The 54,700-nt window shown below is 39.7% G+C and overlaps 3 protein-coding genes across 5 annotated transcripts; 2 read left to right on the top strand and 1 right to left on the bottom strand.

The window, feature by feature from the left end:
- The first annotated feature begins 13,590 nt into the window (after window positions 1-13,590).
- LOC110716131 (pentatricopeptide repeat-containing protein At2g15690-like) lies at window positions 13,591-15,739 on the top strand. Its single transcript, XM_021894764.1, has one exon. The coding sequence runs from the start codon at window positions 13,732-13,734 to the stop codon at window positions 15,382-15,384; it is 1,653 nt and encodes a 550-aa protein (XP_021750456.1). The 5' UTR covers window positions 13,591-13,731; the 3' UTR covers window positions 15,385-15,739.
- Window positions 15,740-19,137: 3,398 nt separating this feature from the next.
- Window positions 19,138-24,562, bottom strand: LOC110716143 (ER lumen protein-retaining receptor A-like). Of its 2 annotated transcripts, none has more exons than XM_021894775.1 (6): window positions 24,223-24,562; window positions 23,056-23,321; window positions 21,156-21,271; window positions 20,459-20,532; window positions 20,316-20,379; window positions 19,138-20,225 (listed from the first exon to the last, which is right to left on the bottom strand). In XM_021894775.1, exons 1-6 carry the CDS (start codon window positions 24,311-24,313, stop codon window positions 20,189-20,191), a joined length of 648 nt encoding a protein of 215 aa, XP_021750467.1. In that variant the 5' UTR covers window positions 24,314-24,562; the 3' UTR covers window positions 19,138-20,188. The 2 variants fall into 2 exon arrangements, with proteins under 2 accessions (XP_021750467.1, XP_021750468.1); XM_021894776.1 differs by lacking the exon at window positions 24,223-24,562 and adding an exon at window positions 23,455-24,212.
- Window positions 24,563-43,701: 19,139 nt separating this feature from the next.
- LOC110716139 (ubiquitin domain-containing protein 1-like) lies at window positions 43,702-51,660 on the top strand. 2 transcript variants are annotated; one of them, XM_021894771.1, is made up of 4 exons: window positions 43,702-44,073; window positions 47,979-48,101; window positions 50,960-51,079; window positions 51,181-51,660. In XM_021894771.1, exons 1-4 carry the CDS (start codon window positions 44,040-44,042, stop codon window positions 51,249-51,251), a joined length of 348 nt encoding a protein of 115 aa, XP_021750463.1. In that variant the 5' UTR covers window positions 43,702-44,039; the 3' UTR covers window positions 51,252-51,660. The 2 variants fall into 2 exon arrangements, with proteins under 2 accessions (XP_021750463.1, XP_021750462.1); XM_021894770.1 differs by having other exon boundaries at window positions 43,708-44,079.
- Window positions 51,661-54,700: the final 3,040 nt, after the last annotated feature.

The following is a 54,700-nucleotide window of genomic DNA, read 5'->3' as shown; positions in this document are numbered from 1 at the left end:
GTCATGTTTTTAGGCTAGAGACTTTAGGCCGTCTAGGCCGACTGTTCCCCGCCATATTTAATCTAGTGTGAGCCGGTGCTGTATGAACACCTTTTTAGTTTCATACTAAATTTTTAAGGAGTGACCAAGTAAACATGATTGTTACCTAGTCGCCAAGTAACTGAGTAGTAGAGGTATCAAGCGGTGGGTACCGGTTGTTCCCCTTTATTTTCCAATGTTTGTTGGCTTTTAACTCATAGGTTGTTAACCTAGCAGGAGTAGTGGTTGAGAGCCCCTGTTTGCTAAAAACAGGCGGACGACTCATACCTTTTAGGCTCCATACTAAGTTTGAGAGAGTGACTATGAGTTAACTTTGGAGTTACTCAGTCGCCGTCACTCTTGCTTGAGTAGTAAAGGTACCAGGCGGCGGAGGCCGGCTGAACCTTTTGATTCGCCAATGTTTGTTGGCTATTAACTCAAGAGGTAGCCCCTGCATTTATCCCAAGTAATACAGGCGGTCATCTGACTCAGATGTCAACTGCTACCACTGGTTTGGTTAGTGATAGAGTTATCCTTGTCTCAAAAACGGCTACGTGGTTGCCCTTGGGGACAGTCGTATAGGTGTCGTGTAATTAGTTTATAGAGCAATGTTCCACCCAAAAGGGAGCTGCTCTCTGCGACGAATTTCATCCGGAGGGATGCCGCCGGACGCCTGCTATGATGTTGGGACAGGTCGTATTAGTTTTGAAGATTTGATCAGTTGGCTTGGCGCCTGGTCTGATCATTCGGCCTGTGGCCTTGGTTAGTTCTTGGTGAACGTAGGTGCTAAGTAAAAGGAGGGTAGCCGCCTGTTTAGGCACAGGGTCGGCCAGGCCCTGATCATTTTTAGTTAAGTATAAGGGGGTGGCTGTGTGTTTGGAACCAGTCGGCCCTATTTTATGGAGAGTAGCCGACTATATGTCCAAACGGCATGCCCCTATGGTGATAGAGTAAAATACTCAATGGAGAGTAGCCGACTGTAAAGGTACAGGCGGCATGCCCCTCTGAAGATAGAGTAAAATACTCAATGGAGAGTAGCCGACTGTAAAGGTACAGACGGCATGCCCCTCTGAAGATAGAGTAAAATACTCAATGGAGAGTAGCCGGTTGTAAAGGTACAGACGGCATGACCCTCTGAAGATAGAGTAAAATACTCAATGGAGAGTAGCCGACTGTAAATGTATAGGCGGCCTGCCCCTCTTAAGTAAGAATAAAAATTAAACATGGAGAGTAGCCGACTGTTTGTTAGTAGGCGTGCCCCTCTTAGTACAAAATTGAATATTAAGTATGCAAACTTTTATTAAGTAGCCCTTGACTATTTACATCATTCAAAAGAAATATTTCTTAAGATTATCTACATTCCAAGTTCGAGGCAACGGTTGTCCGTCTGGTGTTCCCACACGGTAGGTACCGTCCCTGACCTCTTCACAGATTCGGTAGGGTCCTTCCCAGTTGGGAGTTAGTTTGCCAGACTCATTAGCCCTACCAACTGCTTCCATTTTTCTAAGTACAAAGTCCCCCACTTTGAGTGGACGCCTGTGTACTTTTTTGTTGTATGATCTAGTCATTCTCAGGCGGTAAATTTCATGGCGCAAGACAGCATTGCCCCTCCTTTCAGGAAGTGAGTCTAATGCCAGGCGCATGGCTTCCCAGTTTGCCTCTTCGTCATATAGCATTACTCGAAGAGTCGGCTCGTAGTGTTCTATTGGAAGAACAGCTTCCGCACCATAAGTTAGGAGGAATGGAGTTTCTCCAGTCGCCCCTTTTTCAGTCGTCCTAATGGCCTAGAGAACATGTGGTAATTCATCTGCCCATAGGCCGCCTGCTCGTTCAATCTTTTTCTTGAGACCGTCTGAGATGATTTTATTAAAGGCTTCTACCTGGCCGTTTGCTTGTGGACGGCCGACAGATGCAAAGTAGTGTGAAATTCCTTGGTCATCCAACCAGCTTTTGAGAACAGACGTCTCAAATTGGGGACCATTATCAAAAACCATAGACATGGGAACCCCGAACCGAGTGATGACATTTTTCCAAATGAATGAAATTACATCCTTCTTCTTGATTCCCTTTACAGCCTCCGCCTCTACCCATTTAGTGAAGTAGTCGACGGCAACAAGTATGTACCTCCTTCCGCCTGTAGCAGGCGTATATGGACCCAGAATATCCATGCCCCACTTAGCAAACGGTAGTGGGCTATGAATGGTAGTGAGGTCAGTAGCCGGACGATGAATTAGTTTGCCAAACCTTTGGCACTTGTCACATTTTTTCACCATCACCATCGCATCTGCTTCTAAAGTAGGCCAAAAGTAGCCCTGCCGCCTTGCCCGTTGAGCAAGCGTCCTACCGCCTATATGGGAAGCACAGTAACCAGAGTGAAGATCGTCTAGTATCTCTCGTCCCTTTTCTGGAGTAACACACTTTAAGAAGGGTTGAAGGTACCCCCTTTTGTGAAGTTCTCCCTTTATTATTTCAAAACTGGTTGCTCGTTTTTTCAGTGCTGCCGCCTGTTGATGATCATCCGGCAGGGTACCGTTTGTCAGATATGCCCTGATTGGATCCATCCAGGTTGAGCTTCTGTCTAGGATTCCAATAGGGTCTTCCTCGATGCTTCTCTTCTCCATTACTTCCCAAAAAACAGTTCGAGGAGTATCACAGGAGGCGGATGATGCTAATTTTGACAGTGCATCCGCCTGGTTGTTTTCTGATCTCGGCACTTGGGTCAGATGGAAATCCTCAAGGGAGCCGACTGCTTGTCGGACCGCCTGTAAATACTTGATCATGGCCGGATGGGTGGCTTCGTATTCGCCATTGTAGTGACTCACTATCAATTGTGAATCGGAACAGGCGTCTATTTTTCTTGCCCCTGCCGCCTTGCACATGCGGATTCCGGCTAGTAAAGCTTCATATTCTGCCTCATTGTTTGAGGCCTAAAAACTGAAGCGTAGAGCATACTCGTACCTGTCGCTCTCTGGCGACTGACATATGACGCCTGCTCCACAACCATTTGAAGTAGAGCTTCCGTCCACATATACCTTCCAGACTTGGTCTGTAACTTGAGAGTCCGAAGGACGAGTCATCTCAACAATAAAGTCAGCAAAGGCTTGCCCTTTCACTGCTTTTCTAGGCTCGAAAGTAACTTCGAGGCTCTGAATTTCTATGGCCCATTTGATCATTCGGCCTGACGACTCCATAATGGTCAGTGGCCGCTTGATAGGTTGGTCTGTATACACGACGACTGCATGTGCCAAAAAGTAGGGCTTCAATTTTTTAACAGCCATGAAGAGTGCAAGACCAAATTTCTCCACTAGGGGATACCTCAACTCGGCATTTTTCAGTACATGACTGACAAAGTAGACCGGGAGCTGACAGCCGTCTCTTTCAGCAAGGAGAACAGCGCTTAACGCATGATCAGAGACGGCTAGGTACATGTAGAGTACTTCTTTGGGCAAAGGGCTGACCAGCCTCGGCAAGGAATGCAAGTGAACTTTCAATTTCTGGAAGGCCGCCTCAGCATCCGGCCCCCATTCAAACCTTGCCTTTTTCTTAATTGCCTGGAAAAAGTATAGGCATTTGTCGCCTGATCGGCTTAGAAATCTTCCCAAGGCCGCCAGACAACCTGTTAACTTCTGAACCTCTCGGATGGTACGAGGCGACTGCATGTCAATGACCGCCTGCACCTTCTCAGGGTTCGCCTCTATTCCTCTCTGATTGATAAGGAATCCGAGAAATTTCCCAGACTCAACTCCAAAGACACATTTCTTGGGATTGAGCATGACATGGTGCCGCCTGAGTGTGGCGAAAGTTTCTCGGAGGTCCGACAGATGATCTTTCTGAAGTTTAGACTTGACAATCATATCATCAATATATGCCTCGACATTTCTCCAAATTTGATCAAAGAACACAGTGTTTATCATTCGCTAGAAAGTGGCCGGCCATTCTTAAGACCAAACGGCATGACCGTGTAACAGTATAACCCCTGATCAGTGACGAAGGTCGTCTTCTCCTGATCTTTCTTCCATAAAGGAATTTGATGGAAACAAGAGTAGGCGTCCATAAAGCTCATCAAAGCATGGCCGGCTGTTGAGTCGACCAGGTTATCAATTTTAGGCAGAGGGTAACTGTCTTTGGGGCACGCCTTGTTTAAGTCTGTGTAGTCTACACACATTCGCCAGGTGCCATTCGGCTTTTTAACAAGCACCACATTTGCAACCCAGTCTGGGAAGTAACATTGCCGAATGAACCCTGCATCAAGTAATTTTTTAACTTCGGCGGCTGCCGCCTGACTTCTTTCTTCGCCATGGTTCCGCTTCTTCTGCCGTACCGGCTTCTTTTTCGGATCCACGGCCAGTTTATGTACCGCCAGATCAGGACTAATGCCTGGCATTTCATGGACTTCGAATGCAAAGATGTCCTTGTATTCTTTCAATAGTTTGTGAAAGTCGTCACCCAGGTCCCTTAGAGCAGTCGTCCCAACCTTGATTGTTTTGTCAGGACGCGAGTCATCTAAGATCAGGTCCGTATGCTCACCAGCTGGCTGAGGGCGGAATTCATCCGACGGCTCCTCTGCCAATGATTACTATTTTCTGTCTTTTCTCGCGGCCCCTGTCTGGGATGCCTTTCTCTTCTTGCCGCCTGCTTCTTGAACAGGCGCACTCTCCTTGACATTGTCAAGGTCTATTTTTCCACCGCTCGACCCAGTGGCCATAACAGTGGGCTTGACATCCGAGAGATAGCACTCTCGGGCCATCCTTTGATCTCCCCTTAGGGACCCGACTGTTCCATTATCCCTCTCAAACTTGAGCAACATAAGAGATGGGATTATAACAGCCTTGGAATTATTCAGGGTTGGTCGTCCCAGAATCATGTTGTAGGCCGAGAGTTCTTCTACTACCAGGAACCGGACTACCATGTGTCGTCCTTCCCCTTTTTCGCCCAGGCGGATGGGTAAATCCACTCGTCCCACTGGGTGGACGACTCCTCCTCCAAACCCTACTAAAGGGTGGGATGCCGGATGTATGCAATCAGTCTGATATTTTAGTTTCGACAGACATTTGCTACTGATGAGATCTGAGGAGCTTCCGGTATCTATGAAGATTCGGCCAACTCTCTGTTTGGCCACTTTACATTCAATAACGATAGGGTCGTCATGCGGCCCTCTTACCCCTCCTAGATCTTCTTCAGTGATGACAATCTCAGGAAATGAATATTTGGAGGGCCGTTCTTGGTGAACGGAATTTACATCTAACCGTCTCATATTGTCTTTGTTGCCCCTAATAGTGGGGCCGCCTCCTGAGAAGCCGCCTGCAATGGTGTAGACGACTGCATCATCTGTATCGGAGCTGTCGGCCTGTTGATTCTTTTTGGTCGACTGCTTTTTTGAGGAAGTGTTCCCCGTAGATTTCTTGACATAAGTGTCAAGATCACCTTGCTCAGCCAGGCGGTCCAGATACCGCATGAGACTGATGCATTCATTGGTGTGATGACCAACATCTTCATGATAATCACAGAATTTTTCTTGGTTCCGACTGTTTGCAGAACCCTTCATGGGGACCGGCTTCTCAATTGAGATCCGTCCCTTGATTTCCTTTAGGATAAAATGGATATCCTTGTTAAACGCATACTTTGGGGAGTATGGTTTGAATTCTTTTTTCTTCTTCTGGGACGGCTGTTTAGAGGAAACAGTTGCCCAGACCTCTTTTCTCTTCTCGTCTTTGTTTGACGACTGTTTCTGTCGTCCTTCTCTTTTGTCGGACCTTTTTCCGTCTGACTGTTTTACCGTACTACAAAGATCAGTCGCTTGTATATAGGCTTCCGCTTCAATCAAGGCCTCTTGAAGAGTCGCCACCCTCTTTCGGACCAAATCAAATTTGAAGGTCGACCCGTCTTTGAGACCTCTGAAAAAGTCAGTATAGGCTACTTCATCTGGTAACCCTTGAATCTGTATTCTCATCAGGTTAAACCGCCTGATGTAAGAACGAAGCCCCTCCTTCTCGCCCTGCTGAATTGTTCCTAAATCAAGGGTCGTCTTCTTCGCAGGGATGTTCATGGCGAAGTTGGAGGTGAATAAGTAAGCAAGCGTCTTGAAGTTATTTACACAACCAGTCGGCAGGTTGCCGAACCATTGAAGTTATTCCTTTGAGAGTCGCTGGGAAACACTTGCACCAAGTGGGATCATCCAACCCTTGAAGGTACATCAGGTTGGTGAATGCCATCAGATGGTCTTCTGGGTTAGTAGTGCCGTCATAGGCGCCTACTAATACATTTTTCACTTTGGCCGGCTGAGCGGCTTCAGTAATTTCCTTGGAGAAGGCCGACGGCTGTTCACCAAGTCTAAGCAACCGTAGCTGCCAGTCCATAGGTTGGACATTTTTTGCTGCATGTCCACCGAACGGTGGTGGCTGTAAAAAATACTGTTGTTGCGGTACAAACGGTAAGTTTGGTACCGCCTGGTCGCTATGAAAGCCGGACTGACGGGAGGTGCCGCCTAACTGACTCTCATGATACGACTGAGTATGCCTCATCGAGGTATTTAGCAGACTGTCTTGGAAGTTTGAAGTAGAGGCCGACTCTGACAATCGGTCACTCTTCTTCTGCTCTAGCAGTAGCCGAGCGTCTGTGTATGTTTTCCTCGACCCGTCCGCCTGAATATGACGAACATGTTTCCTATTTCCTGGAGTAGGAAAACGGTATTTTGTGAAATCAAGGGCAGGTGGCTCCCACTTCCTAGATTTAGGATGAGGGGTCGCCTCTCGCCCTTGAACTGGTTTCCTCTTCAGTGAAGTGGAGGGTTTCTTAGCCGACTGCTCCTTGTCCAGAGCAGGCGGCTTCTTGTTGATCAACTCTTGAATTTCTCCCTTGAAGTCCCTCATGAAGGTCATGAGTTCGTTCCTTGTGATGGGAGCAGACCCATTAGTCGGCTGCTACCGAACAGGCGGTGCGCCTGCTGGCTCACTTCCAGTTTGGAGATGTTCCCGTTCCCTCCTTTCGGTATGACGGGTACGTCGGGCCCTTAGGGTCCCGTCTGAAGCTGTGTGAGCTTCAACTTCAAATTCATTCTCAGTATCGTGGTCCGACTGAACTTGAGGGTCGTCTAGGGGACGCCTCTCTTCAGGAGTCGGTACAGACGTGGATGCCATCTCAGAAGTACTCTCCCCACAGACGGCGCCAAATGTTTCGGGGTTTTCTGATGTCCTGCGGGAGAGTTACAATTCCGAGACTGGAACCGGACGCCTGTACCTGCAAAACAAACGGATGCTCCGGATGATTGGAGATCCGCCTCCGACGGTCAAGTTAGTACTTGATTAAGGAGTAATTAATGCGGAAATTAAAGTGATTGGGTCTCTTTAGGTGAGAGTGTTTAATGTGTGTAATCTGCTTTTTAGCGTTTTATCTCCCTTAATGAGGATTAAGGGAGGTATTTATAACCTCGGGAAACGTGTCAATCTAGGTTTAGGTTAACCTTGGGCTGATTGGGCTTCCTCGGAAGTTGGGCCTAGGTGACCGGTTATCCCAGGTGTCATGGGAAGGACACGTGTGTGTCGTAATTGGTCCATAGTGGACGGATCATTGCTTGACACGTGGCAGGATCCTATTGGCCCATGTGACGGACACATGGCGGAACCTGATTGGTCCACTTGTCAGATGGTGATTGGTGGGGAAAAATCCCCTAATCAGTCCTCATCAGCATCCAACAAAGGTGGAGATACATCAGGCAACGTGTGTCGCACAAGCTGCACAGAACCACCATGCACACACCAAGAACGAATAATAGAGGGCCAGAGGTGATACTCTCTTCCTGTCGCTGACTCCTGACACCCGAAGAACACTCTCGACTACTCCTCAGAGAAAAGCTTTTAAGGAAACAGAGAGGCAACACAAGCAATTGAACCCAACAAGAGATGTCATCAAGCTTGCCAATCACCTTATCAAGGGCCCCTTTGAAAACTCGAGAATAACCCAAGCGACACTTAGGAGGAATAGATTTCACCGAATGAAACTACTTAGATAGCGAACTATCAAGAAGATCAACATCAAAAGAAAAATGAGGCTTAAGAGGCACACTAGGATATGCCATCGAAGGAACCTGCGGTTAAGGAAAACTGTAAAGAATAAACCGAACAACACCATCTCCTAAGTCAAGAGGGGCCACAAAATCATCTGAACCAGAACCATGTCGACACTTCGTACGAAGAGTATGCGTCTTGAAACACTCCCCACAAAGCCAAATGCCCATACGACGGAAGGTCATCTCAGCCTCCAAGAAAATAACATTATTATTATAATCATTAAATATTATTATTATTATTATTACAGTCATTAAATATTATATTATTATTACATATTAATTATAATAATAATAATAATTATTATTAAATATTATTTAATTATTATTATTTAAAATTAATAATTAGTATAATATTTAAATATTAGTTATTAGCTTTAAATAATAATATTTATTATAAAAAATCAATTATTATCATTACTATTATTATTATTAAGTATTGTTATTACTATTTTTATCATTATTATTACTATTATTAATTATTATTATTATTAATATTATAATTATAAAATATTAATTTATTAAAATTCAATATTAATTATTATTATTATTATTAAATATTAAATATTAATTATTTATTATTATTAAATATTTATAATTATTATTATAATAATTCAATATTAATTATTACTATTATTAAATATTAACTATTTATTATTATTAAATATTATTTATTATTATAATAATAATTCAATATATCAAATATTAATTATTTGATATTATTATTAAATATTAATTATTTATTATTATTATTATTAAATATTAATTATTATTATTCTAATAATTAATTCAATATTAAGTGTTATTTTTAAGCAGAACAGAGCAGATTGAAGCAGAGCAAAGCAGAGAAAATATCAGCAGAGCAAATATTAGCAGAGCAAAGCATCTCTAAAGTACGGGGCCTAAGTAAATCACTAGTGTGTAGTCCGAGCGCTGCATCGGTTGCTACTTTAATTAGACCTTATCAATTAAATACATTTATTTTCATGTTTATAACATAGTTTATGATTGACTTAGATAGTTAAGTAACTATTTTTCTTATAAAAGGTTGGGTGTGTCTTTTCATAAATAGTATGATTGATTGTTGTTGTTTTAGAAGCTCTACTAATATTTTTTCAACCCGTCTTGTGTGTATGTGGCTAGTCCCACCGCGTGACTACTTATAAAAAATAAAGTAACTCTTATAATACCAACCAAGTAACTCTGTAACACTGATCGAGTAACTCCTATTGTAACACCCCAATAATTCTCTCTTAAAAACCTGTGATTAACCTGAACAATTCCAAGAGAATTATTGGCGTGCTACCGCCATGTGTTCAAACGTTAAGGCTTTTTCAGAAAATAGCAGCGGAAAAACTAAAACAAATATATATAAGTTTCAAAACCAATAACCAAAACCAAATTAAATCTTACAACTTGGAACCCTTAAGGCCCTTATTCAAAACTGAAACTAATAGAATTAGTATGAAAGTAAAGTTGAGTTTGAATAACTTTAAATGTAAATAGCAATAAAATAAGAAAAGTAACCAACACTCCACTCAAGATCCCACCATCTAGAATTAGATGTTGCATGTGTAAGAACCTGTGGTTAATCTGCTCCCCAATATTACAAGTGTAAAAATTGGATCGTCACAGGGTCATTGAAAGGCAAAGACCATGACCAAAGAAAGACACACAAAGCACGCAATCAGCAAAGCTGAGTACATACAAGCTGCAAAACATAAAAGAAATCCCTAACACACTACTATTAGTCAATCATCACACATCATTAGTTTATAGACTCGACACGTGACTCAACTATCAAATTTATTAAGACTTCACTAGTTAATATTAACTAACTCATTTATTTATTTCATTGAATTTAGCAATAGACAAGGTTGTCCAACCCATGTCCCATTTGGAACATCAATAAAAGAAAAACCCCATGCCTCCTTTCGGAAACATCAATAAACATCCAACGACCACGGGCGCGACTCCGTGACCGTAGTTAGTATGAGATCTCACCTAACTCCTAGTTTTTTAAAAAATATTTGAAATAGGAGACTCGTAGATCAGACGGCCTCGATAAAAGTACACGGTTAATACCCCGTGTACCCCAACCCCTGATTGTCATTACTTCAGAAGTGCACCAATCCAGAGTTTTATTGCTCATCCATATTGCACTCTACGTGATTTACAGGTTTAGACTTGGTGATGACTCATATGCAAACAATACAATCAAACCAATATCAATTCAATCAAGTAAAACAACTTTCCAATTTCAATTCTTGATTTATTAGTGACAAACAACATTTATTATTTATTCCTTTAACTACCTCGGTGTATAAACACCTTGAGTGCATAAGGCACCCCAAAAACCTTAACCTCGTCTTATAAGACTTGAATTCTTCCTTTACTCATCATGTTTGCATAATCATGAATGAGTAATAAATTAATCTTTACACCAATCACATACCTTTGCCTCTAAGCGTACCTTCCATAATTAGAGCACAAATAATACTTGCAATATAAAATAGTGTACATAATATGAAATTCACAATGTATAACCAAACAATTTAACCCAGTCATCCCTATACATGATACTAAGTTCTCGATCCGTCCTTAAACATGCACCTAAAAGAAAGGTTTCGTAACTTGTACGTACCTTGAGCAAACGAATTGGTATACCACTTTACCAGTGGCGGAGCTACATGTGTGCACGCTGAGTCACGTGACTCAGCAGTGCCAAAAGAAAATTAAGTTTAATTTTAAAAAAATATAAAAAAGAGGAAAAACGCGTGATTCAGTGAAGTGCGAACAACCCTAAGTCCCTAACTCCCTCTCTCACAACCCACAACCCTAACTCCTTCTCTCACAATCTCACATCAACCAGCCAACCGCCGACGCCGGAGTGCCGGACCAGCCACCAGCCCACCGTTTCGTTCGTCCGTTCGCACGTACGCATCAGGCCACCGCTTCACTCAATCACTCCTTCAAGGCGACAAGGCTTTGTTTTGCTGTCTGCAAGCCTGCCGCCACGGCCACTGCCTTCGGAACTACGGAGACCACCAACTAATTGATCGGAGCGACCACCGACAGTTCAGAGCAAGGCATTATTGTATAAATTGATAAAGATTTCAACACTGATAAAATAATAAAGTAGTTTATACGGAGTATAATTAAGTTTATCCTACTTTTTTAATTTCCAAATTTTGTCACCCCTTTTGTTTGGAGATTATTATTCTTAATACAATAAGAAAGGTAAGAGCTTTCTCTTAGTTTGCAATGCTTCCATTTTATGCCGTTCGATTCTCAATTGTTTTTTCTTGTTTTTATATTGAACGTTTATTTGATTATTATGGGTTTATGTTGTGTTCTTGATTCTGGGTTTTTTTTCTTCTGAAATTATTGTTTTATTAATTAATTAATCATGCGTTTGAGCTACTAATTGTGAAATTTAAGATTTTATTTGGTAATTTAATTTTTAAGTAGTTGTAATTTAAATTGCTACTTCAGCTTTATTCAAATGCTTCTGTCAAATTGCAGTTGCTGGATTTTTATTCATCTATTTTATATTTCAAGGTACAATGATAAAAGCAAATTTCTCTGTTTTAATTCATATTTACCTTTTTGATAAAAGTCCCCATTGTAGTAGAATTATCAATTTTGAACAATTTGTTAATTGTCAGAATGTTTGGTGTATTTTTGTAACCCCAATAGTGCAAGGTCTTATTTTTGTGTTAGTTTGTAGACTTGGAAAATGTAATAGAATTTATGGCAATTGGCATTCGTAAAGTAGTTGTATATAGCATGACAAAGTAATGGGATTTGTTTTTTTTTTTTTTTTTTTTTTTTTTTTTTTTTTTTTTTTTAACAAGAACAAAAGAGCTTATATTACAACTAGATTAAGAGTAATGAGGTTTGTTAGTTAGGCTAACTTATCAATTTTATAAAATTAAACAAGCTTTACTATTGCTATGTTATGAGCTTTAGATTGTGGAACTTATATAATAGGAGTCATATGACGGTATTTTTGGTGGTAAAGCATATTGTTGGTATTTACACAACCGAGTGCCTTTGATTCCGTGGAAGCCTTTTGACGCGATGTAAACCTTCGAGTTCAGGGTGACTCACAAGCTCGGAAATCTTGGATCCGCCACTGCACTTTACTAACTAGAAATCACCTTCAATAAACTCCTCTCCTAAACCAAATAATAACATCTCTAATAATCTCCCTTTTTAATGGGTGATTAAATCCTCTTTATAAAACATTAAAAGTAGTACTTAGAAACTAATTCTAGCACTTAAAACTTCAATAAAACATATATTTATGCTTAATTAACTTTAAACATAATTAATTTTATTAATCAAACTCAAGGATAATATTTTAAGTATAAATAAACTTCGTTAAAATCAAAAACTGTCCGAAAATCATATTTAGAGGCTGAATTTGGCCACGAGAGGGTGGTGCATACTACCAAAGGTAATGAATCTTTCTTAAAACGTTGTTTCCACATGAAAACCACTACTTTTTCACCAAAATCGGATGAGTTCGGAACCTGATCGGGATTAAAACGGGATTAATATTAACGAACGGAAATCTAAAAATTAAAACCCGAATTTAAGTGTTCAAAATAATCTGGAATTAAGTTAAACTAATCATTAGTTATAATCACCAAAATTTCAAAACATCATTACTATAAAAACTCTAAATCAATTGTTCATAAAAACCCTAAAATCATGATTTTCAATAATTAAAAACCCTAGGTTATAAAATTTACAAAATCTAAAAATTATGACACTTATAAAATCTGAAATTATAAAGTTTAATCATCAAAATACAATTTGATACTAATTAAATTAATTTCAAACAATAAAATCAAAACCCATAAATCAATAATTATTATTACACAAATTAATAAAACTAAGGAGAAAGAAAATAAGACTAACCTTTTTGTGTGGGAATTTTTTTGGGGATTCATGGGGTATTTATAGGAGAGAATTGTAGGGTAAATAGGAAGATTGAGCCTCATAAAAATAATGGGTCGATTAAGTAAACAAATGGGTTAGGCTTGTGTGATTGGACATAAATTGTATAATAAATGTGCATAAAATAATTTGTCAAATAATTTTCAACCCAGATTAATAATTTGAAACTTTTGAAATTAAATTATGAAAAATAACAAATAAATATTATAAATAAAATAAATTTTCATTTATAAAATATTTAAAAATACGGGGGATTACACCTATAATATTGGTGAAGTAACCCCTTTAACACTGAGCAATTAACCCCTATCACACTAACGAAAGGCCTATTCACTTCAACTTAATTTCAGTTCAGTTCTATTCAGTTAAGCTCCGAATTTCCTTCTCTCATAAAATATTCATTTTAGCTTTAATTAATTTAGTTCAGCTTCAATCAGTTCCATTAGTTAGCTCAGTTAAGTAAATGTGAACAAGCATGAAATAATGACCGCACCGTGTGGCCAGCCACATATAACACTTTATGTTTTTTTGTTTTTTTTTAAAAATTTTTAATTATTAAAATCTAGTCATTTTCTTGAACCGTTAAACCCTACCACCCAAACCCCTACTACAATCGGAAAGATAACACTGCTCAACTCTATCACCACCTATTCCTGCTACTCAACCTTCAATTCATTTCATCAATGGCGTCCTTCATCGCAGTTCGTCCTCCTCTTCCATTCTATCTCTCCTCTCTCCTCAAAGTACGTTCCCATTTCAACCCATCTTCTCTTCCACCCTTAAACCCTTTCCCCAAAACCCTAACCTCCCCTCTTCTCTCTCGCTCTCTTTCCACCTTCGCCGCCCCCAACGACTACCCTCGTCACCCTCAACCCGACAACCACAATCAAGGCTGGTACCCTCCACCTCACGCCGCCGGAAGTGCTCCTCCTCCGCCGATAAACCCTAATTACACCCCCAATTATCGCCAGCAACAACCGCCGCCGCCGCAGCAGCAGCAGCAGCAGCAGCAGCAACAGGGTCAGTGGAATCAGCAAAATCAAGGATACCCAGTTCATAGAAACCCTAATCATGGATACCCACAAGGTCAATTTCCCGATCAAAGATATGTTCGTCAACAACAGCCGTCGCAAGCGCCTCCGAGGAACCCTAATCAGTGGAACAATCAAGGCCCGAATCAGGGCCCGGTACAGGTACAGAGTGGCCCGGTTGAGGCTCTGAATGTGGACTTGAGGAGTATGGCTATGGAGGGGAAGGTGAAGGAGATAATTGAGTTGATGGTGAAAGGAGCAAAGGCTGATGGGGAGTGTTTTTATGTGTTGTTTGATAAATGTGGGAACCCTAAATTGCTGGAGAATGCGAAGAAAGTGCATGATTTCTTTCTTAGGTCTACGTTTAGGGGTGATCTTAGATTGATCAATAAAGTGATTGAAATGTATGCGAAATGTGGGAGTATGGTGGATGCACGCCGGGTGTTCGATCATATGCCTGAACGAAGTATTGATTCTTGGCATTTGATGATTAGAGGGTATGCTAGTAACTCGTTTGGAGATGAGGGGTTGCAGTTGTTTGAGAAGATGAAGGAGCTGGGATTGAGGCCGAATAGCGAGACGTTTATGGCTGTTTTGTTTGCGTGTGCCGGGGCGGAGGCTGTGGAAGAAGGGTTTATCTATTTGGAGAAGATGAGAACAGAGTATGGTATTGAACCGCAGTTGGAGCATTATTTGTTGGTTTTGGATGTGCTGGGAGCTTCCGGGCATCTTATTGAAGCTCGGGAGTATATCGAAAAGTTGCCAATGCAGCCGAATGTGGCTGCTTGGGAGTCATTAAGGGATTATGCTAGGTATCATGGTGATTTGGATCTTGAGGACCATATAAATGAGTTGATAGTTGATCTTGATCCGTCGAAGGCTGTTGCTGACAAACTCCCTACTCCACCTCCGAAAAAGCGAATGGCAGAGAATCTTATGGAAGGAAGGAATAGACTTCCCGAGTTCAAGAATCCGTCTCTTTACAAAGACGATGAGAAATACAAGGCTGCTCTTAAGGAACAAGGTTATGTGCCAGACACTAGATATGTTCTTCATGACATTGATCAGGAAGCTAAGGAGCAGGCCTTGCTTTACCACAGTGAGAGATTAGCTATAGCTTATGGCTTGATCAGTACCCCGCCGAGGACACCCCTTAGGATCATTAAGAACCTTCGAATTTGTGGTGATTGTCACAATGCTATTAAGATCATGTCCAAGATTGTTGGGAGGGAGTTGATTGTTAGGGACAACAAGCGGTTCCATCATTTCAAGGATGGAAAGTGTTCATGTGGGGACTACTGGTGAAGGTTTATTTGCTTGAAACTTCCATATCACGAAGTTTTCTTAGTATGTGCAGTAACTTTGTATTGTGAATCTCTTATTGGAAATTAGCAAGTCTTAGCATCATACTTGGATTGAATTTGTGGAGTTAGGGGATGCACATTGACACTTAGTTACTAAGAAAAAACTAAGCACTACCGTTGTGCTACAGATAAGGATTTTACTGAACTTGGCAATAGGCAAGTTATCATATAATTCAGAGTTTGAGTATGCTGCTGATGCTGTTCTATAATCACTTTGCCTTTATGTCGTACTCTCTTCAATATGTTTTATCAATTGGTTTTTGGAAATATATCAGTATAATTGAACTTTCTGAAGATCTGTTAGCCTTTATTCTTTAAGCTATACTTCGTATAATATATATACATTAGTCTTTCTTTGTGCTAACGCTTGTTCTCTTTCCTTTCTCTGATAAGGCTACTTCTTGTCACATGGTTTACACTGAAATATTTTCTCCTGACTCATGTTCACATAAGTAGCTTAACGATGAAGTCAATAGTTGCTCAATTAGTTTTTTTTAGTCTGTTGGCAAGTTGATGGTTTAGACTTGCAGTTGTTAATGTTTTCTTTTTACGATATCCTGTTATGTGCGTAGTGTTTTCTTTACTTGTCTAATTCACACGGGAAAAGACATTTTCACAACACGTTTAGTCATTTCTAGCTACAATTTTGTGTGTGCTGCACTTGGAGAGGGGTGGGTTTGGGGGGGGGGGATTGATGACAACTTGGTCAGTTTTAGCTTGTTTTTGTTTGACATTTATTCAACTATTTTACCGTTAAATGACAAATAAACGGTTTGTTCGCTGATTCTATCAATGCATATTGAGTTGTTGGTGGAAAATTGCTTGAATTAGGTGTTAAATTAGCTATTCTGTAGACTAAATACTTACATTTGCTTGTACTTATCATATTTTAAGTTAAATGATGGAAACTCTCCTTTAATAGAAATCTTGGTTGCACTCCAATGCAGTAGGATGGAGAATTAAGTACTGTATAAAATCTAATACTTCGTATATACTTTTAAGTTCTCTTTTAATTTCATTTTCTTCTGATTGACTTTCTGGATATTATGAACTACATCAGTGCTATGTGCTTTGCTTATAGAATAGTTTATCTAGTATGGTTCCTTGCCAGCCACTTATGCTGACTTATAAAATTTGAATGAACAAGGGTTGATATGAACTTTGCTAGAAAAGTGGACCCTGTTACAGGGAGAGGGAGAAAAAAAAAGGGAGTTAATCTAATTGGAGTCTTATGAATCAGTGTTGCCAAGAAGGATGGAAGCATTAAAGGTGGCACATTACCTTGCCAACATTTGGTAATTCTTTCACAGTAAATGCAAGGTTAAAGAAACCTGTTTAAACTATGTCTTCCAAGTCTAGGATGAAAGATCCTGATTGTAGTTTTAGTTAACTTATGTGCAGCCTATTGTAAGTTCTATAAGTGTCGAACTTGAAAGCTAAATTATCAATGGTGATATTGCTTAGTAAGCAAATTGAAGGGACTTGAATAGGAAAATGAAGTACTTGAGAGTTGAGACCAAGTTTGATAATGTTGTAAACACCAAGATGATTGTATTTCAGTTAACACTTAACGCAAGCTCTAAAGCAAGTGTGATGGAGATGTTTCACCACAGTTGAGATGGGTTTCTCTAAGACTCTAACCCTTTTGTGCGGTCAATTCACAGGTATGATATTTAATAACTTCTCTAATGATCTTTGCATCTTGTGATTTGGATTTAAATTCACTTGTCAAACTACATTTTATTTTGTATCTTCATTTTGTTTCTAAACTTTTGAAAGAATTTTTTTTGTTGATTCTACTACTTGTTTAGCTAACATTTCCAGCTTCTTCGTTTGTTGTCTACATTCATATAATAGATATCAGATGGTTGATTGCATCATTATTTTCCTCATTTGAGATCTCTTTGGTTTTTTTTTTTTTTTTTTTTTTAATTTGTTTAAAATTTTGATAGTGTTAAGTTCTTTATATGCTGATGACAGCTGTCATTTTTTCTGAGGATTAAATTCATGGAGGTTTCTGTGAAGAGTGTAATGTGAGAAACAACTACAATTCTCACCTTCCCTGAGTAGAATCAACCTCTTAGGCTAACTTATCAGTGCATAAAGCGTTAAAGCTAGATTCCCTTGTGATCTTAACCTAGGTTCAGTGAAAATTCTCCACGTACAAAGTCAACTTGGTTCAGTGTCTGTAGGCAATATAGTGCCAATTAGGCAATTAACTCATAGAATCCTTTCACTAACATAAAATTACAATGGTTAGGACTTTTTTACACCATAATGTATAGCTTCCATCAGTAGTTAAAGTAAGTTATCCCGAGGACTTTGTATTGATTAGCGAATCACATTCATCAAAACAAAATCTAAAACACTGAGTTTCAAAAAATATCAAAGAACGTAGATGAAGATATTGAGTACATAAATACCTGCTATAGGCCTCAGTAGCATTAGGGCTGCAGGAGTGACTCCTTGTGTGACTATCAGCACTAACACCTCTTATTTTAAACTATTAGTGCTAATTATTGTATGATTCGTAGGTCTCATTCTTGGGGCCTTATGTATAAAGCTTAAGCAAAAGAGTATATAAAAGGAGTTTAGTGAACAGAATTTATCTGTGTTGGGCTTAGGACCCAAAGCTATGGAATTTGTGAAGCAAAGAGTTGGAATGTGGTCGGGTATTTGTGAGCCGGACTCTCATTCATTTGAATTTGCTATAAAGTAACAGGGCTTAATTGCAGCCTTTATGGGTTGTGTTTTTAATAATGAAGTTTAAGATAGTTACTTGTCTTGGTTCCTTTCAAAGAGAGTTCACACATATTTATTCCTACTGCGCCCTTATCCTATTGCCAGTGGTAATGTAGCATTTTTTAGATAATAAGTTAAGTGAATTTGCTATCTTATTGTCAGCCTGATGAGGTTTTAGTACATTGTCTTGCAGTTGAATATTTCTTATGTTGGTTTCTCATGTTGCATAAGCAATACAAATGGTTTTGATGTTTGATATCAATCCATGTTTTGAAGTAGCACTTGCGGTATGATTGGAAGCAGTAAGGGTCTGTTCTCTTACGTTGAAATTCAATTCAATTCAGTTCAGTTCAGCTCAGCTCCTAATTTCCTTCTCTTATAAAATATTCATTTCAGCTTAGTTCAGTTCAGTTCAGCTGAGTTCAGTCAATGAGAACAGGCCCTAACCTTTAGATCAAGTTGTACTGCTAAGCTTTTTTACAGTTCTCTCTACTGTCAAACTCTAGGAAGTCTATGTACGGTAATATTGACCATGTGAATATGTCGTTGCAGGTCTTTGCAGGAATGATGATGGTGAGAGGGAAGAGGTTATATCAAGTGAAATTTTCGAGTTACTACGCGATTCTTTTAGAGTTTATTTACCCATATTTAGGCTGTACAAGAGGATTCTGAAGTTTCTTTGCACGGTGTAAAGAGAATTTTCAAGCTACACTGTAGTCTAACCCCAATGCCTTTATTTGCGGGAGTTGTAAACTTGTAATGGCTGGGAGATATAAGATATGGAGTTGTGATGGCTGGGAGATAGCATGTTTTCCAAATTCACAAACTAGTTGCATGGTTTTCCAGTTTTGTAAAAATATATTCTGTTTATCAAGAAATAATTTCAGTATATTTTAGTAGTAAAAAAAAAAACATAAATAAGTTTAGTAAAAATAATTTCAATTCAGCAAAATAAGGTAAAGAGAACCAGATCATATTCATTAATTCAGCTATTCAAGTCATTGTCAAAAGATGATTGCTCAACACCCATATAGTACATGATGAAGATGAACTCCACTTCTATGGATTTTCATACCATTCTGAGAATGCAGGAAATCTAAACTCTGGCTCGACGAGTCGACCATGGCAATTCAGGTAAAAAAGCTTCAGTTCTATAGCTCCAAATGACTTTGCATTCAATTTTGATCCAGGTTCATTTTACGTTCTATGTTGGAGTTGCAAAATTTTATTCATCAACTCCAATTTAATTGCTTCATAAGAACCAACATAGTTCTTGTCCCACATGGACAAAATACAAAGTCCCTATTATATATCACCTGCCCTGTGATCACTATAACATGCCAACCCTTAATTAAAGTGGTCATCGCAAATTACACACTGACCAGTAATAAGTTCCACAGAACAATACAAGTTCTTTGCGAACTTTCTCTGAGATCCAACCCCCAAAACAATTCTAAGACCTGAGACACACCTCTCGATCATCAGAATTGCTATAAGGGAATGTTCCTTCAATTGCTACCCTTCTATATGGATCATAATACAGATAATTATGTATACAAATTTCAACTACCAAGGCTCTGAGAACCAATCTCCCAAAACTACCCCCACTAAGATAACTGAACTTCGAATCACTGAGAAAACATGTATTGAAGATTTGAAGTTTTTGCAAATTTCATAGAATGTGTATAACCTAGTCCTTAATTGTGCAACTAACAAACATCTCCAAATCTCCACTTGGCATCCAATGTATGATGTAACACATCCTAATTTTTACACGTGTAAAGATGCTTTATATGAAGACACTCAAATAGAGTTTAATCTGATCAGTGTTAAGGAAAAGAGCTCCCTATACAAGACCACCTAAAGTCATCAGTGTCCACTGCCAACAGGAATGGCATCATGGGACTGCAACCAAAATCACAAAACCTCGACCATCAATCATGCCAAAGGTGTAAACAGACCAGTCTTCAACATTAATATCTGTTCTTTTCAGCATTATGGGCTCAAGCTGGCAACTTAAGATTCGAATTGTTTTTCCAGCTGAAATAAAAGAAAATAGAAAATTTACTTATTTCATACACATTTGAAAGACAGCATCAACAGGAATTGATAAAATTCTTAGTTATTTACCTGATAAAGTAGTAATAAAAGAAATCTGCATAAAGGGCAGTCTGAACAAGGCCAGAGACGCAAGCTGGAAATTGAAGGGTAATCACATGTCAGACATTATTATTTTGGTGATAGCATTGTTTTGCTCTAGGAAAAACCCTTACCTATCCATCGAGTGAAATATGGTTCTGTGAAGTAGCGATAAATCCAGTTGAAAATGTAGAATGCCCTGTATGCCCTGTAAAAAAACCAAGAAATCTTGTTACATGGATGTTTTAAATGGACCTTTAAAAATCACAGGACCATGAGGTGACTTTGACCTAAACAAAGGAATGTGGTATGATAAAAGACATACTAATATAGTACTCATAAGTCATACCTATGAGATCACATAGAAATCAAATTCCAAATAGTCCCTATGAAAACAATCACTAAGCATAAAATGGAAACTAATTTGCACTTGAAAACAAGCAGGTACTAATTCTGATTAACTAAATGTTAAAACAATACTATGGCTATTCCTAGTTGTAGGCATATCTTAAAATTAACTAGTTGTGTTTTAGTTACTGCTACATTCTCAATCTAGTCTAGCACAACCAACTTTCTAGAGCAACGGCACCAGCAGAAGGTTCAGAAAGATAGGTTTCATATTACAGTTAAATATACATCTGAATCAGGAATGTTTTTCTTTATTAGCTTTGTCCCCTTCTTCAGCTTCTGGTTCAGCGATTCGTAGGATACAGGAGTTCAATCAGGCAAGAATGGCACAGCCATAGATCCTCAAGATATGTTTCAAGGTGGGATGTTCATGCCACTAAAGTTATAATAACAAGAAACAAGTGAGATGAATTTAGGACGTACCCAAGAAAGAAAACATATTGAGCTGCCAAGTTGTCAACGTTTCCACTTCTTTGTAGCAGGAAAAGCTGGGGAAGAATAGCAACAGCTTCCAAGTATATAGAAAATGCCCAGAAAACCTGAGAAAACATATATATAACAGTGAAGAGAGCTAAAAAAAGTGTAATTGAATGAGTCCACAGTCTGCACATGAGTCTAAGTTCTAGAATAACAAACAATACTTAGAAAAGAAACAAATAAAAATACAAAAGAATCCCCCCAAAAAATCAACTACTCCATAGTACAAAGTACTAATGAAGAAATGAATCAGGAATAAATGGAACCATGAACATTATCATTTCACAACTTAATTACAACTATGGCATATACTCTTATATTGCAGAGTATTGCCTCAGGAAACCAAAAGCAACATTACTACAAAAAAACTCAGAGATGCTTTCCTCATCAGATGCTGGAAAAGTTATGCTCTTTACTTTAAGCAAAATTGTAGCTTGAAAGTGAGGATTCAAGCTAATTGATTTGTTGGAGCAACTAGCAGAGTATACAAGACATTAACAAAGAGAATTGTGACATTGTCCCAGAACAGAAAATATGTTTGCAAAGCATTAGGGTAATAAGGCTGTGCAAAATTTGACTTATATGTCTTGATGTATATTATGTGAGCTTATCTTATATTCTTATTTGAACTTATTTCCAATGTATCAGAATTTACTTTCACCATAGTAGAAATTATTTTATTTTTAGTTTTATACTGCTGAGTAGTATTTGTGAGTGTGTTTGAACTTCTTTTCATTGTGGCATGTCTTAATTGGACTAAACTTATTTTGTATGAACTTATTTGAGCTTATTTTGTCTGAAATAAGTCAAGAATAAGTTTAACATAGCGGGACCTAGATCACCAAGCAGGCAAGCACTAGACTACAGTTGAAAAATCAATAATATAAACAAGCGAGAAGACACAGATAAATAAAAAATAGAAAGAAAAATCAAGATACATTGAGGAAGCACCAAAAACTACCAAATTTCTCATCTTCAGTGCTTTGGTAAAGGATCTTAACCACGGTTGGGGTGAAGGGATAAGAGAATTTAAGGGCCAACTATGCCTACATTATTTTGTGGGGACGCCATGTGCACAGTTCTTGCTCTTCTTTAGCTAGAACAAAGGGTCTACAAAGAGAAGAAATGTTATCATTGATTCAGGGTTAGGATGAGGAACATATTGCTTACTAAGTATTACTCCATAAAAAGTAGGGAAGAGACTTGTACATTGACATGTTCCAAATTTCCAATTTCATTGTTATTTCACAGCAGGCAGACATTAATAGAAATCCCCTTGGGATAATGGAGATAAGCAGATCAAAATGCTTAAAACATTCTTTAGTCATTACAAACTTGCACAGCAATTATACATCCATGTCATAAAAGTGCTGTAAAAGTCATGTGACCATTTTACCATGTAGCAGCTCAAAAAGCAACCGATATCATGAGGATGAGAAAATATGAGTTATAATGGAAGTGCATAATTTCCTCTACCAGCAAAGATTTTAAATTTTCATTGAACATAAATAACTATAAATCTCTTAATCCTCTTCCAGGGAAGAAGAAAGTGTGCACTGTGCAGCTCATAGCCTCATTGATGAAGCAATCCCTGTGAACAGTAATCTAATTCCGACAGATACAGGATTACAAAATCAGATTTCCATCTGAAAACAGCAAAAGTATAAGCATGGATATATAAACCAATAACCATCAGAAGATTTCTAACGAACTAACAGAAGAAACACAATAAGATTTCTTTCGAGGCTCTAACTGAAGGTTATGAACACAAATTTTTATCACAACAAACACAAATTTCTAAATGCAGATGCTAAAATACACAAACTCACAGCTCTTACGGTCTTACCTCTTGCACAGTGAACTTCTCATGAATTAGCAGCGCCAACACAAAGCTCCCAAGGACGAGAAGATAATAACGAAATGTGTCAAGCTCTTTGTCATATGAACGCTTGATGACAGGGTGCAACCTCATAAACCAAACAATAGCCAAGGAGCTAACAATGAACACAACCTTCATCATAGTGTTATAGACAGATATGAAATCTGTGAACAAATCAAGGTAGCGAGCCAAAAATACCAGCGCATACAGCTCTTGTGTCTTCAGTGAAATGCCTGGCAACAATGATCCCACATATACTTCAGAATTTCAGATAACACTCTATTGAACTCATCAAGCCTAAGCTATACAACACCAAATTATCAAGTTACTCTTAAACATACAAACTAACTGTGAAAGTTACAGCACCTAATTACAAATGCCGATACATTGGTACTCAAACCGCCATTCGTAAGTCTCATTGCACATTCGGCTTCAAAATCACATTCTCCCTTTCATTCGGACTCAAAGACATCGCGCTTAAACATCACATTAACCCTCATCCTCAAAGAAACGTCTCATTCTCCATATTAACAACTAATGCCACCCAATTGAAGCATAAATCAAGTGAAAGTGAAGTCCAATACGTAACTTTCATCATCCATCCAATAACAATCAAATCATTCAATAAAAAAATAATGCAATAACAAAATTCAATCATCTATTAACAGAAAGTTAGCGCAAAATTCCAATTCCAATTAATTATACACAATCAACGGAAAAGTCAAACAATAATTACAACACCTCAATTTCTTCAAACATTCTAGTCTTCAAAAATCACACGAAAATGACAAATTTCTTTCACTTTCAAGTATATATTTGTGTAATTCTTAGTCAAAATTCAGTCAATATAAAAAAAAATTGACGAAAACTTCCGAAATTCAACAACTCCATCATTTCAAATTCAAACAAACCCTAAATTCCAAAAATTAATCATTCTAAATACAGTAATTAAAACAAAAATTTATGAATGAATAAATTCAGTTAATGCTCAATAATATATCGAACCGTCAAAAAAAAATATAGCAGATAATGCACAATTGTATACTTCAAAATTCGAATAAATAGACAAAAATCAGACGAAAAAAAGTAGGAATAAAGTGTAGTATTAACGAAAATGAGAGGAAGAATGAAAACCTGAGCATGATTTAGTAGCATAAATTTTGAGAAGTAAGACAATAATACTGATTAAATGAGTCATATCACCAGCAAATCTGAATATATTCATGGTTGCTGATGCTCTGAATTTCTGGAAAACAGAGGAAAGAACAAGGAAGAAATAAAATGGAAAAAAAATGGAGATTGATTGTGTTGGGGAGAAAAATGAAAAATGGTGAAGGAGAAGGAGAAGAAAAGTGGTTGAAAATGGAAAAGAGGGAGAGAGAGAAATGACGTGGTGAATGAAGAAGGTTGGGTTTGTTTCCACGTATTTGGGTTTGTTTCGGTGTAGTTGGGTCGGGCTAAATAGCTATCGAGTAAATGACATTGGTACACAAACTTGAACTTTAATGAATTGTTTCACGTGGGCATATATCGCATATAGGTTTTGAATTTTTGATCAAGGGTTTAGCCGTTTAGGATTCGCGTAAGAATCTGTTCACTTCAATTTAATTATAGTTCAATTTAGTACAGTTCAACTCCAATCATTTCAGTTCAGCTCCTAATTTCCTTTTATCATACGGAGTAAAATATTCATTTCAATTCAATTCAGCTCAGTTCCAATCAATTCAGTTTAGTTTAGTTCGGCTCAATTTAGTAAATATGAACAGATCCTAAGTAAGGGAGCCTATGGTTGTACACTTGTACCATGTACGATACATGCTCATTTGTTGATTAAATGAGCAAATGACTCCTGTTGTACGATACATCCGAGTGTATATGACAAATTCTACGTAAGTAGGGACTTACAAAAGTTTATTCAAACGTGAACCAACATTAAAAAATGAAAAAACAATTAACTTTCATTCCTTTTTTTTCCCACCCGGTTCATCTTTTGGGTTAATTCAGATTTAGGACTCGGTTTTAAGTAGTGGTTAGGTTTCATCCCCCTCCTAATTATTGTTGTGGAAGATCAAATATGTGGTCCTCCCTACCGACTTAGCATGTGCATCTCTTATCACCACTACACCAATTGTCAATTGGTACCTTCATCTCAATACTATAACATCAATGATTATTGTTATAACAGGTTGTTTGGTTTGCACGGGATAAACAAAATGGAATAATAAACAAAGGGAAATGAAAAGAATGGAAAAAAAAGTCTATGCATTCGCTATGTTGTTTGTTTTGAAAAACAAAGAGAAACAAGCCACCCGTCATAACCACTTATTACTTCACTTCCCTCCTTTTCCAACCACCACCTAGCCAACTTACCACTCGCTACCCTTTCTCGCCCTTTGCCGCCCCTCCCCTCCTCCTTCAAGCTTTCCTCTCCCTCGGTAAACTTTCCCCAGCCTGCAAACCCCTAAAAACTACTCCTCCCTCCTTGTTAAATCGTCGGTCGTCCCTCCCTCCTCCCTTGAAACCTTGGTGCTTGCAAGAGAAAAGTCCAAACCTAGATCCCCCTTCGAAGAAATCTAAAAGATGGTCGGAAATAGGTTGTTGATGACCTCTAAAGTTTTTGATAGGAGGAATTCCGACGGCTTTGCCGCCGAATTAAAAAAAAATTAAACCCTAATAAATTAATCCCGCGTAATTTTTTTGCCACCGGTTTTTAAGAACAGGTGTCACTAACTCGGTGCCCATTTGTCTTTTTCTCCTAGTAAAAAATATGAAAGAAAGAGAATGGTTAACCAACTCATAGGAAGATGGAGTGTTTGTTGCGGAAGGGGGACAAAGCTTCAATGGTGGAAGAAGATTATGGATTTTAATAAGTTGATTTAATAATGGATGAGGAAGCTTTAATGGCAAAGTAAGATACTCATGAATGACATTAACGCCATTTAACAGCTGAATAGTACATTGTCAATTACAATTATACCTCCCTATTTTAGACATGAATGTAAACTTCACACGTTTATTAAGCTAAGGTTACAAACTTGTATTTTCTCAGCGGAATTGTAAGGGGAATAAGGAATAAAATGGGTTTATTCCCATGTTTTTATTACCTAAATAACCTTTTTTGTTTTGTGGGAAGTGGAACTACAAGGGGGATTGGGAAAAAAAAAAGGGTTTTATATACTCTTATGTTTTTATTACCTTTTGGGGGCAAGTAATAAAAGAAATGTAAATCGAAAATAAAGAGTAAAAAAAAAACATTTTACCTTTAATGAAAAGAAAAGGATATAAAATTAGTAAGGATAATATTGTAAATTTAATATTTATTCCTAATCAATTCTTATTACAGCCCAAATAAGGAATTGTTAATATTTTATTGAATTTCCAACAACAAATTCCTAATCCAATTTCTACCCTTTAATCCTCAAACTCACATCCCCACATATCAGACGTTTCGTGAGTACAATATTTATCCTAGAGGCGGTCAACTACTTTCAGCCCGCTCCGACTCGTAAATGAGAGGATTTGGACAAGTCTAAATACACACTTTTAATTAAAAACCCAAAGCCGACCCTAAAAGCCCGCCACTTTTGGGCAAGTTTGGATATGGTTTACGATGTTAAGGGCCACTCCGACCCGATTTTTTTTATCGCCACTAATTTTATGTAACACCCTAGAAATTCCTTTCTTTTAAAATACATATTTTGCCCTGTTTAAAACTTTAAATAGGAACATCTAAGATATTACCGCCACCGTGAAAACGGCTAAGGCAACTATCAAAGACACACAATGGAAGACTAATTTCAAAACCATTCAAAACAAGTCAACTTGAAAAGTCAACCAACGAAAGTAAAGTAAAAAACCAAAGTCAAACGAAGTAAAATAAAATCAACCTACAACTTGAAACCACTGTAGGCCCTTATTAAAACCAAACCAACTTCAAAACTTTGCGTTGGTCTCATGAATAATAATATCATAAATAATTAAAACATTAAACACATCATATACTTATGGAAACTAGCATGATTCGCTCTTCACTCATGCCCATTCATGAATATGCTTCATCACCTGAAAAACTTCTCTCTACTTGTTTCCACTACTCTCCATTAAAAATGGGTCATCATAGGGCCAAGATAAAAACAAGGCCAACAAACACACAATCAGCAAAGCTGAGTACATAAGCGTAATTAACACACTAACATGCATTTACCTATCAACACACAACTTACCTTGTTGCACCTGTTTTTAAAGCATACAACATTCAACAAAAATTCTCAACTAGACAACTACATAGTTTATTTAGCGTTGATTACGCATCAAACGGGTTTCCCACTAACCTCCCCCAATGAATTGAGGTTACTGACACGGGAGCTACCCGTGTCAGCATCAATAACCACTCGTAAGTGCCGGAATTCCTGCGCATAATAATAATAAAAGGAATATACAACGTCCTGTACTCCAGTAGAAGTTATGGTTAAATATAAAACCCCATAACTCCCCCCATACATTCATACTCAAGGTATATACATTCCAAGAGTTTTGGTGCGTAATCTCTTTCACTTTACATTATTTACATATTATTAAAATTGGTGATGACTCTCAAACCACAATCATTCAATCAACAATAGTTATTCAAACTATCAAATATACCAATTTAATTCTTGAATAATTAGTGACCACATAATATTTAATGTCGAACCCTTTTTAAATCTACCTCGGTGCCAATGACACCTTAAACGCATAAATCGCCACAAATCCTAACCCTCAGTGTTAAAAACACCTTAAGTGTACTAAGGACATGTTCACATTTACTTAATTTCAGTTCAATTCAACTTCAATTAGTTCAGTTCAGTTCAGCTCCAATCAGTTCAGTTCAGCTCCTAATTTCCCTCTCTCATAAAATATTTATTTTAGCTCAGTTCAGTTCAGTTCAGTTCAGTTTAGTTCAGTTCAGTTCAGTTCAGTAAATGTGAACAGACCCTAAGGTACCAACATACGATTTATTCCTCGTGTACATAGACACTTACATAACTCCTTTCCCATGCTTAAACTCTTAAAGCATCAATAAAAATTATATGAAACATAATAAAATTCCCTTTTAATATTCCAAGCCAAATTAAACATTTAATTTAATTAAACATGCTCTCTAACATGCCATAAATAAAAGTGTGGTTCATAAACAATATTCCAAACTATAATTTTCCATCCATTAATCCATCACAAATAAATCATGCTTCAGAATTCAATCACAACTAACAACCAAATCGTAATTTCCATTCCAAATTTAGCATGATACTACTTGTAATCAATTAAACACATTTAACATGCTACTACATCATTAAAATTATGCTAAGTACGCGAACATACCTTGTATACAATCTTAAAATAGCCACGACTAATAGAAATCACTTACTTCGAAGAGTCCTATAATTTAAAATCATAGAAGAGTATTAAAATCCTCTCTACACAAATTTCCAGCAATATATACCATTATAAAACCCCTCATAATTTAATTAAAATAAGCTGAAATTATATTTAAAACACCATACTTTAATCCCAATTAATGGGTAATTGAAATTCCTTAAAGAAACTTGATGTTAATGGACTACCAAAAATTCCAGCATTATAATTTAATGAAAACTTCTTGTAATTAGGCCTTAAGACACTTAAATCAAAGGTTTAAACCATTGTATATCATAATCCTTCAATAATTAATATTTTAAGAATCTAGGTTTTCAAAATTGGGGCTTTTCAATTGAAAATAAAAACTGAAAATTAATTTATATGATACTCATAATCAAACATCATAATCTAATCACAAAACTCATAATTAAGAATTAGATCTAGGATTAAACTAGTTTTTATAAACAAAAGATTTATTTATTTATTTTGTTTGAGAAGGCCGAGCAGCCGACAGCCACTGCCGGCTGATGCCAGCGCCGGTGGCTGCCTGCTGCTGGCGGCTGGTGCTGTCGGTGGTCGGCGGCCCACCGGTGGTGGTGGTGGCCAGCAGTGAGGGTGAGGGTCGAGAAGGGGAAGGAAAAAAAAAAGAAAAAGAAAAAGAAAAAGAAGGAGAAAGGGAGAAATGTTTACCTTAGGTTTTCTCCACTCCGGGCAAGTTTAATTTACCTCAGGTGTTGAATATTTATACCCCTTCTCTAGAATCCCTTCTTCCTAAACTTTCCCTTTGTAATCTTTCCTAATCACTCCCTAATAAAACTTTACTAAAATAAAACTTTTTAAAATTAAACCGCAACTTAAATAAAATAATTAATTAAATAAAATTTATTTTTATAAAATATTTCTAAACTTATTAAAATGAATAATTAAAATGCTTTAAATAAAACATTTTAATTTATTTAAATACTTCTCAAAATACTTATTTTTAATAAAATATGTATAAAAATACGGGGTATTACATTTAACATCGTCCCCACCAAACTTTGTACCATCAACACTCAAATGGGATATCTTTTTAATTTAACTACCCTATTAACATCCTACCTTTAGAGGGCTGTCCAACTCGATCCTAACCTCGATGATTTTATAAAACTTATTAAGGGGTATATTTGTAATTGCATAGTAATACCTACCTGCTCACTTAACAACTCAAGGGGTATATTTTTAATTTCATATTTTCCTTTTATATTTTATTATTATTATTTTATAATACAAAAGTTCTTTTTACTCCTTATTTTCATGTTTGCCACTTGATAAGTTCATTAAACTTATCGGTGTTAGCCCTGTTAGGAGTTGGGAATTAGGAATTTCCCCTATCTTTATACGGAATACTATTGAGAGTTCGCAACTACCCTATATATTTTAAATTTGAATAATGATTAAATTTTTGTTTAACCAAAATTATTTTTAATGAAATAAAATTATATTTGCTGAATTTAAATTATTTTTATTGAAGTGAAATTATTTTTACTGATTTTTTATTATTATAACTCTTCCTTAAGATAACTAAACTTTACTGCTGAACTGAACTTATTTTTACTTTATATTATTTTGGGAAATTCTACATTATAACCCTGAAGATTTCGAAATTCTACACAATGTCCATGATTTTTTAAAAAGGCCACACTATAACCCCAAGGTCCACTTAGTTACTCTATTGTGCCCTTGTCGTTAAGTATCCGTTAGTATGTTTCGTTATCTTAAAAAAAAAAAATCAAAACCGCCAACCCAGCCACCCACAGCCAGCCGCTGCAACCGACGACCAGCCTTACCCTCAACCTTGACCGCGCGACCGTCGCCCAAACCCCCTTCCCCTTCCCAGGTGTCGGCGCTGCCCAGACCACCCTCCCCCTTTCCCGTAAAATCTCGCGTTCCCCTCCCCTCCCCTCCCCTTGAAAAAACCTTAAATAGCCTCCCTAATCGCCAGAAACTCGGAAAGCATCGAGTTGCACCTCTCCTCACCGCCACCGCCGCCGCCGTAACCTTCCGCTTTTATTCCTTTTCTCTCTCTCTTAGCCATAGCCTTATGCTACCAGAAATCGAAGGTTAACAGAAGGCTAGGGCTAGGGTTTGGAATTTGGGGGTTGGGATTTGGGAGAATTCGCTGGATTTTGTGGTGTTCGAAGGGGTAAGAGGAGGTGGTCGAGGCAGCACCGACATCGGGGGAGGGGAAGGAGTCTGGGTGGTGGCCGGCGCTCCGGGGGAAAGGGGGATGGGCTGGTGGTGGCAGCGGGCTGGGTGGTTTTGGTGTTTTGTTTTTTTTTTTAATTATTATTTTATTATATTATTTTTTTTAATTCTGTAAGCCAATCATACGTTGCTTCGTTAAAGATAACGGAACACACTAACGGAGATTTAGAGTCAAGGGTACACCAAAGTCACTGTGTGGACCTTGGGGTTATAATGTAGACTTTTTAAAAACCATGGACACAAAGTAGAATTTCGAAGTCTTCGGGAAAATGATATACATAGCCTTTAGGGCTACATATAAGCATTAAATTTGCACTTGAAAATCGTAAAAAGTGAAGAAATCATCAAAATATAAACACTAATTACACTGATTTACGCGTGTTTTTTTGTCATGAATTGCTAATTTTATAAGAGTGTATTTAATGCTTATATATATCCCTTAGGCTTGAAAATTGTAAGGTGCAGGCGGCTATACCTTGCTTGGTACAGCCAAAAAATGCAAAAAGAACATGTAACTATTTTGTAAAGAGCATACAATTATTTTGTAAAGAACATATAGTTGTTTTGTAACGAACATCCAATTTTATATATTTTTTTTCATATCTAAAGAACATCTGTGATATTAATAAAGAACATGATAATATTATGTAATAAACTTTATCTATATATAACCACCCTAACTTGAAAGACAAAATTTAATAAACTTTTTGTTTTGGGTGTTTTGGTCCCTCGGGAGAGTTACAACACGAAGACTGATCCGGAGTGAGTTGTACCTGCAAAACAAACGGAGACACCGGTTGGGTGGTGCTCCGCCTCCGACGCACAAGTTAGAAGCTTGAAGGGAGAAAAAGGTGCGGAAATTTAGGTGGGGTTCTGCTCGGATTCCAAGATCAGGATGTCTCTATCAAAGAGTAAATGTGTAATAAATGGTAAAACGTGCCCTCAAAAAGAGGGACATCTCCCTATTTATAGGGTCTTTGGGATTTGTGCCCCTGATTAGGTCACTGAACCCTAATCATTGGTGGGCTGCGCCGCTTTGCGGCTTTCTCGGGATTTGGGCCTGAGGGCCGCCTTTTCCCCTTAATTTCTGGAGTGACACGTGTCAAGCAGGGATTGGTCCACTTTGGGCCATCCTAAGGCTGACACGTGTCATCCTCTGATTGGACCACGTGGCGGGGTAAAATTACCCTAAACATTTGCCCCTCACAGATGTGACGTGGCACGCCATGTGGCATCTATGACATGTGTCACGCTCCGATTAACGGTAATTTTACCATTAAAGAGTAACCGTTCACCTTCCGAGTAAATTACGGAAATGCCCCCGTATTTACCCTCTATATATAGTCATTTTACCCTCATAATCTTGTACGTTTACAAAAAATTTTCTAGAGAGAACTTTGAGAGAGCAGAAGTCATCCGTTTGAGTCAGGCGCAAGCAAGAAAGCTCGTTTTCCATCGACCCAGCCGGACCCGCCTAGTTCCAGATATTACATCAAAGGTACCGTCTCTGCCTTTCTCAGCTCTTTTTCTTTTTTCACCGTTTGTACATATTTCTTGCAATAAATGGATGCATCACCAACACCCACGGCACAACCTAGGTTAGAGTCCAGCCGGTCACCAGGGACGACTGAGTCTAGGACTGGGAGTGCCGTCTCGGGGTGTTGGGACCACCCTTTGCCTTGGATTCCGACCGGTTATGTGTCTGTGCAGGACACAATGGCTCGGACAATGCAGACGGCGACTGATCCAAATTATAGGAGCGAAGGCTCAGGCGGCCAAACGCTTGAGGGAGAAACGTCTGGTCAGGGAGACCAGACGGCTCTGGAGAGATCCCCTCCGCGCGCCCCTTCAACCCCCGCTGACTCTTTTTTGGAAGAGTGTGACCAAGGCGGCGACGAGGCCGTCTCTGCCCCCTTGACCCAAGATGAGGAAGAGACGGAGAGCGACAGCTCCGCCTCTACCTCTGAGAGCAGTGATGATTTACCCCCGCTTCAGGATAGCGAGGAGGAGGAAAGGAAAAAATGGAACGAGAAGGACGATCCCTTCAATATCCACGTCTCCTCCAAGGACCAGATTCAAATGGAAGAAAACTTAAAGAATTTTACTCAAATGCACACGCTAGGAGACGGGTATAGGATCCGGGTGCCGCCTGAGAATGGCACCATCTCCTGGGAAGGCGATCAAGAGAACGCTAACAGCTATTTCGGCTGTTATGAGGCGGCGCTCAAGGCTGGCCTTCGCTTCCCCCTTCACCAGGCGTTGAAGGCAATTTTAAGAGGCTACGGCCTCGGCGTCTGGCAACTTACCCCCAACTCTTGGACAAACATTCTGGGGTACGTTGCCGCCTGCGAGTTTCAGGGGCTTAACCCCGGCTGGGAGGCTTTTGCTAGCATGCATTATCTTAGCAGAAGCCCAGGCGGCCGAAGGGCGTGGTATACTCTAACCACGCATCCCCAATACATGATGACCTTGGACAAGGTCTCAAAATTCGACGGCTTGAAACACAGGTTCTACCTGATGTCAGCTCCAACCAGACAGGAGAATTATGAATTCCGTCTGTACAATAAGAAGCCCGACTTGATGGGCCGGAAGTGCGCTCTTCCCCGGATCCCAGAGGAAGATTTTGACAAAATCATTGAGGCAGACTTTTTTGGCCTCACAGACGCGACCTTGTCAACCGGGAAACAATAAAAGTCCCCAAGAACTGGATCCCCAAGAGCGCCTGGTTCAGGGACGAGTGCTTCCTAGCCGCCTACGGGCTAGGGCACATGTTTACCAAACGTATGCGCCTGAGTTTATATCCGTCTGTGGTATCTTTCTATTAGAATTGATTTATGATATAGATCAATTTCTCTTTTTGCAGAAGAAGCATTAAATATGTTGCAGACGGAGAAAACTCCCAAGCGGTCCTCTGCACTCATCCGCAAGCAGCTTGCGGAAAAAGCTGCGGCTGAGGTCAAGGCCAAGGTAATAAACGCCTGACCCTTTCTTAAATTGATCTTTAAAACTATTTTTCCCGGATGCTAACTTTGACTTGGTTATTTTCGCAGGGGGGAGAGGTTGGAAAGACGTTTGAGAAACAACTCAAACGGGCTAGGAAGGAGACCCCCTCCGTTCTCAACAAAATAAAAAAATCCACCTCCGCGTCAACTCCTGGCGCCTCAGCCGGGCATCAGCAGATGCGGATAGCGGGGCGAAACGAGAAGGTAGGCGGTAGCCTGGGCCTCAGCCTCGCTAACCCCGTAACAGCGACAGGGGGTTCTCCACGCCTGCAAGCGGTTCCCGCTTGGTTGGCTCTGAAGGTAAGAACCCTTTTGAATCCCCGCTTGAGCTGGGGTGGCCTTTGCGGGTGAAATCCCACTCTCAACAGACGTCATCTTCAGACGGCCGACAACAAATAGGTGCTGCCTTAGTTTCGCACTCATCACGTATTGATTATGGTGCAGATCCATCTCCCCATTGGCCAGACGTCCAGAAGCATGCCAAGGCCATGCTGAAAGCCGTCCGGAAGAGGGATAAAGACAGTATCCCTGGGATAGAGACGTTCAATCTTGAATGCATTCTATCCCTTCTGGCTGAGGTAAGAAACTTGTCAATTCAATTTTATTTTTTCCAAGTGTTTTATCCCGCCTGCAATACTCACACCGCTTGCTTTTTTGCAGGCTATGCTGCGGGTGGACGGACTCAAACGTCCTTATTCCCGCAAACGGGAAGAGGTAAAACGGGCCAAGAAGTCCGCCGTAGACGCTGACAATATTGCTTTACACTCGACTATCGTAAATGAACTTGAAACTAAAGCAAGCATTATGACACAGGCGTCTAGAATCCAGCAGCTGGAGGCGGATCTGGAGACGGCCAAGCAGAGGGCGGGGGATGCTGAGACGGCCCAGAAGAAGGCAGAGGAGGGCCGGAAGAAGGCGGATGAGAGCGCCAAAGAGGCTGATAAGGCGCTCAAGAAGGCCCAGACGGACCTTGGCAAACTTCAAGGTGTTTCTGAAGAGAACACCAAACTGAATACCAAGGTTGAGAGGCTAGAGAAGGAGGCTGTTCAGGCTCAGAAGAACTTTGCAGCAACCCTGGAGGCGGAGCAAAACCGTCTAGTTGCTGAAAGTGACGCTGACAATGATGCTCGAATGAAGATCGCCTGGGCTGCCTTGTACCCAGAGGCGGATTACAGCATCTGGGCACTGGCTCACAGGTATGCCGAGGACGTGGTGTACCTGAGAGAGAAGGGTGATCCAGAGCTTGAGTCCTTCGACGCCTGGGTTAATGCCAACAATGAGCCCCCCGTGCCTCAGCTACCTGGTCCGGGTGAAGCACAGGAGATACCCTCAGATGATGAGGAGGAGGACTAGGAGGCACCGTCTGCAGGCAAGAAGTGACCTTTCAGCGGCAGTATGCCAATCTCTGTTTTTTATCTTTTCTTTTATTCAGCGGCAGTATGCCAAAACTTGTTTTTCCGGCCTGCGTGCCGAGTATATTTGTATTTACCGGCTAAGGAGCCGGGTTAATCCACTATAACCGTTTGGTTGGGTGGACTTTAATGAATGCACCGACTGAGTCAGTTTTGATCATTTTGCGTTTGCGTTTGAATTTCAATTTTTGCGAGTTTAAATTTTTCATTTTTGCCCAACTTATCAAAAGCATGCGGCGATTTTTTGCCTAACTAATCAATAGTCCGGCTGTCCTTGCCCCTGGACGGCTGTGTGATTGGTTTCAAGTGGAGTTGGTTGATTGCCTTGGAAACGTCTGATGCTGCAAAGAGCATGATACGTTTTGTAAGTCAATCAATCACAATAGTGATTGCCCCAAACCAAGTGCACAGCCGTTCACCAACAGGCGTTCCAGGTACTACCCAAGCGGCGTTTTGTCTGTCCTGGTAGAGATTTCATAGCCATTGAACAACTCTTTTGCCCTGATTGGGATAGAGAGCGCAATTTTGGAATAAATAACCTGTGAGAACTTCAGCCGGAGACCGATTGATGCCCCAGGGCATCCGGTATTTGGTAACTTGATTGTTCATCATAGATCATTCTGGTCAGACGGCTATGAGTTGACCAATTCGGTCGTTCAATTTTTGCCGTCTGCATGGGTACGTAGAACCGACAAATAGTCTGTTCTCTGCGACGATTGCACCCGGAGGGGTGTCGCCGGACGCCTTTGTCCATGTTGGGACAGGCGATTTTATAAATGAGCAACCATCCGGCCATTTCAGCCTCTGGTCTTGTTTAGGAACGGTTGTATAGACACTAAGCGTTTTTGTGCTTAGTTTTTAATCGGAGAATTGGCCGATTTACACCAAGTGTCGAACTTAGTTGTTTAAGCAAACGAGTCTGTTTGGGTATTACCCAGATGGAAAGGCAATTATTTAACCATACCAAGTATCAAACTTAGTTAGGTAAATGGAAAATCCGTGTGAGTATTACCCAGGCGGATAATCAAACTTAGTTAAATAAACAAAGTATCAAACTTAAATAAACAAGGGATTCGAGTATTACCCAGGCGGTCAAACAAATGTAACCTTTACTAAGTATCGAACTTAGTTAGGTAAATGAAGAATCTGTCTGGGTATTACCCGGATGGATAATCAAACAACATCAATTTTGCAAACTAAGTGTGAATCTTCATTAACTAACTCACTGCTTACAAAAAATTTACATTCTCAGAAGTAGTACTTTTTCAGATTGTCTACATTCCAAGTTCTAGGATGGCGCCTGCCGTCTGGAGTTTCCAGGCGGTAGGTGCCGTCCCTTACTTCTTCATAGATCCGGTAGGGGCCTTCCCAATTTGGAGTTAGCTTGGCCCTACCGGTTGCCTCCATTTTTCGTAACACTAAGTCGTCAACTTTCAAGGGACGCTTGTGTACTTTTTTGTTGTAGGCTCTCGTCATTCTCAGACGGTAAATCTCATGACGCAAGGCGGCATTGCCCCTGCGCTCTGGGAGTGAGTCCAATGCTAGGCGCATTGCTTCCCAGTTTGCCTCTTCATCATATAGCATGACTCTGAGAGTCGGCTCGTAATGTTCAATGGGCAAGACGGCTTCAGCACCGTAAACCATGAGAAATGGGGTTTCATCGGTTGCCCCCTTTGCTGTTGTCCGGATGGCCCATAGGACATGGATTAACTCTTCTGCCCATAAGCCACCGGCTCTTTCTATTTTCTTCTTAATGTCGTCTGAGATGAGCTTATTGAAGGCTTCAACTTGGCCGTTTGCTTGGGGCCGGCCAACAGATGCAAAATAGCTTGAGATCCCCTGATCTCCCAACCAAGTTTTTAGCTGAGGCATCTCAAACTGAGGACCATTATCAAACACCATAGACATAGGTACCCCATACCGGGTGATAATGTTTTTCCAGATGAAGGAAATCACGTATGAGGTTTTGATGTTTTTAACCGCCTCAGCTTCTACCTACTTGGTGAAATAATCCACAGCCACCAAGATGTAGCGCTTTCCGCCTGGAGCAGGCGTGTAAGGACCCAGAATGTCCATGCCCCATTTTGCAAACGGGGTTGGGCTGTTGATGGCCGTCAGGTCAGTAGCCGGACGGTGAATGAGTTTGCCAAATTTTTGGCACTTGTCACATTTCTTTACCAACTCCTTGGCGTCTGCCTCAAGAGTGGGCCAAAAATAATGTCGTTTGGCTCTGACGGCTAGGGACCTGCCGCCTATATGGGAGGCGCAGAATCTCGAGTGCAAGTCTTCGAGAACTTCCTTCCCCTTTTCTGGGGTGAGCACTTCAACAAAGGCTTCAGAAACCCCGCCTGGAAGAGTTCTCCATTTTTCAACTCGAAGCTTGCAGCTCGCTTTTTCAGGACGGCTGCTTCCTGTGGCGAATCAGGAAGTGTACCGTCTGAGAGATAGGCCCGGATGCCATCCATCCAGGTAGAGCTTCGGTCCAGAATTCCAATGGGATCCTCATAGATGCTTCTCTTTTCAAGAACTTCCCAAAAGACTGACCGAGGCGTATCATGGCAGGCGGAAGACGCCAGTTTTGACAATGCATCCGCCTGGTTGTTTTCCGACCTAGGCACTTGACTCAGCCGGAATTCCTCAAGTGCCTTGGTCTCTTCTTTGACTGCCTGAAGGTATTTGATCATAGCCGGATGAGTAGCCTCGTAGCCTCCCTCATACTGGCTAACAACCAATTGAGAATCAGAGTAGGCGTCGATTTTCATGGCCCCTGCCGCCTTACACATGCGAATGCCGGCTAGCAGGGCTTCATATTCCGCCTCATTGTTAGAGGCTTGAAATTTGAAGCGTAGTGCATACTCAAATTTGTCCCCTTCAGGAGACTCGTAGATTACGGCTGCACCACAGCCGTTCTTTATATACACTTTCCAAACCTGATCAAGATTATCCAGAGCCACCAGACGGGTCATTTCAACAATGAAGTCGGCAAACGCCTGAACTTTCACTGCCTTTCTTGGTTCGTAAGTGATTTCAAGACTTTGCATTTCAATAGCCCATTTCAACATTCTCCCGGATGACTCCAAGGTAGACATTGGCCGCTTGAGTGGCTGGTCGGTGTAAATCACCACCAAATGTGCCAAAAAGTAGGGCTTCAGTTTTTTGAAAGCCATATACAAAGCAAGGCCAAATTTTTCAACCATGGGGTACCGGAGTTCAGCATTTTTAAGAACATGGCTAATGAAGTAAACCGAGAGCTGCACGCCGTCTCGCTCAGCAAGGAGAACGGCACTGAGGGCATGATCTGAGATGGCTAAATACATGTACAACGTCTCCCTAGGTAAAGGACTGACCAACCTAGGTAGAGAATGTAAATGCTCTTTCAATCTCTTGAATGCCACCTCAGCATCATCCCCCCATTCAAATCTGGTCTTCTTCCTGATTGCTTGGAAGAAGTAGAGGCACTTGTCGCCTGACCGACTGAGGAACCTCCCCAAGGTGGCCAGACAGTCGGTGAGTCTCTGCACTTTCTTGACAGAACGGGGTGACTTCATGTCTATCACCGCCTGTATCTTTTCAGGGTTAGCCTCTATCCCTCTTTGATCAATCAGGAATCTGAGAAACTTCCCAGACTCAACACCAAAGACGCATTTCTTAGGATTTAACATAACCTTATGCCGCTTGAGGGTGGTGAATGTTTCTCGGAGATCAGCAAGGTGATCCGTCTGTAGCTTGGATTTGACTATCATGTCATCAATGTACGCCTCCACATTCCTCCCAATCCGATTAATGAAGACCGTATTAATCATCCGTTGGAAAGTGGCAGGCGCATTTTTCAAGCCAAACGGCATCACAGTATAACAGAATAACCCCTGATCAGTGACGAAGGCCGTCTTCTCTTGATCTTTATTCCACAGGGGTATCTGATGGAAACTGGAGTAGGCATCCATAAAGCTCATCAAGGCATGACCGGCTTTAGAATCGACCAGACTGTCGATCTTTGGAAGCGGGTAACTTTCCTTTGGACACGCCTTGTTGAGGTCTGTGTAATCAACACACATGCGCTAGGTCTCATTCGGTTTCTTAACAAGAACCACATTGGCCACCCAGTCGGGGAAGTTACAAGGCCGAATGAACCTGGCGTCTAGCAGCTTTTTGACTTCGGCAGCTGCCGCCTGACTTCTTTCCTCACCGTGGTTTCTTTTCTTTTTCCGGATGAGCTTCTTTTTAGGATCCACGGCGAGCTTGTGGACAGCAAGATCCGGGCTGACGCCTGACATCTCTTCCACTTCAAAGGCAAAAATGTCTTTGAATTCCTTCAGCCTGAAGGTGCAAGTCTGCACCTAACTTGGCAAAGGCAACCGTCCCAACCTTCACGGTACGCTCTGGACGGCTGTCGTCCAGAGGTATATCAATATGTTCACCAGCCGGTTGGGGACGGAGCTCATCTGACCGTTCACCGATCAGTGATTGCTATTTCTTCTCTTTCTTTACCTCCACCAGCAGAGGTGCCTTTCTTTTCTTCCCGGCTGCTGGTGGGACAGGCGCTGGGTCGGCATCCTTGACATTGTCAAGGTCTATTGGTTCCTGGCGCCTAGGGCCACAATGTCTCTAACAGCTGAGAGATAGCACTCTCGGGCCGTCTTCTGATCCCCATTTAGGGAACCAACAGTGCCTTCATCCCTCTCATACTTGATGAGCATGAGAGACGGGATGATTACTGCCTTGGCTACGTTGAGGGTCGGCCGGCCAAGGATAATGTTGTAGGCGATTAACTCCTCAACGACCAAGAATCTGACGACAATATGTCGTCCCTGGCCTTTCTCTCCCAGCCAGATGGGCAAGTCAATTCTTCCGGCTGGGTAGACCATCCCACCCCCAAAACCAACCAAGGGGTGGGTGACAGGATGCATGCTGCTAACATTGTATTTCAGCTTTTGCAGGCACCGGAGGCTGATGATGTCTGATGAGCTGCCGGTGTCAATAAGGATCCGTCCAACCAGCTGGTTGGCAACCTTACATTCAATGACGACCGGGTCATCATGCGGACGGCGTACACTGCCCCTGTCCTTCTCAGTGATCAAGACGTTTGGGAAGGAGGTGCTTGCAGACGCCTGCTCATCATCATCCTTGTCCATCTTTCGAAGATGGCTCTTGGTGCCCCGGATGGTAGAGCTACCACAGGAGAACCCGCCTGCTATTGTGTAGACCGGCTCCTTGTTGGTATCCGAGCTACTAGCAGGCTGGGGGGTAGTCTTGGAGGACTGACCCTTATTCTTCTTCTTTGCCCCAGCTGGGGACTTGGAAATGTAGGACTTCAGCATTCCTTTGTCAGCCAGATGGTCCAACGCTCTTTGAAGGCTGAAGCAGTCGTTGGTTTCATGGCCAACTTCCTCATGGTATTGGAAAAATTTATTTTTGTTCCTTGATTGAATGAAACTTTTCATTGGATTCGGCTTCTCTAGGGACAGTCGGTCCTTAATTTCCATGAGGATGGAATTGCAGTCCTTGTTAAACTCGTACTTGGGGACGTACGGTTTAAACTCTTTCTTCTTCTTCTGGGACGGCTGGCCAGAATCACTAACCGCCCAGATTTATTTTCTCTTCTTGCTGTCTTCTTTCTTTTTGGCCGGCTGGGCAGGCCGGCTGTCTTTCTGCTTGTCGGACCTCTTTGAGTCCGACTGGCTTCCAGGTGAGCAGAGGTCGGTAGCTTGAATGTAGCTTTCCGCCTCCCTCAAGGCCGCCTGTAAGGTGAAAGCCCCTTTTCTGACTAGGTCGAACTTAAAAGTCGACCCGTCTCTCAGACCTTTGAAAAAGTCTGTAAAAGCTACCTCATCAGACAGTCCTTGAATCTGAATTCTAATCAGATTGAACCGCCTGACATAAGAGCGCAACCCTTCTCTCTCCCCCTGCTTAATGGTGCTCAAGTCCAAGCTTGTTTTCTTAGCAGGGATGTTCATTGAGAAGTTGGAAGCAAATAGGAAGGCAAGCTTCCTAAAACTGTCAATGCACCCGGCTGGCAGATTACCAAACCATTGTTGAGCGATGCCCTTTAATGTAGTCGGGAAGCAACGACACCAAGTGGCATCATCCAACCCCTGCAGATACATGAGGTTGGTATAAGCCATGAGGTGGTCTTCCGGATTGGTGGTACCGTCATAGGTACCAACCAACACATTCTTAACCTTGGACAACTGTGCCGCCTCGGTTATCTCCCGGGTGAACGCAGAAGGTTGTTCACCCAGGCGAAGCAGACGAAGCTTCCAGTCCAGTGGTTGGACATTTTGGTATGCCGCCTGACCTCCAAAGAGGGCCGGCTGCATGAAATGAGGGGGATACTGGGCGTAGACCTGAGTAGGCACATACGGTACAGCTAGGGATGTCAATGGGGCGGGGCGGGGCGGATGTTGGCCTTCCCATCCCCATCCCCACCTAATATTTTCATCTCCATCTCCATCCCCATCCCCGCGGCGGGTCCAATTTTCATCCCCATCCCCACCCCACCGGGTACAACTCCAAAACCATCCCCGCCCCACCCCCCACTTAGATATCCATCCCCACCTAATCCCCACCAAAGACCCGCCTAATCCCCACCCAAGATCCACCTAATATCCGTATCTCAAATACACAATCTTACATAATTAATACGAATTATAAAATAAAACATTCTATACACATTTTTGTGTTATAATAGAAGTGTCGTACAAAGTATTATAATTAATATTGTATTTCATGTAATTATTTTATAAATTGAATAAAAGTATGTAATTTTGCTTTAAAAGATATATAGATGTGGGTATGAGGTGGGGATGAGGCGGGTACGAAGTGGGGCAGGGCGGGGATGGGGCGGGTACAACTTAAAATCCACCCCCACCCCATCACCCATGGCGGGTATGGTTTTTATCCCCATCCCCGCCCCACCACCCGCCAAACCGAGACCCATCCCCGCCCCATTGAGGCGGGGATGGGGCGATTCTCCTACTTGACCCGCCCCACTGACATCCCTAGGTACAACTCCAATCATATGAGGGCCAGAATGGACGGTATTACTGCCTATCTGACTCTCATGCAAGGAAGATGCATTCTCGACAGAGGTATTGTTAAAGCTGTCAGGAAAGTTCGACGTGGAAGCCAACTCAGACAGCTGCTGATTTCTCTTCCGGTTGATGATCTCCCGGGCATCAAGAGATGACTTCTTACTTCTCACCGGCTGTTGAGTCCGGCGGGAGTTATTGTTATTCCCCTTAGGAAAAAGAATTTTGGACCAATCAATGGTCCCGGCTGCCTTCTCCTTTGGATGAGGAGTGGGCTGCCGATCTTTGACTGACTTCCCCTTTTCCAAAGGAGTCTTCTTGGCCGACTGACCTCTACTTGGGCCAGCCCGGCTCTGGGTGATCAGCTCTTTAATTTCACCCTTGAAACTTGTCATGAATCTCATGAGCTCGTCTCGGGTGACAGGCGCTGATCCAGCTGTCGTATGGGTTTCCCCTTCCGGCTGCCCAGGGGGTCTACTTGCACCCGCCTGGGAGGCACCCCGCTCCAGAGTCTCTCTGGGCCGGATGCGCTTGATTCTGAGAGAGCCGTCTTCGGCTGTAAAGGTTTCGACTTGAGGATCTTCATCCTCATGGTCTGTAAAGACTTCTGGGTCTTCGCCCAGATGGTTAGGGGGTGGTACAGACTCTTGAACCATCTTCGAGGTACTCTCCCCATAGACGGCGCCAAATGTTTTGGGTGTTTTTGTCCCTCGGGAGAGTTACAACACGAAGACTGATCCGGAGTGAGCTGTACCTGCAAAACAAACGGAGACACCGGTTGGGTGGTGCTCCGCCTCCGACGCACAAGTTAGAAGCTTGAAAGGAGAAAAAGGTGCGGAAATTTAGGTGGGGTTCTGCTCGGATTCCAAGCTCAGGATGTCTCTATCAAAGAGTAAATGTGTAATAAATGGTAAAATGTGCCCTTAAAAAGAGGGACATCTCCCTATTTATAGGGTCTTTGGGATTTGTGCCCCTGATTAGGTCACTGAACCCTAATCATTGGTGGGCTGCGCCGCTTTGCGGCTTTCTCGGGATTTGGGCCTGAGGGCCGCCTTTTTCCCTTAATTTCTGGAGTGACACTTGTCAAGCAGGGATTGGTCCACTTTGGGCCATCCTGAGGCTGACACGTGTCATCCTCTGATTGGACCACGTGGCGGGGTAAAATTACCCTAAACACTTTTCACATTAAGCAATGATCATTATGTTGCAAATAAAGTACATTGATTAATCAATGAACATAAACATATGTTCTTTTTATTTATTTTTTTGGTGCAAATATGTTCTTTTTACTCTATGTATATGTTCATTACATTTTAATATTATGTTATTTCTACTTTAGGTATATATTCATTACATTTTAATAGTATGTTCTTTTCACTATAACTTTATGTTCATTACTTTTATATATCATGTTCTTTCCTACAAAACGACTGTACGTTGCACCGTACAGGCGCATGTAGGAACCAACTATTGGCTTAGGCTACATATAGCGTTACCCTTATTTTTTTTAGGGTGAAATGAACGACCTACTTAATTTATTCAACGAAGTGGGAAACTTGGAAGAATTAATAGTGGACTACCCTCTAATCCTCTATCCTGTAAAGAGGTCCACCTGGTTATGCTCATAATAATTATCAAAAAAAAATAAATCATTAGATATCCAAATCACTTTCAAACAGCGATCCATTAATTTTCATTTTGCCTTTCTTCTTCCTCCTCTTCTCCCTTTAAATATCCCCAAAACCCTCTCTCTCCTCTCTCATCACTCTTGATTCTTCCATTGTTCTCCAACTAACTGCTGTTAGAGAGAGAAACTAACAGAGGAGAGAGAAACTCAAAGATTCGATCGTCTTCTTCGCTCGGCCATGGGTTGCATTTCTTCGCGCGACAAAACTACTGGTGCTGGTCAGCTTCAATTCCTCAATTTTCAAGAAATTCAATTCAATTCGTTTTTTTTTTTCTTTTTTTGTTTGTGATTTTTGATCCTGCATTTCGTTAAATTCGTTGAGTTCGAAATGATGATTTTGTTGATTTTCCAGATTTTTGTGCTGTTGTTTTGTTGATTTCTGAGGATTGAGTTGAATTTGTGATACTAATGATGCATATTTAGTATTATTCAGCTTGTTGAATTTCTTAATTGGAATATAATTTGAGTTTGTGATTGTTATGAAGTAGTTAACATTTAACAATAATTCTTGATTATAATTATGAGTAGTTACAGCGCTGCCTTCAATCATTCGATTTAAATAATCTTAGCTTGTGTACTATATAATATTGCTACTATTAATTTTGTTTTTCTTGGTTTAATAATGTAAGTATTTTTTAAGGAGATATCAAAAATTTTTGGAAGTGTGATTGTTTGAGTAGCTAACAGAAAAGTCAGGATTATTCGTGTAATTTGAATAGCGATGATTCGATCTTGCATTGTTATGATTGCTGTGTTTTCTTTATCGAATGTGGAGTCATTCTAGTTATTGTTACCAGTATATGTCAATAAGTCTTGGTAATTGATTCGAGTTGTACAGAACTTACATTATCATGTTCAAATCAAAACTAGATGCAACTGTCAATTTCCGGAATAGTCATATTTGGCCGTCTAATTCATTTTCATTTTTTTGGAATAATTGTCTTTTTTGAGTTATGTGAGAGAACAATTGGCACTTCATCCCAGAATTAGGTTCTGTATGGTTTTTCGATGTCCTTTTTGGATGGGGAGGGGCCGGTGGTGGAGGAAGAAACGCTAAAGAAGAAGGTTTTCTTAAGGGATAGTCAGATAGTAGGCATTTCGTGTTTTTTATTCACATTATTAGTGATACTCTATTTCATCATTTTAAGACATTTCTAGCTGGCAAATCATGCCTTTTCTCGTGTAATCTTGAACTAGATTTAGACTTTGCTTGGTAGTGTGGCTTTCCAGGTAATGTTTTCTGTTGGCCACAAAACTAAGTTGTTAAGGTAGTCTCTTGAACTTAATTTAAACTTTGCTTGGTAACGTGGCCTTCCAAGTAACATTTTTCCGTTGACCACAAACCTTAGTTGTTAAGATAGTCTCTTGAACTTGACTTAGACTTTGCTTGGTAGCGTAGCCTTTCAAGTAAATTTTTCCGTTGGCCACAAATCTAAGTTGTTAAGGTAGTCTCTTGAACTTGATTTAGACTTTACCTGATAACGTGTCCTGCCAAATAATGTTTTCGTTGGCCACAAATCTAAGTTGTTGAGGTAGTCGGCTAGAGGATGATAAGATATTAGTTTAAGCATTATTGATGACAAGCCTTGTCAGCTGTCTCAATTTAAAAGTGCTCATGAGTCATGCCAGTTATATCCTTCATTAGTCTATGGGTCTTTAAAGTGATTTTATTTGGATTTCTAATGAAAAGTTTCCATGTTCTGGACTTTTGGTGAAAACTAATTGCCAAATGTCTAAATTTATATCAGCGTGTCAAGAATTTGATATCTATACTTAGGTGAAATCATAGCATCAATAACATAGCAAATTAATGTCGAATCTTCTCAAACCCTCTTAATGTAAGATTTGAAATGTGTCTCTTTATAAACTTCCTAGCAATCATTTTTAGTATGAGAATTTAAGGAAATAAACTCATAAATTGTAACTAAACTATGATCTTAAAAGCCTGAGGGAGTAACTTTTTTCCCTACTTTGCTGTTTATCATCCCTTATATTTCCATGTCTCCATCTTTTAGCATAGACAAAAACGTATCTCCTTGATACAGACATACAGTTGAACACCGTTTTGTAACAAGATCTACTTCGTATTATTTTATATTACATTTTAAAATTAATGAACCTTTTCCCTCTTATGCATTACTTCCTCTGTTCCTTGAATATTGCAACATTTCCCTTTTACGGACGTGTACATTATTGCAAATTTTCCTTATTTGTGCATGATTTCCCTCTATCTATCTCCTCATCACTTGCGTCCTGCTTGTTATTCCTCTATCTCTCCTCATCAAACAGGCTTTTTAACATCTGCGCATCCTCTGCAATATTTATATATGGAGGAAGTATATAACAAAAACATATTGTCAAATCGCAAACTTAAACAATTGCTATCATGTATGAGTTATTTCATCCATTTTTTTCTCTTATATTTTCATGCATATTGCATTTTTCTGTTGTCCCTCATATTCCTAGACGCTTGATGATGCTATATGCTTTAGTGAGGCTTCTTGCAGATACAGATACTAATATTTTATCTTGTATGGTTGATTACTCACAATATAATAACTACAAAACTACACAAGATTATAGAAAATCCTCTCTCAATAGTATTTTGCAGATTTACCACAACATCCTGGTTTTGCATAATCAACAAATCGGATTTAGTGAAACCATTTTGTACTTGTATAGCTGACCTGGTAATTAAAAGTATTTTAAAATCGTAAGTGTTTAATGTACTTAATTGGAATTGTTTGCAGATAAAAAGTGGACAAAATTGTAATGTGATATGCTAATATACTAGGTTATGCCGTTATGCGAGCTTTTTCCCTCGAAATTTGTTAGTGAGTTAAGTTAAAGGAAGTGCTTAATACTTATTTCTCACCTGTGATTCTTGTGAATGCCCTTTTGTAATTTATAGGTGTACTGCTAGATATTCGATCTGGATTGCTATTCCTGATTCCTCCAAAATGAGAAATTCATATAATTTTCTGGTACCTTTCCCTTGGTTGTGTTTTTAATGATCCAAATTGGACTGTAAATGACTGGAATTGGAAAGTAATCTTTTGATTGGAGGGGGTGGTTGGCTACTTGCCCATCATTCCATTTATCTTCTTGAGCATTCTTTTAAACTCCAATAGAAGTGAATGGACAAAATTAAGTATATGGAGCAGCGTCTTATGGGAATGTCACTGAGCTCAATTAGAAGCTTATTTTTGCTTTTAAAAGTCGGCTGAAATTGGCTCCAAAAATTTTGGGATAAATACACTCTGACTGCTGACTGACCAAAAAATTACATCTGGGTTGCTGGAGTTTGGTAATATGTTGAACAGAGTAAAGATGAGCTTGTTCAGTTGATACATAATATGGGGTATATCTTTAATCTACAGTCAGAACTAGACTTAATGATTATAATGCTGTAAAGTTGGGCGTATCAGTGAACAAGGTGACTATCTGGTATAATGGTATTGGTAACATCAAACAAGTAAAGATGATCTGGCTCAACTGATAGCTGGTGCTTAGTACCTCTTTAATCTACAGTAAGAACCAGAGTTTGATGATTATATGGATTTAAAGTTGGGCATGTCATTGATCCCGTGACTATCTGCCATCTGGTATGATGATTGTAAGTTGTGTAGACACTTGCTAATATGAGAATTTACCCCTGTGCGTGTATGTTGACTACTGAATGCGAATGTCGATTAAATCCTCTTCTTGATCCCTTTTGACTTTGTGGTTTTAGGACTTTGAACGTTAGAGTTTGAATTTATTCATGGTAAAATTTTTGGCTCATTGTGTGATTAGGTTGATGAATCACAGTCCTTTCAGGTATTTACGTAGAGTTTAACTGTTCCCCTCAAAAAAAATGTAGAGTTTAACTGCTGGGTGTTAGTCTGAGGCGCTTCTTTTATAAAATTTATCACTTGTCATTTAATCTGTGGACCAGTTGTACTAGTCTTTATATCATTGCTATTTGTATTTTGTAGCTTTACATGTAAAAAATCTTGATGGTTAATTGTGTTGACTGCTCTATCTCTCTGCCTAAATTCTTATTATTGTACTTTTGTTCATTAATGCCATTTTGCATTTCCCTTTGAAATCATTTCTTTGTTTTTGTGCCTGGCAGATAGCGCTAAGAAGATCAGAAAGCCAAAGCCATGGAAGCATACTGAAGCAATTACTAGGGAACAACTGAATAGGATGCGTGAGGAATTCTGGGACACAGCACCTCACTATGGTGGCAGACAAGGTATTTGTTTGGTTAACAAGCAATGCTCTGCTTTTAAACTTCATAATTACTGTCTTTTAAAGCTGTTATGGTCTTTAGAAGTTCATGGAATTCAGTGCTGCAATATCTGCAATTGTATGTGTGGCTGCTTGAAGTCTCCTTTCATGTCTGCACATTTTTGCACTTGATGCTACTTGTGGTACTATTACTATTGTTATTTTCTGTTGTGTCTGTACTCTGTAACCGCAAGTCATTAATTAGTGCCTGATTTGGCTAATTGGGTCTCTAAAACACTTCCATGATGTCAAGGTGGTTAAGAGGGGGGATACAAGGGATAGTAGTAAAAGTAAGTGATATTGGGAATTCCCTCCAGTAGTGCCCAAAAGTTGCAGTATAGCAGTTAACAAATCAATGAAATATGTAGGTGCAGAATTGCAGATCATGGTCAGAGAATTTGGCATGCACTTAACTTATACGAACTGTGGTATTTTTTATCTCGAAGGATCTTTATTGATGGTTCTTTGTAGGGATAATCTGAAGAATTTCCTTTTACATGAGGGTGGTAGTTATTCTGGTTTAGACTGTACAGTCACTAGATTTCATTAGGCATTTCTAGATGGTCGAATTAGCAATCAAGCTCTGTATTAAATATGTCACGTGACTTCTTGTGTGTATGGTGACATAAGTTGGAGAGCTCCTCCTGTGATGTAATTTGCTCCTTTGAAAAGGGGTTCAAATGTCTTCAAGTGTTCTGATTACTTCATAGTTCATCACTGAAATTGTTAGGCATTCTGCATTTTGTGTAACAAAAGAGTACTCCACTACTCCATCTATGCCAAAATGCTTTCTCACTTTTGAATATCATCTTCCCTTCAGTAGTTGAAGTGGGCAAAATGTGAAGGTTGGGAGAATATTTGTTTATAAGTTGCATTTGTTTTACTCTATCTTTAATAGACTAGGTTAAGACTGCATATTTCAGAATTAACAAGACAAATGAATAATAATGAAAGCTTGCATCTTTGATTGAAAATGGCAAAAGGGTTACAAAATGATAGGTTTATGCTATTACTCTCTTGATAACTTTAGGTTATCACTCTCTAAGCAACTCTTGGTTACTACTCTCTCAATATAATTCCTCACAATTCACATAATACTCTACTGCATATGCTGCTACTTCTTATATAATCAAGCAAGACCACAAAGATACCCTAACATTAATTAAGCTTGTCTTCTACTGCTATCAGAAATCAGCCCATGTTGCTATACTCCCTAGTGCTTTCTTAATTAGTTTTGTCTCCTAGTGTTGCTCCTTGTCTCCCTCGTATTTGAAGTTGCTTCTTCCTTGTACCGGGTCCATTGCACTATCCTTGGTAGAAAGCTTAATGGAGTTTCTTTACTCAATCTGTAGAACTATTGAATGTAATTATTGTGTAGGATTAGATTAATCGAGTAACAATTAGTAAAAGGGCTTGGAGGCTGGTAGAATGTAGCAAAGCTTTCAATTGATATTGATCATAAAATAAAAATTATCCTACTGATGAGACAATTAATACTTGGTAATACCTACTCATCCTAAATATCATGCATGATCCTCTCTGATAAATTATTTCTCCAAGCTGGTTAAATCTTTTCTTGAGACTGTGTTCCCGGGGGGCAACTATAGATTATCAGATAGAGCATGCCATTGAGGGTATATGGTATATGCTCCTAATCTCTTCTTAGGTAGGTAGGCAAGGGGCACAGCCACACTGACACTAGCCTGCTATTATGGAGTTTGCTAGTAGGCTAGTAGTGTCAGCACTCTGGAAAGGAAGATAACATGCCCTAAGTCCAGTGACTTGGCCCTTGCAGCACTTTATCCTCAATAATTTCTGGAAAGAAGATTCCAGAAATTGTACTCTGGGTTTGATGGTGGAAAGGCGAAGAACTTGTTAACTCATCTAAAACTAGTCAAGGAATCTTGTCCTGAACATGTTGTGCTATATGTCTGGTCAATAGGGAGACAATTTGTTTTGCACTGTTCTTCCCGGTGGATGGATTGTGGACATTCCACATATACTACTGGCAGTTATTGTGAACATATTCTTTGTATTCTCCGCCTTCTCTGGTATTTTGCGGTTTCTGCTGTTTGCTCTTGCAGTCTGTTGAACCACCAATTTTTTTTTTCATTTATAATATCTCCACTTGCTACTAGATGAATTCTTTGAATTTTAATGTATCTTTCTAGTTTTTGTGTGTTGATGGGGCATAATGCTTTAAACTAATCCTTTTCTTATAAATTTTTATGGTAAGGCTTTAAAGCTAAATATCAATGTTTGAGATATGCTACACCTTTTTTTTTCCTCTTTAATTTTCATGTCTGGATACCTTTTGGCACATGGAAAGTTATTTGCTACTCAATCGTTGCTCATTTTGTGTATGGTCTGTTGCCAATTCGATACTAAGATTTGAAGCTGATGATGGTGACTACCTTGTGTGTTGTGTCAGTGCGTCCTGTTAAAAATTGCTCTGCTATCAAATTGATGATTTACCCTCGAAGGATTTTTCTTGTTAAGTTATATATAGCTTCTTTGTGGATAGACATTGATATGATAATTGTCAATTGTTGTGATTCACATGTAATGTAAGGTTTTTGATATGATCTGCGAATAGTTGTTGCTGGGAGACTACTCAACTTACTTTCACTATGTTAGCTTTTTTCATATGACCTCTACTTGACTGTCTTACTAGTGATTACTGTTGGGAGCTTAGGACTTCCCGTCGTTTGTGTGTTACTGTCATTGTGCGTCGTTAACTTGGTGTCAATTTGTTGACTTGAGAAATTTCTAATGGATGGGTTTCATATTTTAGGCTAAATGATGAAAATTTTCTCTTATTAGAAATCTGGGATGCACTCCGTGCTGCTGTGGAAGCTGAACTGAGCATGGCACAGGCAATTGTTGACAGTGCTGGAGTAATTGTGCAAAATCCTGACCTGACTGTTTGCTATGATGAGAGAGGTGACATACCCAGTCAGCTTTACCTTTAACTTTCATTTGTGTTCCTGTAAATCAGTATTACTCTTACAACTTACATTGAAGTATTCAAATTGCTTTTACAGGTGCAAAGTATGAACTGCCGAAATATGTTGTGAGCGAACCAACCAACTTGGTCCGTGACAATAATTCTTGAGAACTGGAAGTTAAATCAAAACTGACAAGGTTGTAAATCATGTAAATCAATACTATAGCGGTTCTTTTCATGTAGTCTAGCAGGAATATCTCTACAATTTTTTTCTGCCATATATCCTATCGGAAATAGGCTCATTGGCTCAACTCAGCTACTGAGGGTTGGTTATAGATTCTTCTGGAGAAACATATGGTGTACTGTTCTACTTTTGTTGATTTGCTGCTAATTACGTGCCAGAGTTTACAGATCATAGGCTATCCAAGCAACTGAACAAATATGCTAATTGCTCTTAGTCTAGTGGCAATTCTCACAGATATAGTATATCGCATGTGCTCAGCAAATATTTCATTAGTGGTTCATAATGTTAGCAGTAACTGAGTTGCAATGCAGTACATGTTTATCATCTTCGAGGCTTGTTTGTCCTCTGTTTCTTATCTTTTGGTTGATTTTTTTTAATCCAGTTACCATGTATTGTACGGAGAAATTTGTTAGTACTTGTAGGTGCAGCAATGCATATGCACACTTTAAGAACCAAGCTGCAAATCAAAGATGCTGAATTGCTCAGTATGGACGCAGAAAATTTGGACAGATCAAAGATACTGAAACAAGGTACTCCTATATTGATATGGTATGGATGCCGAAAATTTGGACAATACAGAGGAAGCGATTCTCTTGTCATTAATCGCGCTGTTTGCAATTTTAATCAATCAGTATAGTTTATGTCCTTGTATGTAATAATTGCTAGATTATCTATAATTGGGTTTGATCCTATATTTACCCTACAATAATTTTAGTGCAAGCAATATGCAATTTATTAAAAACGCCATTATTTGAATCAACTTTTGGGTACACGAATTGGCACATGCAGAATTGCAGAGTATCAATATTGAGTAAAGCATCAATAATAATATGCTCTAGCAAAAAAATGATGGAACGGAGTGTAAGCAATGAAAATTTGCATTAACCACCTATATGATTACACGTGATCCCTAGAAATGATTAGCTACAACATTCCTTTGACAAATACGGAGTAAATAAAAAAAGTTAAAGCATGAAATGTGTATTTTCTATCCATTCATATTGAATATGTCTGTAACAAACGTCAATATTACACTTTCAAGAACAAGTAGAGGTGTTAATTCCGATAACCGGATGGGGTTGGGTCGGGTCTGTTCGGATCAAAAATATTCTTTTAACTCGGATCGGGTCGGATCAGGTCAAATTCGGGTCGGGTCAAATTCGGGTCATGGTCTATCGAGTCCGGGTCGGATATGGGTCGGGTCAACTTCAGATCGATTCACTTTCGGTTCGGATATATTTGGATCGGGTTTAAAATGGGCTTAGCCGGGTAACTTCGGGTAGGATGAATTTGGGTCGGGTTGATTTCGGTTCGGTCAATTTCGGTTCAATTCCTTTTTGTGTTTGGCTGGATTTTGGTCGAGTTGACCAAATTCATATCCAAATAAGGTTATTTTTAAACTAGAAATATTGTTTAGTTTTTACCTTATTATTGGGTCAATAAAATATAACAGAATGGGAGGAAATTCATTAAAAATAACAATAGGCTTTAGGCAGCATTTAACTAGAGCTTTACAAGCAAATCAATTAACTCCTGTTTAATGTTTAGGTTTATTAGATCTTGTGGCATTTATTAAAGCTTAGAAAGTAAATTAATATAATTGATATGTATATGAAGTAAACTTAAGGCTCCGGATTATTTTTTTGTAGTCAAAAAGTTAACTTATTAATAATTAGTAAATATATAGTATAAGAAATTGAATAAAAAAGTAAATAATTAATTATGATTGGGTAAAAATCAAATCGGGTTAAAATCGGATCGGGTTAGTATCAGTTCGGGTTAAAACATTTCGGATTAGATCGGTTATTTTTCGGGTCAATTTCGGATCAGAATGAGCTCAGGTCGGGTCAACTCGGTTCGGTTTGAGTTCAGGTCAGGTCAGATCGGATTCGGGTTGAGTTCAGGTCGGATCAAATCGGTGTCGGGTTAAGTTCAGATCGGGTCAAGTTTGGATTCGGGTTGAGTTCAGTTCGGTTATAGACCGGGTTTGGGTCTTGAATTTCTCGGATCAAATCGGATCGGTTACAGTTCGAAACGGATAATTTTTTCCGGGTGGGTTTGGTTTTGACACCTCTAAGCACAAGAAACGATCAAATGTTTTCATTGACGATTGAACATCCCAAACCAAATGAAAGTATATTGGTAGAATTTTCTATCAATGCTCCTTGATTATCTCATCGTATGAGATAATACGAATGAGAATAGTAGTCACAAAGGAAGTTCTAATGAATTTATGAAGAACGAGATTTGATTCCAGGTCTTTAGTAACACCCCTCAAGACTTTAACCAGTTAAACTAGTTGATGATCCACACGATTGAAATTATGTGATACAATTCTTTTAACATAGATTACTTTTTATATTTTTGAAAAATACTATTTTGTTTCAAATTATTTGCAACGAGTTGACATAAAAATGTGAGTAGATTAGATAGAGCTAAGTTGTAAATTTATAGGACTTGAATTGAATTCAAGAATATAATAGAGTACGATGCATGATGTAATTCTGGGTGGAGAATGTAATAATTGTATAAAATTTATTAAATTCATACTTATGCAGTTTCAAGATGAGTTAGTTGGTTTGGCTCACAATGGTAAAACTTGATGTCTATCTAAGCATGTGATGGACTACTACTAGCTTAGCCACCACTTGTCCTTTAACATTCCATAAACATGATAAATAATAATTGGAGAGAGGAAGCATCATCAAAGCCATCAACTAGAATTTAGCCCTTGAAATGCCTCATTATTGCCTAAGTTAATAGCGTGTTAGGCCAGCCGCAAAGGTATTATAGATTTGCTACAAATTATCACACTTGAGAGCAAATCTCAAACCAAAGCCCCAAACTAAAAGACTGCAAAAAGAAGGATAATTAATTGAGTTTAAGTACAATTAACAAAGCTAATGTCCCTTGGGAACTAGACAAAAAAGAGGCTTTATCTTTGAATAAAAATGATTTCTACCACTTTGATATCTTCTACATAAATATTGCAATTGCTAAGGACTAATAAAGCAGGGAATAATTGGACTATATGTTAAGTAGAAAGATTAGGAACACTGTATCTTTGGCCATTCATTTAGTAAAAGAGAGATTATCTAGTGCATGTCCCACATATTATATTTGGAAAGCTAATGTGCTTATTCATTTTTTCCTCCACAAAAGTATTGCTCAACAAAATAAACCAAGGTTTACCCTTAAATTTTTGCACTTTGATGTGTTAGCCTTAGCTCATGAACCGCACAATATACATATAACACTAATACATAAGGATGGTAAGTAGGACACCACCACATTCAATATACGTACATGTTAGGAGATTATATCAAACCAACTCAGACTATATAAGATGATTTGAGCGTAAAGCATATCAAAT

The sequence above is a fragment of the Chenopodium quinoa genome, unplaced genomic scaffold, assembly GCF_001683475.1.
Source record: "Chenopodium quinoa cultivar QQ74 unplaced genomic scaffold, ASM168347v1, whole genome shotgun sequence".
Taxonomy (NCBI): Eukaryota; Viridiplantae; Streptophyta; class Magnoliopsida; order Caryophyllales; family Amaranthaceae; genus Chenopodium; species Chenopodium quinoa.
This window is presented reverse-complemented; position numbering and strand designations above follow the sequence as displayed.

Excerpts from the sequence above, each read along its gene's own strand:
- LOC110716131 (XM_021894764.1), top strand. The coding sequence starts at position 13,732 with ATGGCGTCCTTCATCGCAGTTCGTCCTCCTCTTCCATTCTATCTCTCC.
- LOC110716143 (XM_021894775.1), bottom strand. The coding sequence starts at position 24,313 with ATGAATATATTCAGATTTGCTGGTGATATGACTCATTTAATCAGTATT. Across the intron at positions 21,272-23,055 it reads AGAAGTTCACTGTGCAAGAG|GTTTTCTGGGCATTTTCTAT; the intron begins GTAAGACCGTAA and ends ATGTTTTCTCAG. Across the intron at positions 20,226-20,315 it reads TTTTATTACTACTTTATCAG|CTGGAAAAACAATTCGAATC; the intron begins GTAAATAACTAA and ends CTTTTATTTCAG.
- LOC110716139 (XM_021894770.1), top strand. The coding sequence starts at position 44,040 with ATGGGTTGCATTTCTTCGCGCGACAAAACTACTGGTGCTG. Across the intron at positions 44,080-47,978 it reads CGACAAAACTACTGGTGCTG|ATAGCGCTAAGAAGATCAGA; the intron begins GTCAGCTTCAAT and ends TGTGCCTGGCAG. Across the intron at positions 48,102-50,959 it reads TCACTATGGTGGCAGACAAG|AAATCTGGGATGCACTCCGT; the intron begins GTATTTGTTTGG and ends TTCTCTTATTAG.